This window comes from Oncorhynchus nerka, linkage group LG25 (genome assembly GCF_034236695.1).
Source record: "Oncorhynchus nerka isolate Pitt River linkage group LG25, Oner_Uvic_2.0, whole genome shotgun sequence".
NCBI classification, from domain to species: Eukaryota; Metazoa; Chordata; class Actinopteri; order Salmoniformes; family Salmonidae; genus Oncorhynchus; species Oncorhynchus nerka.
In genome coordinates this window covers 8,127,236-8,199,143 of record NC_088420.1, presented here as the reverse complement: position 1 = coordinate 8,199,143, position 71,908 = coordinate 8,127,236, and the positions used below count along the sequence as shown (strand labels likewise).

Here is a 71,908-nt window from a genome sequence, read left to right as displayed (position 1 = left end):
CCCAACTCGGAGAGGGTGGAGAGGAGGATCTGATGGTTCACAGTATCGAAGGCAGCCGATAGGTCTAGAAGGATGAGAGCAGAGGAGAGAGAGTTAGCTTTAGCAGTGCGGAGCGCCTCCGTGATACAGAGAAGAGCAGTCTCAGTTGAATGACTAGTCTTGAAACCTGACTGATTTGGATCAAGAAGGTCATTCTGAGAGAGATAGCGGGAGAGCTGGCCAAGGACGGCACGTTCAAGAGTTTTGGAGAGAAAAGAAAGAAGGGATACTGGTCTGTAGTTGTTGACATCGGAGGGATCGAGTGTAGGTTTTTTCAGAAGGGGTGCAACTCTCGCTCTCTTGAAGACGGGAGGGACGTAGCCAGCGGTCAGGGATGAGTTGATGAGCGAGGTGAGGTAAGGGAGAAGGTCACCGGAGATGGTCTGGAGAAGAGAGGAGGGGATAGGGTCAAGCGGGCAGGTTGTTGGGCGGCCGGCCGTCACAAGACGCGAGATGTCATCTGGAGAGAGAGGGGAGAAAGAGGTCAGAGCACAGGGTAGGGCAGTGTGAGCAGAACCAGCGGTGTCGTTTGACTTAGCAACGAGGATCGGATGTCGTCGACCTTCTTTTCAAAATGGTTGACGAAGTCATCTGCAGAGAGGGAGGAGGGGGGGGAGGATTCAAGAGGGAGGAGAAGGTGGCAAAGAGCTTCCTAGGGTTAGAGGCAGATGCTTGGAATTTAGAGTGGTAGAAAGTGGCTTTAGCAGCAGAGACAGAGGAGGAAAATGTAGAGAGGAGGGAGTGAAAGGATGCCAGGTCCGCAGGGAGGCGAGTTTTCCTCCATTTCCGCTCGGCTGCCCGGAGCCCTGTTCTGTGAGCTCGCAATGAGTCGTCGAGCCACGGAGCGGGAGGGGAGGACCGAGCCGGCCGGGAGGATAGGGGACATAGAGAGTCAAAGGATGCAGAAAGGGAGGAGAGGAGGGTTGAGGAGGCAGAATCAGGAGATAGGTTGGAGAAGGTTTGAGCAGAGGGAAGAGATGATAGGATGGAAGAGCAGAGAGTAGCGGGGAGAGAGAGCAAAGGTTGGGACGGCGCGATACCATCCGAGTAGGGGCAGTGTGGGAAGTGTTGGATGAGAGCGAGAGGGAAAAGGATACAAGGTAGTGGTCGGAGACTTGGAGGGGAGTTGCAATGAGGTTAGTGGAGGAACAGCATCTAGTAAAGATGAGGTCGAGCGTATTGCCTGCCTTGTGAGTAGGGGGAAGGTGAGAGAGTGAGGTCAAAAGAGGAGAGGAGTGGAAAGAAGGAGGCAGAGAGGAATGAGTCAAAGGTAGACGTGGGGAGGTTAAAGTCGCCCAGAACTGTGAGAGGTGAGCCGTCCTCAGGAAAGGAGCTTATCAAGGCATCAAGCTCATTGATGAACCTCCGAGGGAACCTGGAGGGCGATAAATGATAAGGATGTTAAGCTTGAAAGGGCTGGTAACTGTGACAGCATGGAATTCAAAGGAGGCGATAGACAGATGGGTAAGGGGAGAAAGAGAGAATGACCACTTGGGAGAGATGAGGATCCCGGTGCCACCACCCCGCTGACCAGAAGCTCTCGGGTGTGCGAGAGCACGTGGGCGGACGAAGAGAGAGCAGTAGGAGTAGCGGTGTTGTCTGTGGTGATCCATGTTTCCGTCAGAGCCAAGAAGTCGAGGGACTGGAGGGAGGCATAGGCTGAGATGAACTCTGCCTTGTTGGCCGCAGATCGGCAGTTCCAGAGGCTACCGGAGACCTGGAACTCCACGTGGGTCGTGCGCGCTGGGACCACCAGATTAGGTGGCCGCGCCATGCGGTGTGGAGCGTTTGTATGGTCTGTGCAGAGAGGAGAGAACAGGGATAGACAGACACATAGTTGACAGGCTAGAGAAGAGGCTACGCTAATGCAGAGGAGATTGGAATGACAAGTGGACTACACGTCTCGAATGTTCAGAAAGTTAAGCTTACGTAGCAAGAATCTAATTGACTAAAATGATTAAAATGATACAGTACTGCTGAGGTAGGCTAGCTGCGTTGTTGACACTACCCTAATCAAGTCGTTCCGTTGAGTGTGAAGTTTCTACAATGCTGCTTTTCTGGGGCTAGCTGGCTAGCTAGCAGTGTTGGTTACGTTACGTTGCGTTAGGAGAACGACAATAGCTGGCTAGCTAACCTAGAAAATCGCTCTAGACTACACAATTATCTTTGAAACAAAGACGGCTATGTAGCTAGCTATGTAGCTAGCTACGATCAAACAAATCACACCGTTGGGACTGTAATGAAATGAAATGAAAATGTGATACTACCTGTGGAGCGAAGCGGAATGCGACCGGAATGCGAAAGTTCTATTCAGTAGACGTTGGCTGGCTATTGGCTAGCTAGGAGTGTCTCCTACGTTAAGGACGACAAAATAGCTGGCTAGCTAACCTCGGTAAATTAAGATAATCACTCTAAGACTACACACTCTAACTACACAATTATCTTGGATACGAAGACAGCAAAGACAACTATGTAGCTAGCTAATACTACACTAATCAAGTCGTTCAGTTGAGTGTGATAGTTACTACAGTGCTACGGTAGCCGGTGAACGTATACTAGCTGGCTAGCTGCTAGGCAGATAGGAGGACGACGAAATACGATAATAACGCAATTATCACTCTAAGACTCCACACTCTAAACTACACAATTATCTTGGATACGAAGACAGCAAAGACAACTATGTAGCTAGCTAACACTACACTAATCAAGTCGTTCAGTTGAGTGTGATAGTTACTACAGTGCTACGGTAGACGGTGAACGTGTTGGGCAGATAGGAGGACGACGAAATACGATAATTACGCAATTATATTTGATACAACGACGACTATGTAGCTAGCTAAGAAGAAATTGCTAAGATTAGACATTGCTAAGATCAGACACTGTTTGTATTCGGTCATGTTTCCAGTCACCTTGCCCTGATTAAAAGCAGTGGTTCGCACTTTCAGTTTCACGCGAATGCTGCCATCAATCCACGGTTTCTGGTTTGGGAATGTTTTAATCTTTGCTATGGGAACGACATCTTCAACGCACGTTCTAATAAACTCGCACACCGTATCAGCGTATTCGTCAATGTTGTTGTCTGACGCAATACGGAACATATCCCAGTCCACGTTATGGAAGCAGTCTTGGAGTGTGGAATCAGATTGGTCGGACCAGCGTTGAACACACCTCAGCGCGGGAGCTTCTTGTTTTAGTTTCTGTCTGTAGGCAGGGATCAACAAAATGGAGTCGTGGTCAGCTTTTCCGAAAGGAGGGCGGGGCAGGGCCTTATATGCATCGCGGAAGTTGGAATAGCAATGATCCAAGGTTTTTCCAGCCCTGGTTGCGCAATCGATATGCTGATAAAATTTAGGGAGTCTTGTTTTCAGATTAGCCTTGTTAAAATCCCCAGCTACAATGAATGCAGCCTCCGGATATATGGATTCCAGTTTGCAAAGAGTCAAATAAAGTTCATTCAGAGCCAGGGCTGTGATTATAATCGAAGAGAATTCCCTTGGTAGATAATGCGGTCTACATTTGATTGTGAGGAATTCTAAATCAGGTGAACAGAAGGACTTGAGTTCCTGTATGTTGTTTTGGCCACACCACGTCACGTTAACCATAAAGCATACGCCCCCGCCCCTCTTCTTACCAGAAAGATGTTTGTTTCTGTCGGCGCGATGCGTGGAGAAACCAGCTGGCTGCACCGTCTCCGATAGCGTCTCTCCATTGAGCCATGTTTCCGTGAAGCAAAGAACGTTACATTCTCTGATGTCCCTCTGGAATGCTACCCTTGCTCGGATTTCATCAACCTTGTTGTCAAGAGACTGGACATTGGCGAGGAGAATGCTAGGGAGCTGTGCACGATGTGCCCGTCTCCGGAGTCTGACCAGAAGACCGCTTCGTTTTCCCCTTTTTCAAAGTCGTTTTTTGGGGTCGCCGGCTGGGATCCATTCCGTTGTCCTGGGTGAAAGGCAGAACACAGGGTCCGCTTCGCGAAAGTCATATTCTTGGTCGTACTGATGGTGAGTTGACGCTGCTCTTATGTTCAGTAGTTCTTCTCGACTGTATGTAATGAAACCTAAGATGACCTGTGGTACCAATGTAAGAAATAACACATAAAAAAACAAAAACTGCATAGTTTCCTAGGAACGGAGCAGGGGTTCAGCAAAAACAGGTCTGGGTCTGCCGGGTTAGGGCTGTGGGAGGCATTGCCAACCCACCGAAGTTGAGTATAAAACATCAGTAAAAATTGGCAAACCCGATGTCCATTTGGATAGAGATAATGTGGCCCAGGACGGAGACTTGGGATACATGGAACTCACACCTCTCTATTTTGCCGTATAGCTGACTCTGCAGGAGGCATCTCAGGAATTGGCAGACGTGCAGGATGTGTTTTGGAAGCGTCTTGGAGAAGATTAGGATGTCATCAAGGTAAACAAAGATGAAACGATTCAACATGCCCCTAAGAGTGTCATAGACCAATGCTTGGAAGACATATTCTTAGTGGCCACTAGGGGTGTTAAAGGCAGCTGGCTGCTGCTTCAGGGGCCGAGAGGGAGTAAAGACGGTCCCGGGGAGGGGTGAAGCCAGGCAGGAGGGGTGAAGCCAGGTAGGAGGGGTGAAGCCAGGCAGGAGGGGTGAAGCCAGGCAGGGGTGAAGCCAGGCAGGAGGGGTGAAGCCAGGCAGGAGGGGTGAAGCCAGGTAGGAGCTCTATGGTGCAGTTGAGGGTCGATGAGGAGGGAGGGTGACGGTTTGCATCTTACTCAAGGCTTGCTAGAGGTTGACGTATTCGGGAGGGAGAGTGGGGAAGTCTTGGTCTTCAATGGATGCGGGGGGGGGGGGGGGGGGTCGTGGCAAAGTTTGGTGGGGTCTTATGCATTTATTCTGGTGGTTCTTTCCCCAGTCTAGTAAGTGTCCCGTGGATCTGGAAAATAGTGTGTTATGTTGCACTAACCAGGGGTACCCTAGGGTAAGGGGGATCTCGGGAGAAGTTATCAAAAGAAAGCTAAGAGTGTCTGAGTGTTTCACCCTGACCTGCAGTTGAATGGGCTTGGTCTGATTTTCCACCTGCCCGAAGACGATGGGGCGTACATCGAGGGCTTCAATCTGCAGAGGGATGGTGCATTTCACGCAGGGGATTTGTAATTTTCTGGTGAGGCCCTGATCAATTAAATTATCCGCGGCCCCCGGAGTCCAAGAAGATTTGAATTTGGTGCTGACGGTTGTCCCAGTGGAGGGTCGAAGGTAATAACAGATAGTGACTGGGTAGCCTGGGAGTCACTAAACACAGCTCATCAGGGTCTCCCCTTGTCGTGGCGAGCCACTCCGTTTCCCATCAGCTCTGGGCATGTAGCATGAAGATGGCTGAGGCCTCCACCATAGAGGCAGTAGCATTCGTGCATGCGCCTGTTTCATTCCTGTGGGATCAGACGTGTGCGTCCCATCTGCATGGCCTCCTCAGTGCTTGGCTTAGGGGGCTTGGGGTACTTGGGAAACCGGGATAATGGGGTGGTGTCAAATGGGCGTTGTTTCACTCGTTCTCGGATGCCGTTGTCAATCTTGATTGCCAGCATTATCAGGGACTCGAGGTTCTCTCCCAGTTCCCGAGAGGCCAGTTCATCCTTGATAGAGTTAGACAGATCCTGGTGGAAGGTGGAGACCAGTGCCTCTGTATTCAACCCACTGTCGGCGGTGAGGGTGCGGAAATCATGGCGAAGTCGGCCATTGGTCTGTCCCCTTGGCGGCGGTGGAATAGTCAGATCGACACTTCTTGTCTGCCGACAAGATGGTTGAAGACTCGTCGAAACTCGGAAGTGAAGGCTGATATGGAACTGCAGGTTGGTGGCTCCCACACCTCCGTTGCCCATGCCAGGGTTTTTCCCAAGATTACAGAGACGATATAGGCTATCGTGTGGAACGAGTAGGGCTGTAGCTCGAACACCAGAGAGCACTGATTGAGGAACCTCTTGCATCTTCCCAGATGGCTGTCATACTGCTTGGGGGCTGGTATTTTGGGTTCCCGGTGCAGATTCGCTGGGGGGTCTACAGCGATGACTGGTGCACTGGGCACTGAGACTTGGGCAGTGGCTCCACCTGGGTTGGGGGTGTGCAGTGGTTGGAGGGAGTCTGTAAGTACCCGGAGAGTCTCTGATATTTGGGAGAGTTGTTCTTGCTGCCACCCCAGCAGTGCTCCTTGGTGGGTTATAACGTTCTTGATCTGGTCGATCTCTGCTGGGTCCATGTTGGAGGCAGAAGCTTGCTGTGATGTGGTGAGGTAAGACACAAGAGCAGATAAGGGAACCAGGCGAGGAACCAGTGGTCAAGAATAAACATAAATACTTTACTGGGGAAAAAGTTCAATAGTATAAAGTGAAACTTGGGAAAACAACAAGCATTAAGACTTGATAACTACTCAGGAGACAAATGCACACAGCAAAAGAAAAATCAAGCTTCTGCAAAGGGTAACAGAAAACACGCCTCTCTAAAAAGGAAATCATAATTAGTAACTGAAAAAGCCTGAGTATCATCATAGTCTCTAGGGTTGCCTCCGACAGGTGGAACCATGACACATTGTTGACAACGTTGATATCAGCAAACCGCTCGTCCACACAATTTAAAAAAAAAAGGTTTTTTAAACTAGGCAAGTTAGTTAAGAAGAAATTCCTATTTTCAATGACGGCCTATCTATGTGGGTTAACTGCCTGTTCAGGGGCAGAACGACAGATTGTCAGCTCAGGGATTTGAACTTGCTACCTTCTGGTTACTAGTCCAACACTAACCACTAGGCTACATTGTCGCCCCAATGCAATACACGTGGTCTGCAGTTGTGAGACTGGTTGGGCGTACTGACGAATTCTCTAAAATGACATTTGAGGCGGCTTATGGTATAGAAATGAACAAATTCTCTGGCAACAGCTCTGGTAGACATTCCTGCTGTCAGCAGGCCAATTGCACGCTCCCTCAAAACTGTGGCATTGAGTTGTGTGACACAACTGCAGATTTTAGAGTGGTCTTTTATTGCCCCCAGCACAAGGTGCACCTGTGTAATGATCATGCTATTTAATCAGCTTCTTGAAATGCCACACCTGTCGGGTGGATGGATTATCTTGGAAAATAAGAAATGGTCACTAACAGGGATGTTAACACATTTGTGCACAACATTATAGAGAAATAAGCTTCATGTGTGTATGGAACATTTCTGGGATATTTTATTTCAGCTCATGAAACCAACACTTTACATGTTTCATTCATATTTTTGTTCAATGTAGTTTTAGAGCTCATAGTGTATTTAGCGTTCATAGGGCTCATAGAGTTGTAAACTTTTTTAGCATTCATAGGGTTCCTAAACAAAAATACATTCATAGGGCTCATTTAGTTTTTTTTTTAAAGTCCCATACAAATCTATTTAAATATATTTGAGTTATTTCATGGCATATAAGGCGGCTTTATCCCGTTAGCAGGACACTGAGCCCCAAGAGGTTTTAATGGCAAATAAGGAGTCAGGAGAGCTTTAAGGTAATGTGCTGTCCTAAGGAGACAGCTGGCTGGTTGTTCTGTGGGGTAAGGCTGGCTAATAGCTGGCTGGTTGTTCTGTGAGGTAAGGCTGGCAAATAGCTGGCTGGTTGCTCTGTGAGGTAAGGCTGGCTAATAGCTGGGTGGTTGCTCTGTGAGGTAAGGCTGGCTAATAGCTGGCTGGTTGCTCTGTGAGGTAAGGCTGGATAATAGATGGCTGGTTGTTCTGTGAGCTAAGGCTGGCAAATAGCTGGCTGGTTGCTCTGTGAGGTAAGGCTGGCTAATAGCTGGCCGGTTGCTCTGTGAGGTAAGGCTGGCTAATAGCTGGCTGGTTGTTCTGTGAGGTAAGGCTGGCTAATAGCTGGGTGGTTGCTCTGTGGGGTAAGGCTGGCTGATAGCTGGCTGGTTGCTCTGTGAGGTAAGGCTGGCTAATAGCTGGCTGGTTGTTCTGTGAGGTAAGGCTGGCAAATAGCTGGCTGGTTGCTCTGTGAGGTAAGGCTGGCTAATAGCTGGGTGGTTGCTCTGTGAGGTAAGGCTGGATAATAGCTGGGTGGTTGCTCTGTGAGGTAAGGCTGGCAAATAGCTGGCTGGTTGCTCTGTGAGGTAAGGCTGGCTAATAGCTGGCTGGTTGCTCTGTGAGGTAAGGCTGGCTAATAGCTGGCTGGTTGTTCTGTGAGGTAAGGCTGGCAGATAGCTGGCTGGTTGCTCTGTGGGGTAAGGCTGGCTGATAGCTGGCTGGTTGTTCTGTGAGGTAAGGCTGGCAAATAGCTGGATGGTTGTTCTGTGAGGTAAGGCTAGCAAATAGCTGGATGGTTGTTCTGTGAGGTAAGGCTGGCTAATAGCTGGCTGGTTGTTCTGTGAGGTAAGGCTGGCTAATAGCTGGCTGGTTGCTCTGTGAGGTAAGGCTGGCTAACAGCTGGCTGGTTGCTCTGTGAGGTAAGGCTGGCTAATAGCTGGCTGGTTGTTCTGTGAGGTAAGGCTGGCTAATAGCTTGATGGTTGTTCTGTGAGGTAAGGCTGGTTAATAGCTGGGTGGTTGTTCTGTGAGGTAAGGCTGGCTAATAGCTGGCTGGTTGCTCTGTGAGGTAAGGCTGGCTAATTTCCCGGGGGTGACAATGGCGTCCCTGAACTGCCCCTTTGCTGTGTGTGTGTGTGTGTGTGTGTGTGTGTGTGTGTGTGTGTGTGTGTGTGTGTGTGTGTGTGTGTGTGTGTGTGTGTGTGTGTGTGTGTGTGTGTGTGTGTGTGTGTGTGTGTGTGTGTGTGTGTGTGTGTTGGAGCGACCAGCATTGTTCCCTCCAACAGTCCGCACTGTTTTAGGAATCATCTGCAACTTCCCAGGCTGGCAGCAGGCCGCTAATGTGATGACAAATGACTGCAATAATTTGGGGAAAGCTCCTCCCAAATGTGATGGCAGCCCCATGTCTTGTAAAGTGAAGAACTCCGGGATTTTATTAGCGCCCACTTGCCTGGTCACCGAAAGGTTTCCCTTCCGTTCCTCAAGTATTTACTTTGTTGGAAAACCACGTATTAAGGAGCCAGGAGGAGTTTTTTTTTTTTCTCCCCTCAAATGTGGTTATTGGACCCTGAATGAACGAGCTATTGTAGGACGAGCTACGAATGACTCATGGAACAAAGGGGGAGATGAAAAAAACAAAAACGATCTATCCAACCATATGTGGTCATCGAAGATGAATTCAGCATTAATGGAAAAGACACATTTTGGAAATGCGGGGAATGAATCGGATTAAAAATATCAAAATGGAGGAATAGAAATTGAAGTGAAAAGGTCGACGTATTCGTAGAAGTGCCATGAGAAAAAATGTGATGTCTTTTTAATGTGAGATATAGCTCAATGTCATCTTAAAACGGTCTCATCTTACTTGTGTGTGAATTCTTTCATTGTGTGTGAGAAAATGAAATACTATCCAAATGAACTACACAGGGAGTGCTCCGGATTTGCCTCAGACAAAAACCCGACAAGTTGTCTTGGTATCGCTTTCCCTGCATTCAGTCGGTTGAATTGTCACTTCTGTCACCTTGCCCTTTGACACTAATTACCTGTTCATACCTTCAAAGGGTTTACAAATGAAGGGCCACATGGCTAAGAGCCCTTTGACAATATAAAGCATTGTACAAAAGCCACAGAATTAGAAGTGGAGTTGAAGCAAATCAGGGCCAGGTTGACTTTCCTCTTCTTGTCTCGCTTTCAAGTTTGCATGACATGGCTTTGATGTCAACACTTAAATTGTCCAGTTTTGTTAGAAAAATACATTTGTCCCTGACACACACATTCATTTGTCCCTGACACACAAACACACACACACACATATCGCAAGGTAAAGGGTCAATCGCAATGTGGTGCCCCTGGAGCAGTTTTGGGGTCAAGTGCCATGCTCAGAGGCCCAACAGCAGTGAATGGTGCCTGGAATCAGAATCCAGCAACCCTGTGGTTGCTAGTTTAGTTCCCACTTTATGCCTAACCCAGGATTGGAAACTGCAACCTTCCAGGTACTGGTCCGCTCTCTATCATATAGGCTACCTGTCGATCTAGCTGGTGCATAGCAGGTGACATTCAGGACCAAGCATTTCAACATTACATATACCGTAGCATATACTGTAAATCTAGAATTAGAAACCGTGTAAATGACAGACTGACAAGGTGAATCCAGGTGGAAGCTATGCTTTCTTATTGATGCTGCTTGTTAAATCCACTTCAATCAGTGTAGATGAAAGGGAGGAGACGGGTTAAAGATGGATTTTTAAGCCTTGGGACAATTTCCCTGACGAATGGAGGGCAATAGGAGGAGGGTGTTCACCGCAATATTAGGGATGTGTTCCTAATGTTTGTATAAAAAAACAAAGATAATATGTAACATAAAAATAATATATATACGTACATATGTATACACACACACTACCGGTCAAAGTTTTGAAAACACCTACTCATTCAAGGGTTTTTCTTTATTTTTACTATTTTCTGCATTGTAGAATAATAGTGAAGACATCAAAACAATAAATAACACATATGGAGTCATGTAGTAACCAAAACAGTGCTAATACAAATCAAAATATATATATTTTTTGAGAATCTTCAAATAGCCACCCTATGCCTTGATGACAGTTTGCACACTCTTGGCATTCTCTCAACCAGCTTCATGATGTAGTCACCTGGAATACATTTCAATTAACAGGTGTGCCTTCTTCAAAGTTAATTTGTGGAATTTCTTTCCTTCTTAATGCGTTTGAGCCAATCAATTGTGTTGTAACAAGGTAGGCGGGGTGTACAGAAGATATCCCTATTTGGTAAAATACCAAGTCCATATTATGGCAAGAACAGCTCAAATAAGCAAAGAGAAATGACAGTCCATCATTACTTTAAGACATGAAGGTCAGTCAATACGGAACATTTCAGGAACTTTGAAAGTTTTTTCAAGTGCAGTCGCAAAAACCATCAAGCGCTATGATGAAACTGGCTGTCGTGAGGAACACCAAAGGAAAGGAAGACCCAGAGTTACATCTGCTGCAGAGTTCATTAGAGTTACCAGCCTCAGAAATTGCAGCCCAAATAAATACTTCACAGAGTTCAAGTAACAGACACTGGTCTGATGGACATTAGACCGGTGGAAATGTGTCCTTTGGTCTGGAGTCCAAATTGGAGATTTTTGGTTCCAACCTCCGAGTCTTTGTGAGACGTGGAGTTGGTGAACGGATGGTCCCCACATGTGTATTTCTGTGACGCCTGCTCCGGCTCTCCCACTCTGGTGCTCGAGGGCCGGTTCGTCAGGCTCAAACGCCTCAGCCGGTTCGTCAGGCTCCCACGCCTCAGCCGGTTCGTCAGGCTCAAACGCCTCAGGCGGTTCGTCAGGCTCCCACGCCTCAGGCGGTTCGTCAGGCTCCCACGCCTCAGCCGGTTCGTCAGGCTCCCACGCCTCAGCCAGGTTCGTCAGGCTCCCACGCCTCAGCCGGTTCATCAGGCTCCCACGCCTCAGCCAGTTCGTCAGGCTCCCACGCCTCAGCCAGGTTCGTCAGGCTCCCACGCCTCAGCCAGGTTCGTCAGGCTCCCACGCCTCACCTGGATCGCCAGGTTCCAAAGACTCTGCTGGCTCGTCAGGCTTCTACGCCCCCAGCCGGCTTGTCCAGCACCCATGCCTCGGCCGGCTCGTTAGGCTCGGCAAGGTGGGACGCCAAGCGGCACCCCTAGTGGGGAGGGAACTGTCATGCCTGATCCCGCTCTCCCTCTCTAGCGCTCGAATGTGCTAGGCTGCCTTTCATTACGCACACCTGTCACCATCATTACACACAATCAGCACTCATTGGACTCACCTGGACTCCTTCACGTTTTGATTGCCTTCCCTATATCTGTCTTTTTCTTCTGTTTAATCCCCATGTCAGCATTCACCCCCTGTACCTATTTCTAGTCTCCAGCTTCAATCCTCACAATTTCCCACCGTGAAGCATGGAGGAGGTGTTATGGTGTGGGGTTGCTTTGCCTGTGACACTGTCTGTGATTTATTTAGAATTCAAGGCACACTTAACCAACATGGTTACCACAGCATTCTGCAGCAATACGCCATCCCATCTGGTTTGGGCTTAGTGGGACTATCATATGTTTTTCAACAGGATAATGACCCAACACACCTCCAGACTGCATAAGGGCTATTTTACAAAGAAGGAGAGTGGTGGAGTGCTGCATCAGATAACCTGGCCACCACAATTCCCCATCCTCAACCAAATTGAGATGGTTTGGGATGAGTCGAACTGCGGAGTGAAGGAAAAGCAGCCAACAAGTGCTTAGCATATGTGGGAACTCCTTCAAGACTGTTGAAAAAGCATTCTAGGTGAAGCTGGTTGAGAGAATGCCAAGAGTGTGCAAAGCTGCCATCAAGTCCAAGGATGGCTATTTGAAGAATCTCAAACATAAAATATATTTTAATTTGTTTAACACTTTTTGTGTTACTATATGGTTTCATATGTGTTATTTCATAGTTTTAATGTCTTCAATATTATTCTACAATGTAGAAAATAGTCAAAAATAAAGAAAAACCCTCGAATGACTAGGTATTCTAAATCTTTTGACCGGTAGTGTACGTATATATATAACAAAGATCATTTATTAAACAAAGATAATATGTAAAAGAAAGGTAATATATAAAACAAATATAATATCTAACATAAAGATAATATATTAATATCCTATTTTTAGACTAATGCTGTCCTGAAAATGGTGTCACGACTTCCGCTGAAGTCGGTCCATCTCCTTGTTCAGGCGGTGTTCGACGTCACCAACCTTCTAGCCATTTTTTCATTTTCCATTGGTTTTGTCTTGTCTTCCTTCACACCTGGTTCCAATCCCATCAATTACATGTTGTGTATTTAACCCTCTGTTTCCCCTCATGTCCTTGTCGTTGATTGTATGTTCTGTGCAAGTTATGTTCTGGTGTGCGGCAGATTTTTGTACCCACTTTTATTATTTTTGGTTTTCAGAGATTTGTGAGCACTTATTAAACAACTCCGTTTATACCAAGTTCGTTCTCCTGCGCCTGACTTCCCTACCACCAACACGCACCCATTACACTTGGTGGTAGTCTCTAGATCATTCCTTAGGGTTGTCTGTAGCTTAATTCTGTCCTGTAAATTTGCTGTTTCCCCAGAAATGTCAAAAATATAAGGGTGACCCAGGGTTCAAATAAAAAACATTTTGACTCACTGGGGGAGGTCGATGTACATATAAAAATGGTAGATGTAATGTCTCAGGACAAGCTACTTTAAGGATATGTTGTAACGGCTCCCAACAACTAACACAGAGCCTGGACTGGAACCAGGATCTCTAGTGTCTTAGACCGCTGAGGATCTCTAGTAACTCAGCTAGCACTGAGATGCAGTGTCTTAGACCACTGCACCACTTGGGAGGCCCCCAGATTGTACGTTTAAAGGAACAGTCCATTTGAATCAAATCAAATCAAATCAAATTTTATTTGTCACATACACATGGTTAGCAGATGTTAATGCGAGTGTAGCGAAATGCTTGTGCTTCTAGTTCCGACAATGCAGTAATAACCAACAAGTAATCTAACTAACAATTCCAAAACTACTGTCTTATACACAGTGTAAGAGGATAAAGAATATGTACATAAAGATATTTGAATGAGTGATGGTACAGAGCAGCATAGGCAAGATACAGTAGATGGTATCGAGTACAGTATATACATATGAGATGAGTATGTAAACAAAGTGGCATAGTTAAAGTGGCTAGTGATACATGTATTACATAAGGATGCAGTAGATGATATAGAGTACAGTATATACGTATACATATGAGATGAATAATGTAGGGTATGTAAACATTATATTAGGTAGTATTGTTTAAAGTGGCTAGTGATATATTTTACATAATTTCCCATCAGTTCCCATTATTAAAGTGGCTGGAGTTGAGTCAGTGTGTTGGCAGCGGCCACTCAATGTTAGTGGTTGCTGTTTAACAGTCTGATGGCCTTGAGATAGAAGCTGTTTTTCAGTCTCTCGGTCCCAGCTTTGATGCACCTGTACTGACCTCGCCTTCTGGATGATAGCGGGGTGAACAGGCAGTGGCTCGGGGGTTGTTGTCCTTGATGATCTTTATGGCCTTCCTGTAACATCGGGTGGTGTAGGTGTCCTGGAGGGCAGGTAGTTTGCCCCCGGTGATGCGTTGTGCAGACCTCACTACCCTCTGGAGAGCCTTACGGTTGAGGGCGGAGCAGTTGCCGTACCAGGCGGTGATACAGCCCGCCAGGATGCTCTCGATTGTGCATCTGTAGAAGTTTGTGAGTGCTTTTGGTGACAAGCAGAATTTCTTCAGCCTCCTGAGGTTGAAGATGCGCTGCTGCGCCTTCTTCACGATGCTGTCTGTGTGAGTGGACCAATTCAGTTTGTCTGTGATGTGTATGCCGAGGAACTTAAAACTTACTACCCTCTCCACTACTGTTCCATCGATGTGGATAGGGGGGTGTTCCCTCTGCTGTTTCCTGAAGTCCACAATCATCTCCTTAGTTTTGTTGACGTTGAGTGTGAGGTTATTTTCCTGACACCACACTCCAAGGGCCCTCACCTCCTCCCTGTAGGCCGTCTCGTCGTTGTTGGTAATCAAACCTACCACTGTTGTGTCGTCCGCAAACTTGATGATTGAGTTGGAGGCGTGCGTGGCCAGCAGTCGTGGGTGAACAGGGAGTACAGGAGAGGGCTCAGAACGCACCCTTGTGGGGCCCCAGTGTTGAGGATCAGCGGGGTGGAGATGTTGTTGCCTACCCTCACCACCTGGGGGCGGCCCGTCAGGAAGTCCAGTACCCAGTTGCACAGGGCGGGGTCGAGACCCAGGGTCTCGAGCTTGATGACGAGCTTGGAGGGTACTATGGTGTTAAATGCCGAGCTGTACAGACTGTGTTCCAGACTGTGCCTGTAAAGGAATGGTCCATTCTATCAACAGTAGCATAGGTGGATCCATGCATCTAGCCTGGTTCCAGTCCAGGCTCTGTCTCAGCGGTCTAAGACACTAGAGATCCTGGTTCCAGTCCAGGCTCTGTCTCAGCGGTCTAAGACACTAGAGATCCTGGTTCCAGTCCAGGCTCTGTGTTAGTGGTCTAAGACACTAGAGATCCTGGTTCCAGTCCAGGCTCTGTCTCAGCGGTCTAAGACACTAGAGATCCTGGTTCCAGTCCAGGCTCTGTCTCAGCGGTCTAAGACACTAGAGATCCTGGTTCCGGTCCAGGCTCTGTGTCAGTGGTCTAAGACACTAGAGATCCTGGTTCTAGTCCAGGCTCTGTGTCAGTAGACAAGACACTAGAGATCCTGGTTCTAGTCCAGGCTCTGTCTCAGCGGTCTAAGACACTAGAGATCCTGGTTCCGGTCCAGGCTCTGTGTCAGTGGTCTAAGACACTAGAGATCCTGGTTCTAGTCCAGGCTCTGTCTCAGTGGTCTAAGACACTAGAGATCCTGGTTCCGGTCCAGGCTCTGTGTCAGTAGCCTAAGACACTAGAGATCCTGGTTCTAGTCCAGGCTCTGTCTCAGTGGTCTAAGACCCTAGGATGGCCATGTTCCATCGCACCCTAGTGACTCCTGTGGTGGGCCAGACACATGCACGCTGACACGGTCGCCAGGTGTAAGCGGGCACCTTGTCAAGAAGCGGTGTGTCGTGTTTAGGAGGACGCACAGCTCTTGACCTTCGTCTCTCCCAAGTCAGTAAAGAACTAATTCTTATTTACAATGACGGCCTAAGAACTGCCTTGTTCAGGGGCAGAACAACAGATTTCTACCTTGTCAGCTCAGGGATTCGATCTAGCAACCTTTCGGTTACTGGCACAACGCTCTAACCACTTGGCTACCTGACGCACCATTATCAATATATACAGATTGATTCTAGAAAAATGTACCTGTAAATACATGATTCCAAATGATGTTGACGTCATTTGAGTCTTTGTAAACAGTAATCTATACAGTAGCTACAAACGTTGATCTAACGGACTGTCAGTCATTGCATCCACTGATCCATAGCTCTGTGTATGAATTTGAGAGTAGTTCCTTAGTAGTTCAGCTTTATACCAAACCAAGTGGCTGGGCTGTTGTTGGGCTATAACACAGACTCTAGATCATGACTTAAACTGCTTGAATCTCTTTTCTAAGTTTAATACATTTTATTGTAAGATGTGTTCTATATCGCATCATTCAGTCGCAAAAGAATGTCCTTCGCGGAACACTTTGATATCAGACAAATAAACGCTTGGAAAAGTATAGAGAATCATTCTGTGTATCTGTCTGTATGAGAACGGACATATAATTCCATTATAACTCAGCGTCAAACTGTAACCTGAATCTCATGGGACCTGCGACTATGGAGAGCTGAGATAGGAGTTGCCCACCACCAGAGCAATTTCCAACCAGACCAGAAGTTTGAGGAGTGACGTGCTAGTCAAGAAGCCAGGCTGGTCTGGGAAAATGCCTTTAGGTACACAATGCTGCAAAGCACCATGTGCCTCTGATTTAGCGAAGGACTGTGACGTCAAGCTAGGTAGACCTGCATACAGGCCACACAGGTGTGTAATGACCTGTCATGCGGTGGGAGAAACACACAACCGTTTTATTTACTTTTGAATCAGTAATTTGCATGTCACGCGATACACAATAAAAACGTTTGTGTTTCTTGTCGTAATTGTGAGTAGTTGTTTAGACTAGAGTTTAGAGTTAAATTAACATCAATTTGTACAATTTCTTGTTTCATTGTGTTCAGGCACGACAGCGACTCTTCAGCCTCAGGATGCTGAAAAAATTCAGCCTTTCCCAGAGGGCCTTCACAGTGCTCTACAGGAGAACCATCGAGAGCATATTGTCAGGCTGCATCACAGCCTGGTACAGCCGCGGACCTCATGGTGCTACAGAGGGTGGCACCCACAGCCGAACGCACCATTGGGTGCTCAATGCCTGCCCTCCAGGACACCTACAACACCAGGTGTCGCAGGAAGGCCAAGAAGATAATCAGGGACCCCAGCCACCTGAGCCACGGCCTGTTCTCCCTGCTTTCATCACTAAGACACAGGCAGTACAGGAGCATCATGTCAAAAACTGGAAGATTGGCTAATAGCTTCTACCCCCAGACCATCAGACTGCTGAATTGTCACCACTAGGCAGCTGCTACCTGCTCCCGCTGTTCCCCTCCTGCCCCCCCTCCCTCCTGTTTCATTGTGTTTCCTGTTTCATTGTGTTTCCTGTTTCATTGTGGTTCCTGTTTCATTGTGTTTCATTGAGTTTCCTGTTTCATTGTGTTTCCTGTTTCATTGTGTTTCCTGTTTCATTGAGTCTCCTGTTTCATTTAGTTTCTTGTTTCATTGTGTTGCCTGTTTCATTGTGTTTCCTGTTTCATTGTGTTTCCTGTTTCATTGTGTTTCCTGTTTCATTGTGTTTCCTGTTTCATTTAGTTTCTTGTTTCATTGTGTTGTCTGTTTCATTGTGTTTCCTGTTTCATTGTGTTTCCTGTTTCATTGTGTTTCCTGTTTCATTGTGTTTCCTGTTTCATTGAGTTTCTTGTTTTATTGTGTTTCCTGTTTCCTGTTTCATTGAGTTTCTTGTTTCATTGAGTTTCCTGTTTCATTTAGTTTCCTGTTTCATTTAGTTTCCTGTTTCATTGTGTTTCTTGTTTCATTGTGTTTCTTGTTTCATTGAGTTTCCTGTTTCATTGTGTTTCCTGTTTCATTGTGTTTCATGTTTCATTGAGTTTCCTGTTTCATTGAGTTTCTTGTTTCATTGTGTGAAGCATGCATACTTTACATACATTTGATCTACTATGTTACTAATTTAATATTTGAGTATATTGTAAGTTGTTTATCGTTAATTTGTTGTCTATTGTTCCAGATCGATGCCTTATGACAGCGACGGCTTTAATTCAACTCTATGTGAGATGGCTCCTCTGTGTCAAGGCTGGGCGAACAGCTCTCTCCCTCTCTGTTTTAATCTTTGTTTCCACTCAAAACCAAACACGCCAGCTAAGAAGACTGAGCATTTACAGTCTGCCGATAATTCAATAAGGCTCTCTTTTCAGCGAGGGCCCTTTTAAGACTAAGCATCAAAGTGAGGAACACAGGTTTGCCTGCTCTTTTCCGTTTCTAGAATAACAGTGAGGTGGTAGTTTCTCCAGGGCTTTGGAAGTGCATTGTGACTGACCTCGTGATACCACCATTAGACTCTGACAGAGTAAAAAGGGAAAATAGTCATGCAAATACAAAATGACAATAAAAGTGTGACTCATTTCTTCTTTCTGACTCTGTCAAACTGCTTTTCATACTGCCGCAACCTAGTTCTCAAGTCACCGGTTTATGGGGGATTTCAATGTATGGTACCTTCACCCTCCGGTGACCTGTTTAGAGGAGGGAGACACCTTCACCCTCTGATCACCTGTTTAGAGGAGGGAGACACCTTCACCCTCTGGTGTCCTGTTCAGAGGAGGGAGACACCTTCACCCTCTGGTGTCCTGTTTAGAGGAGGGAGACACCTTCACTCTCTGGTGTCCTGTTTAGAGGAGGGAGACACCTTCACCCTCTGGTGTCCTGTTCAGAGGAGGGAGACACCTTCACCCTCTGGTGTCCTGTTTAGAGGAGGGAGACACCTTCACCCTCTGGTGACCTGTTCAGAGGAGGGAGACACCTTCACCCTCTGGTGTCCTGTTTAGAGGAGGGAGACACCTTCACCCTCTGGTGTCCTGTTCAGAGGAGGGAGACACCTTCACCCTCTGGTGTCCTGTTCAGAGGAGGGAGACACCTTCACCCTCTGGTGTCCTGTTTAGAGGAGGGAGACACCTTCACCTTCTGGTGTCCTGTTCAGAGGAGGGAGACACCTTCACCCTCTGGTGTCCTGTTTAGAGGAGGGAGACACCTTCACCCTCTGGTGACCTGTTTAGAGGAGGGAGACACCTTCACTCTCTGGTGTCCTGTTCAGAGGAGGGAGACACCTTCACCCTCTGGTGTCCTGTTCAGATGAGGGAGACACCTTCACTCTCTGGTGTCCTGTTTAGAGGAGGGAGACACCTTCACTCTCTGGTGTCCTGTTCAGATGAGGGAGACACCTTCACTCTCTGGTGTCCTGTTTAGAGGAGGGAGACACCTTCACTCTCTGGTGTCCTGTTCAGATGAGGGAGACACCTTCACTCTCTGGTGTCCTGTTTAGAGGAGGGAGACACCTTCACTCTCTGGTGTCCTGTTTAGAGGAGGGAGACACCTTCACCCTCTGGTGTCCTGTTTAGAGGAGGGAGACACCTTCACTCTCTGGTGTCCTGTTTAGAGGAGGGAGACACCTTCACTCTCTGGTGTCCTGTTTAGAGGAGGGAGACACCTTCACTCTCTGGTGTCCTGTTTAGAGGAGGGAGACACCTTCACCCTCTGGTGTCCTGTTCAGAGGAGGGAGACACCTTCACTCTCTGGTGTCCTGTTTAGAGGAGGGAGACACCTTCACCCTCTGGTGTCCTGTTCAGATGAGGGAGACACCTTCACTCTCTGGTGTCCTGTTTAGAGGAGGGAGACACCTTCACTCTCTGGTGACCTGTTTAGAGGAGGGAGACACCTTCACTCTCTGGTGTCCTGTTTAGAAAGGATCTACAGTAAGAAGAGGGAGACCCACAGGCACATTCTCCTATAGTGACAGTGGTGTATAATCTTTTTAAATTGTTTAATTAACCTTTGTTTAACTAGGCAACTATTTTATTGGCAAGGACTAAATGACATGCCTAAACAGGCCCTAAACAGTTTCCTCTAATTGCTGGTCTAGGATCAGTTTCCCCCACCCCAATCTTAAGGTTAACCATTAAATGTTAATAAACTGAACTTGCCCGGAACCAGTGCTTGAGATAATTTATATAGGCCTGGCAAGTCCATATTGTACTGTGTGAGAGTGGCATTGTCAGTTTAGGTCATCTTAAGCATTTTTGTAGAGCCATGTGTAAGGGGAGGGGTAAAGGTATTACCCAAGAGAGGTGCCAGGGAAAGGGGGAGTGGTAGAGGCATTACCCAAGGGAGGTGCCAGGGAAAGGGGGAGGGGTAGAGGCATTACCCAAGGGAGGTGGCAGGGAAAGGGGGAGGGGTAGAGGCATTACCCAAGGGAGGAGACAGGGGAAGAGAAGGGGTAGTGGTATTACCCAAGGGAGGAGACAGGGGAAGAGGAGGAGACAGGGGAAGAGGAGGGGTAGAGATATTACACAAGGGAGGGGCCATGGGAATGGGAGGGGTAAAGGTATTACCCAAGGGAGTGGCCAGGGGAAGGGGGAGAGCAAGCGGCATCACCCAAGGGAGGAGACAGGGGAAGAGGAGGGGTAGTGGTATTACCCAAGGGAGGAGACAAGGGAGGAGACAGGGGAAGAGGGGAAGAGGGGGGTAGTGGTATTACCCAAGGGAGGAGACAGGGGAAGAGGAGGGGTAGTGGTATTACCCAAGGGAGGAGACAGGGGAAGAGGAGGGGTAGAGGCATTACCCAAGGGAGGAGACAGGGGAAGAGGAGGGGTAGTGGTATTACCCAAGGGAGGAGACAGGGGAAGAGGAGGGGTAGAGATATTACACAAGGGAGGAGACAGGGAAAGAGGAGGGGTAGAGATATTACCCAAGGGAGGAGACAGGGGAAGAGGAGGGGTAGAGATATTACACAAGGGAGGGGCCATGGGAAGGGGAGGGGCCATAGGAAGGGGAGGGGCCATGGGAAGGGGAGGGGCCATATGAAGGGGAGGGGCCATAGGAAGGGGAGGGGCATTAAGATTAAGATGGCGCCGATGGAGACGGCAGCATCGCGACGAGCACTTAGAAAACTTTGCAGTATTTAGATTTTTTTTATGTACAATTATTTACATTATTAGCTCAGGAAATGTTTTGTGTCATGACATACAGCCGGGAAGAACTTTTGGATATTAGAGGGGTGATAACTCACCAGAACTACCAGTATTACGACCAGGAATACGACTTCCATGGAGCAGATCCTTTGTTCACTCTCCCCTAAGCAATTTAACTTATTCCAGAGGTCGACCTAAAACATCGCACTCGAGATGGCCTGCACACCAGCCACCGCTTCCGAGTATATTACTAGCTAATGTTTAGTCTTTGGATAATAACGTTGATGAGCGTAGAGCAAGGATTACTTTCCAGAGAGACATCGGGTTTGTAAAATACTTTGTTTCACAGAAACATGGCTCTCTCGGGATACTCAGTACAGGATTCAGTACAAGATACTCAGTACAGGATTCAGTACAAGATACTCAGTACAGGATTCAGTACAAGATACTCAGTACAGGATTCAGTACAAGATACTCAGTACAGGATTCAGTACAAGATACTCAGTACAGGATTCAGTACAAGATACTCAGTACAGGATTCAGTACAAGATACTCAGTACAGGATTCAGTACAAGATACTCAGTACAGGATTCAGTACAAGATACTCAGTACAGGATTCAGTACAAGATACTCAGTACAGGATTCAGTACAAGATACTCAGTACGTCGCGCACACAGGAATAAATATCTCTCCGGGAAGCAGATGGGGTGTTTCATGATTAACAACTCATGGTGTAATTCTAGGAACAAGTCATTTTGTTCACCCGACCTAGAATACCTTACAATTAAATGCTGACCTTATTATCTCCCAAGAGAATTCCCCTCTGTCATCGCCACAGCCGTTTACATCCCACCTCAAGCCGAAACCTCGACGGCCCTCAAAGAACTTCACTGGACTTTATGCAAACTGGAAACCATATATCCTGAGGCTACATTTATTGTAGCTGGGGATTAAAAAAAAAGCAAATCTGAGGACTAGGCTGCCGAAATTCCATCAACATATTGACTGTCCTACTCGCGCTACTAAGACTCTCGACCATTGCTATTCAAACTTTCGGGATGCTTAAAAGGCCCTCCCCCACCCTCCTTTCGTCAAATATGACCCCGACGCCATCTTGCTCCTCCCGGTTTATAGGCAGAAACTCAAACAAGGAGTGCCCGTGCTTCCTATTATTCAACGCTGGTCTGACCAATCGGAATCCAAGCGTTGGGATTCTTTTGATCACATGGACTGGGATATGTTCCGGATAGCGTGCAAAAATAATCATACACGGATACGGTGACTGAGATCATAAGGAAGTGTATAGGAGATGTAGTACCCACTGTGACTATTAAAACCTACACTAACCAGAAACTGTGGATAGATGGTAGCATTCACGTGAAACTGAAAGCGCGAACCACCCCATTTAACAATGGCAAGGTGACTGGTAACATGGCAGAATATAAACAGTGTAGTTATTCACTCCGCAAGGCAACCAAAAAGCTAAACGTCAGTATAGAGATAAAGTGGAGTCGCAATTCAACGGCTCAGACACGAGACGTATGTGGCAGGGACTACAGACAATCACGGACAACAAAAGGAAAACCAGCCATGTTGCCGAGACCGACGTCTTGTTTCAGGACAGGCTAAACACCTTCTTTCTTCACACGCTTTGAGGACAGAGTGGCACCGACGTGGCCCGCTACCAAGGACTGTGGGCTCTCGTTCTCCGTGGCTGACGTGAGTAAAACATTTAAAAGTGATAACCATCGCAAGGCTGCCGGTCCAGATGGCATCCCTAGCCGCGTCCTCAGAGCATGCGCAGACCTGCTGGCTGATGTGTTACGGACATATTCAATCTCTCCCTATTCTAGTCTGCTGTCCCCACATGCTTCAAGATGGCCACCATTATTCCTGTACCCAAGGTCAAGGTAACTGAACTTAATGACTATCGCCCCGTAGCACTCACCTCTGTCATCATGAAGTGCTTTGAGAGACAAGTCAAGGATCGTACCTTACCTGCCACCTGAGAACAACTTCAATTTGCTTACCGCCCCAATAGATTTAATGGTGGCTAGGCCGGGAGGCCAGTCTAACCCTGATCACCAGTTTAATGGTGGCTAGGCCGGGAGGCCAGTCTAACCCTGATCACCAGTTTAATGGTGGCTAGGCCGGGAGGCCAGTCTAACCCTGATCACCAGTTTAATGGTGGCTAGGCCGGGAGGCCAGTCTAACCCTGATCACCAGTTTAATGGTGGCTAGGCTGGGAGGCCAGTCTAACCCTGATCATCAGTTTAGTCTCTTAGATGTAATGGCAAAATGTAGATTTCCACCTAAATAGACATACCCAAAAGTAACTGCTATTCATGTGTAATTACATGATTCTTACATGGTATATGGTATTTGGAAAGACGACATCTGGGAGATTATGAGGACATGATCATAAGATTGATAGGAGTTACATAGTTCATAATAAACAAGTTCAAGCACACACGAAATAACTGTTTTTTTTATTATTTTGTTTTTAAAGTAATTTTTCATTGACAAGCTATAAATTAATTATTGATGACTAGAGCTGGAAACACATTAGATGTCTTCCACAACATGTGAATGATATCAGGAGAATAAATGGGATTGATAGACCTAACTAGAAATGGGAAGATGTTTTAGTCAGTGGTGTCAGGTGTGGTCACGGGACGTTTCCAAGTGTCCCTAAACCTCTCCAAAGTGGCATAGGTCTGTTTCCAAGTGTCTCTAAACCTCTCCAAAGTGGCATATGTCTGTAAATTAGATCATTCCAGTGATATTACATATTCAGATTCATATATATATTCATATTCGTATTTTTGATGCGCAAAGATATAGTCACTCAGTGGACATTCAATGTTGCCATTAAGTCAAACATCATCAGATAACATGGCAATAAGCTAGATCTGTTCCTACCAACCTAAGGCTTCATTTGATACCACCCCGTGTAGCTTTAGCTCAAACACAGAACAAATCGAAGTTTACCTTGTAAGATGTTTGCTGCTTGGTGAAAACGTTGTGTAAAATAAACATTTTGACTCTCGGGGCTGGTGATCAATAACGGTAGGTCACAGCCAATCAGATAAGATTATCCTCATGATCTGTGGAGTCCCAGCTTTCAGTGTGTATCAACGTGTTCCGTGTCTATTTCCTTTATGTTTCACAACGCTAACCTGACTGTAGGTAGCAGCCATCTTGAAATTAGGTCAATCGGCTCGGCCTCCCCTTATAAATGCGTATACCCATATATGGTAGTAAGTCACACCAAAGATTAGAAGGCACCGGTCAATAGCCGAGATACTCAGCTTTCTGCAGACACCCTACTTTTTCAGATAGGGACTACCATTCTCATACCAGACTGAATTGAATTGTAAAAAATCTATAGGTTCCCTAAATATGGGGACATTACTTTTAAGAGTTTAATGGCAGCTAGGCGGGGACATCAGTCTAACCCTGATCACCAGTTTAATGGCAGCTAGGCGGGGACATCAGTCTAACCCTGATCACCAGTTTAATGGCAGCTAGGCCGGGACATCAGTCTAACCCTGATCACCAGTTTAATGGCAGCTAGGCCGGGACATCGGTCTAACCCTGATCACCAGTTTAATGGCAGCTAGGCCGGGACATCAGTCTAACCCTGATCACCAGTTTAATGGCGGCTATGCCAGGAGGCCATTCTAACCCTGATCACCAGTTTAATGGCGGCTAGGCCGGGACATCGGTCTAACCCTGATCATCAGTTTAATGGCAGCTAGGCGGGGACATCAGTCTAACCCTGATCACCAGTTTAATGGCAACTAGGCCGGGACATCAGTCTAACCCTGATCACCAGTTTAATGGCAGCTAGGCGGGGACATCAGTCTAACCCTGATCACCAGTTTAATGGCAGCTAGGCCGGGACATCAGTCTAACCCTGATCACCAGTTTAATGGCAGCTAGGCCGGGACATCAGTCTAACCCTGATCACCAGTTTAATGGCGGCTAGGCCAGGACATCAGTCTAAACCTGATCACCAGTTTAATGGCAGCTAGGCCGGGACATCAGTCTAACCCTGATCACCAGTTTAATGGCGGCTAGGCCGGGACATCAGTGTCTCCTGACCCCTCCTGTCTCAGCCTCCAGTATTTATGCTGCAGTAGTTTATGTGTCGGGGGGCTGGGGTCAGTTTGTTATATCTGGAGTACTTCTCCTGTCCTAATCGGTGTCCTGTGTGAATCTAAGTGTGCGTTCTCTAATTCTCTCCTTCTCTCTTTCTTTCTCTCTCTCGGAGGACCTGAGCCCTAGGACCATGCCCCAGGACTACCTGACATGATGACTCCTTGCTGTCCCCAGTCCACCTGGCCATGCTGCTGTTCCAGTTTCAACTGACCTGAGCCCTAGGACCATGCCCCAGGACTACCTGACATAATGACTCCTTGCTGTCCCCAGTCCACCTGACTGTGTTGCTGCTCCAGTTTCAACTGTTCTGCCTTATTATTATTCGATCATGCTGGTCATTTATGAACATTTGAACATCTTGGCCATGTTCTGTTATAATCTCCACCCGGCACAGCCAGAAGAGGACTGGCCACCCCACATAGCCTGGTTCCTCTCTAGGTTTCTTTCTAGGTTTTGGCCTTTCTAGGGAGTTTTTCCTAGCCACCGTGCTTCTACACCTGCATTGCTTGCTGTTTGGGGTTTTAGGCCGGGTTTCTGTACAGCACTTTGAGATATCAGCTGATGTACGAAGGGCTATATAAATACATTTGATTTGATTTGATTTGATTTAACCCTGATCACCAGTTTAATGGCAGCTAGGCCGGGACTCCAGTCAAACCCTGCATCTCTTGGCCCTGTACTCGGCATCAGGGTGTGTTCCCATGGAAAAGCCGTTAGACTGGCCGCGGCAATGAGGGATGAGGAACAAGTCTCCATCAGGTCTACCAGGCAACATGGATGTTCACATATTGTTGTGCCATGTTAAGACAGCCCCATAAATTGTAATACAGTGAAGCCTGAGGGGTTTTAACAGGTGGTTAAAATAGTCTGTAGGTGTTTTTGTTATCATTCATACAGGTGTGTGTGTGTGTCGGTTTAGCCTCAGATTTTTCACGGATGTGTTTCGAGTCGACCTATAGGATTGATTCGCTGGGGTTGTCTGTATTTGTGTTGTTGTTTTTGCGTCGTCAGTCTCCCTGTTGCCATGTAAAAGTAACTTCTCCTCCTCTGGAGCGTGGGTTCTCCTCTAGGGCGAGGGTTCTCCTCTAGGGCGAGGGTTCTCCTCTAGGGCAAGGGTTCTCCTCTAGGGTGTGGGTTCTCCTCTAGGGCGTGGGTTCTCCTCTAGGGCGAGGGTTCTCCTCTGGGGAGTGGGTTTTCCTCTAGGGTGAGGGTTCTCCTCTAGGGCGAGGGTTCTCCTCTGCGGCGTGGGTTCTCCTCTAGGGCGAGGGTTCTCCTCTGGGGAGTGGGTTCTCCTCTAGGGTGTGGGTTCTTCTCTAGGGCGTGGGTTCTCCTCTGGGGCGAGGGTTCTCCTCTGGGGGGGTGGGTTCTCCTCTGGGGCGTGGCTTCTCCTCTGGGGCGTGGCTTCTCCTCTGGGTCTGGTTCTCCTCCGGGGTGTGGCTTCTCCTCTGGGTCTGGTTCTCCTCCGGGGCGTGACATCTCCTCCGGGGCGTGACATCTCCTACGGGGTGTGGCTTCTCTTCTGGGTCTGGTTCTCCTCTGTGGCGTGGCTTCTCCTCCGGGGTGTGGCTTCTCTTCTGGGTCTGTTTCTCCTCTGGGGCGTGGCTTCTTCTCCGGGGTGTGGCTTCTCCTCTGGGTCTGGTTCTCCTCTGGGGTGTGGCTTCTCCTCTGGGTCTGGTTCTCCTCTGGGGCGTGGCTTCTCCTCTGGGTCTGGTTCTCCTCTGGGGCGTGGCTTCTCCTCCGGGGCGTGGCTTCTCCTCTGGGTCTGGTTCTCCTCTGGGGCGTGGCTTCTCCTCTGAGGCGTGGCTTCTCCTCTGGGTCTGGTTCTCCTCTGGGGCGTGGCTTCTCCTCCGGGGTGTGGCTTCTCCTCTGGGTCTGGTTCTCCTCTGGGGTGTGGCTTCTCCTCTGGGGCGTGGCTTCTCCTCCGGGGTGTCGCTTCTCCTCCGGGGCGTGACATCTCCTCCGGGGCGTGACATCTCCTACGGGGTGTGGCTTCTCTTCTGGGTCTGGTTCTCCTCTGTGGCGTGGCTTCTCCTCCGGGGTGTGGCTTCTCTTCTGGGTCTGTTTCTCCTCTGGGGCGTGGCTTCTTCTCCGGGGTGTGGCTTCTCCTCTGGGTCTGGTTCTCCTCTGGGGTGTGGCTTCTCCTCTGGGTCTGGTTCTCCTCTGGGGCGTGGCTTCTCCTCTGGGTCTGGTTCTCCTCTGGGGCGTGGCTTCTCCTCCGGGGCGTGGCTTCTCCTCTGGGTCTGGTTCTCCTCTGGGGCGTGGCTTCTCCTCTGAGGCGTGGCTTCTCCTCTGGGTCTGGTTCTCCTCTGGGGCGTGGCTTCTCCTCCGGGGTGTGGCTTCTCCTCTGGGTCTGGTTCTCCTCTGGGGTGTGGCTTCTCCTCTGGGGCGTGGCTTCTCCTCCGGGGTGTCGCTTCTCCTCTGGGGCGTGGCTTCTCCTCTGGTTTTGGTTCTCCTCTGGGGCGTGGCTTCTCCTCTGGGTCTGGTTCTCCTCTGGGTCTGGTTCTCCTCTGGGGCGTGGCTTCTCCTCTGGGTCTGGTTCTCCTCTGGGTCTGGTTCTCCTCTGGGGCGTGGCTTCTCCTCTGAGGCGTGGCTTCTCCTCTGGGTCTGGTTCTCCTCTGGGGCGTGGCTTCTCCTCTGAGGCGTGGCTTCTCCTCTGGGGCGTGGCTTCTCCTCTGAGGTGTGGCTTCTCCTCTGGGGCGTGGCTTCTCCTCTGGGTCTGGTTCTCCTCTGAGGCGTGGCTTCTCCTCTGGGTCTGGTTCTCCTCTGGGGCGTGGCTTCTCCTCTGAGGCGTGGCTTCTCCTCTGGGGCGTGGCTTCTCCTCTGGGGAGTGGGTTTTCCTCTGGGGCGAGGGTTCTCCTCTGGGGAGTGGGTTCTCCTCTAGGGTGTGGGTTCTTCTCTAGGGCGTGGGTTCTCCTCTGGGGCGAGGGTTCTCCTCTGGGGGGTGGGTTCTCCTCTGGGGCGTGACATCTCCTACGGGTTGTGGCTTCTCTTCTGGGTCTGGTTCTCCTCTGTGGCGTGGCTTCTCCTCCGGGGTGTGGCTTCTCTTCTGGGTCTGTTTCTCCTCTGGGGCGTGGCTTCTTCTCCGGGGTGTGGCTTCTCCTCTGGGTCTGGTTCTCCTCTGGGGCGTGGCTTCTCCTCCGGGGCGTGGCTTCTCCTCTGGGTCTGGTTCTCCTCTGGGGCGTGGCTTCTCCTCCGAGGCGTGGCTTCTCCTCTGGGTTTGGTTCTCCTCTGGGGCGTGGCTTCTCCTCCGGGGTGTGGCTTCTCCTCTGGGTCTGGTTCTCCTCTGGGGTGTGGCTTCTCCTCTGGGGCGTGGCTTCTCCTCCGGGGTGTGGCTTCTCCTCTGGGGCGTGGCTTCTCCTCTGGGTCTGGTTCTCCTCTGGGGCGTGGCTTCTCCTCTGGGTCTGGTTCTCCTCTGGGTCTGGTTCTCCTCTGGGGCGTGGCTTCTCCTCCGGGGCGTGGCTTCTCCTCTGGGTCTGGTTCTCCTCTGGGATGTGGCTTCTCCTCTGGGTCTGGATCTCCTCTGGGTCTGGTTCTCCTCTGGGTCTGGTTCTCCTCTGGGGCGTGGCTTCTCCTCTGGGTCTGGTTCTTCTCTGGGTCTGGTTCTCCTTTGGGGCGTGGCTTCTCCTCTGAGGCGTGGCTTCTCCTCTGGGTCTGGTTCTCCTCTGGGGCGTGGCTTCTCCTCTGAGGCGTGGCTTCTCCTCTGGGGCGTGGCTTCTCCTCTGAGGCGTGGCTTCTCCTCTGGGGCGTGGCTTCTCCTCTGGGTCTGGTTCTCCTCTGAGGCGTGGCTTCTATTCTGGGTCTGGTTCTTCTCTGGGAAGTGGCTTCTCCTCCGGGGTGTGGCTTCTCCTCTGGGTCTGGTTCTCCCATGGGGCGTTGCTTCTCCTCTGGGGCGTGGCTTCTCCTCTGGGTCTGGTTCTCCTCTGGGGCATGGCTTCTCCTCTGGGTCTGGTTCTCCTCTGGGTCTGGTTCTCCTCTGAGGCGTGGCTTCTCCTCTGAGGCGTGGCTTCTCCCATGGGTCTGGTTCTCCTCTGGGTCTGGTTCTCCTCCGGGGTGTGGCTTCTCCTCTGGGTCTGGTTCTCCTCTGGGGCGTGTCTTCTCCTCTGGGTCTGGTTCTCCTCCGGGGTGTGGCTTCTCCTCTGGGTCTGGTTCTCCTCTGTGTCTGGTTCTCCTCCGGGGTGTGGCTTCTCCTCTGGGTCTGGTTCTCCTCTGGGGTGTGGCTTCTCCTCTGGGTCTGGTTCTCCTCCGGGGTGTGGCTTCTTCTCCGGGGTGTGGCTTCTCCTCTGGGTCTGGTTCTCCTCCGGGGTGTGGCTTCTCCTCTGGGTCTGGTTCGCCTCTGGGGCGTGGCTTCTCCTCTGGGTCTGGTTCTCCTCTGGGGCGTGGCTTCTCCTCCGGGGCGTGGCTTCTCCTCTGGGTCTGGTTCTCCTCTGGGGCGTGGCTTCTCCTCTGAGGCGTGGCTTCTCCTCTGGGTCTGGTTCTCCTCTGGGGCGTGGCTTCTCCTCCGGGGTGTGGCTTCTCCTCTGGGTCTGGTTCTCCTCTGGGGTGTGGCTTCTCCTCTGGGCCGTGGCTTCTCCTCCGGGGTGTCGCTTCTCCTCTGGGGCGTGGCTTCTCCTCTGGGTCTGGTTCTCCTCTGGGTCTGGTTCTCCTCTGGGGCGTGGCTTCTCCTCTGGGTCTGGTTCTCCTCTGGGTCTGGTTCTCCTCTGGGGCGTGGCTTCTCCTCTGAGGCGTGGCTTCTCCTCCGGGGCGTGGCTTCTCCTCTGGGTCTGGTTCTCCTCTGGGGCGTGGCTTCTCCTCTGGGTCTGGTTCTCCTCTGGGTCTGGTTCTCCTCTGGGGCGTGGCTTCTCCTCTGAGGCGTGGCTTCTCCTCTGGGTCTGGTTCTCCTCTGGGGCGTGGATTCTCCTCTGAGGCGTGGCTTCTCCTCTGGGGCGTTGCTTCTCCTCTGAGGCATGGCTTCTCCTCTGGGGCGTGGCTTCTCCTCTGGGTCTGGTTCTCCTCCGGGGTGTGGCTTCTCCTCTGGGTCTTGTTCTCCTCTGAGGCGTGGCTTCTCCTCTGAGGCGTGGCTTCTCCTCTGGGTCTGGTTCTCCTCTGGGGCGTGTCTTCTCCTCTGGGTCTGGTTCTCCTCCGGGGTGTGGCTTCTCCTCTGGGTCTGGTTCTCCTCTGGGTCTGGTTCTCCTCCGGGGTGTGGCTTCTCCTCTGGGTCTGGTTCTCCTCTGGGGCGTGGCTTCTCCTCTGGGTCTGGTTCTCCTCCGGGGTGTGGCTTCTCCTCTGGGTCTGGTTCTCCTCTGAGGCGTGGCTTCTCCTCTGAGGCGTGGCTTCTCCTCTGGGTCTGGTTCTCCTCTGGGTCTGGTTCTCCTCCGGGGTGTGGCTTCTCCTCTGGGTCTGGTTCTCCTCTGGGGCGTGGCTTCTCCTCTGGGTCTGGTTCTCCTCTGGGGCGTGGCTTCTCCTCTGAGGCGTGGCTTCTCCACTGGGTCTGGTTCTCCTCTGGGGCGTGGCTTCTCCTCTGGGGCGTGGCTTCTCCTCTGGGGCGTGGCTTCTCCTCTGGGTCTGGTTCTCCTCTGGGGCATGGCTTCTCCTCTGGGTCTGGTTCTCCTCTGGGTCTGGTTCTCCTCTGAGGCGTGGCTTCTCCTCTGAGGCGTGGCTTCTCCCCTGGGTCTGGTTCTCCTCTGGGTCTGGTTCTCCTCCGGGGTGTGGCTTCTCCTCTGGGTCTGGTTCTCCTCTGGGGCATGTCTTCTCCTCTGGGTCTGGTTCTCCTCCGGGGTGTGGCTTTTCCTCTGGGTCTGGTTCTCCTCTGGGGCGTGGCTTCTCCTCTGGGTCTGGTTCTCCTCCGGGGTGTGGCTTCTCCTCTGGGTCTTGTTCTCCCCTGAGGCGTGGCTTCTCCTCTGAGGCTTGGCTTCTCCTCTGGGTCTGGTTCTCCTCTGGGGCGTGTCTTCTCCTCTGGGTCTGGTTCTCCTCCGGGGTGTGGCTTCTCCTCTGGGTCTGGTTCTCCTCTGGGTCTGGTTCTCCTCCGGGGTGTGGCTTTTCCTCTGGGTCTGGTTCTCCTCTGGGGCGTGGCTTCTCCTCTGGGTCTGGTTCTCCTCCGGGGTGTGGCTTCTCCTCTGGGTCTGGTTCTCCTCTGAGGCGTGGCTTCTCCTCTGAGGCGTGGCTTCTCCTCTGGGTCTGGTTCTCCTCTGGGTCTGGTTCTCCTCCGGGGTGTGGCTTCTCCTCTGGGTCTGGTTCTCCTCTGGGGCGTGGCTTCTCCTCTGGGTCTGGTTCTCCTCTGGGGCGTGGCTTCTCCTCTGAGGCGTGGCTTCTCCACTGGGTCTGGTTCTCCTCTGGGGCGTGGCTTCTCCTCTGGGGCGTGGCTTCTCCTCTGGGGCTGTTTCTCCTCTGGGGCGTGGCTTCTCCTCTGGGGTGTGGCTTCTCCTCTGGGTCTGGTTCTCCTCTGGGGCGTGGCTTCTCCTCTGGGGCGTGGCTTCTCCTCTGGGTCTGGTTCTCCTCTGGGGCGTGACTTCTCCTCTGGGTCTGGTTCTCCTCTGGGTCTGGTTCTCCTCTGAGGCGTGGCTTCTCCTCTGAGGCGTGGCTTCTCCTCTGGGTCTGGTTCTCCTCTGGGTCTGGTTCTCCTCCGGGGTGTGGCTTCTCCTCTGGGTCTGGTTCCCCTCTGGGGCGTGGCTTCTCCTCTGGGTCTGGTTCTCCTCCGGGGTGTGGCTTCTCCTCTGGGTCTGGTTCTCCTCTGAGGCGTGGCTTCTCCTCTGAGGCGTGGCTTCTCCTCTGGGTCTGGTTCTCCTCTGGGGAGTGCCTTCTCCTCTGGGTCTGGTTCTCCTCCGGGGTGTGGCTTCTCCTCTGGGTCTGGTTCTCCTCTGGGGCGTGGCTTCTCCTCTGGGTCTGGTTCTCCTCCGGGGTGTGGCTTCTCCTCTGGGTCTGGTTCTCCTCTGGGGCGTGGCTTCTCCTCTGGGTCTGGTTCTCCTCCGGGGTGTGGCTTCTCCTCTGGGTCTGGTTCTCCTCTGGGGCGTGGCTTCTCCTCTGAGGCGTGGCTTCTCCTCTGGGTCTGGTTCTCCTCCGGGGTGTGGCTTCTCCTCTGGGTCTGGTTTTCCTCTGAGGCGTGGCTTCTCCTCTGAGCCGTGGCTTCTCCTCTGGGTCTGGTTCTCCTCTGAGTCTGGTTCTCCTCCGGGGTGTGGCTTCTCCTCTGGGTCTGGTTCTCCTCTGGGGCGTGGCTTCTCCTCTGGGGTGTGGCTTCTCCTCTGGGTCTGGTTCTCCTCTGGGGCGTGGCTTCTCCTCTGGTTCTGGTTCTCCTCTGGGGCGTGGCTTCTCCTCTGGGGCGTGGCTTCTTCTCTGGGGTCTGGTTCTCCTCTGGGTCTGGTTCTCCTCTGAGGCGTGGCTTCTCCTCTGGGTCTGGTTCTCCTCTGAGGCGTGGCTTCTCCTCTGGGGCCTGGCTTCTCCTCTGGGGCGTGGCTTCTCCTCCGGCGTGTGGCTTCTCCTCTGGATCTGGTTCTCCTCTGAGGCGTGGCTTCTCCTCTGGGTCTGGTTCTCCTCTGAGGCGTGGCTTCTCCTCTGGGGTGTGGCTTCTCCTCTGGGGCGTGGCTTCTCCTCTGGGATATGTGTTCTGCCTTGCGTCATGGACTGCGGCATCACTTTTCCCACCCTATCAACGCATTTTCTTTCCTCCGCAATTTTATTCAAGCAGGATTTTCAGATTTTCCTCATTACCAGCTAATCTTCAGAATGTTATTAAAACAAGAAACAGATAAAAGGCCAAATAAATGGAAGAATGTGATATTCCCCCCAATCAAATGTATAGTCATAATAGGTTGCTCATAGACGTGACTTCCTTTGAACACCGACTTCGTTTGTCGTGTTATGTTTTTCAATTTACTGTACCCTCCTGAAAGAACAAATATTTTCGAGGATCTAGCCCACATCAAAGTCATTCTCAGCTCAAAATCCAGTGTTAATCGCATTCATTTGCCTTTCTTTTAATAACTGCGGTCACAACCACTTGACAGATGATCTTTATCACAATCTCAGAGTATTATTATACTGCGTGTGTAAACAGTAGCAACCAAACAGAGCCTTTCCCCAGTATTGAGTGCGGCTATTGCTTGGTTAGTTTTCTCCTCATTTACCCTCTCTTGTGGGGATACAAACACTAAATCATTGTTAACTTCAAATATGGATTAATAAAAGAGCCAACAACAATTTGAAAAACATCCCAGACTTCTTACCTGCTGTGAAATACTGAACAGCGTTCTTTTCTCTAAGACCCTTAGGCTTAGATATTAGATTGCGGCTTTGAGCTGGCACAATCATGCCAGGGAAATATCAATCTTGTCTTTCTGAAAACATATATCACAATCTGGTGTTTGCCTTTTGATGTGTAAGATCATCCCTGTAATGATGAGCTTGTTGCTCAACACTGAGCAAGCAAGTTCTTGGCTATCCACGTATTGTGACATGCAGAATTTCAGTTGCCATATACGTAAATATCCCATTGATATTGTCTTTGTTTTATATATGATTTTAATTGTACATATTATCTTTATTTTATATATTATCTTTGATTTTTTTTTTTTTACAGCTATACCTTCATCTGAGATTATATATCTGTGCTAAAATGTCCTCTTTTCTATGTCGTTTGTGCGCCGCTTGTGCCACCCAAACCCTAAAACATGTTTTTTCCACATGGTTCAAAAACACAAGTGGCACACACTTTCTAGGCTTAGAAAAACATTGAGCTTCGACCAACTATTTGTGGCTTTGCAGTGAACATTGCAATGCATGCTCTTAAAATGTTGGGGGAAATGTTGACTTTTATTCTTTTAAAAGCAAGTCCACAAGGATGATGATGAGGCTGATGACGATGACGATGACGATGATGATGATGATGATGATGATGATGATGATGATGATGATGATGATGATGATTAATGAATCATTACTATTTGTTGCTGTTTTTACTATTATTATTATTAATTATTATTTACTATTATTATTAATTATTATTTACTATTATTATTATGAATTATTATTTACTATTATTATGAATTATTATTTACTATTATTATTATTAATTATTATTTACTATTATTTACTATTATTATTTACTATTATTATTTTTAATTATTATTTACTATTATTATTAATTATTATTTACTATTATTATTATTAATTATTATTTACTATTATTATTTACTATTATTATTTACTATTATTATTATTAATTATTATTTACTATTATTATTTACTATTATTATTATTTATTATTATTATTTACTATTATTATTTACTATTATTATTATTAATTATTATTTACTATTATTATTTACTATTATTATTAATTATTATTATTTACTATTATTATTATTATTATTATTAATTATTATTTACTATTATTATTAATTATTATTTACTATTATTATTTACTATTATTAATTATTATTATTATTTATTATTATTTACTATTATTATTTACTATTATTATTATATTATTATTTACTATTATTATTTATTATTATTATTTACTATTATTATTTATTATTATTATTATTATTATTTATTATTTACTATTATTATTTACTATTATTATTATTAATTATTATTTACTATTATTATTTACTATTATTATTTACTATTATTAATTATTATTATTAATTATTATTATTAATTATTATTATTATTTACTATTATTATTTACTATTATTATTTACTATTATTATTTACTATTATTATTATTAATTATTATTTACTATTATTTATATTATTATTATTAATTATTATTTACTATTATTATTTACTATTATTATTTACTATTATTATTTACTATTATTATTTACTATTATTATTATTAATTATTATTTACTATTATTGTTATTTATTATTTACTATTATTATTTATTTGTAATTGCTCTCATTGAATATATTTGCATTCATCAAAATGTCATGAAAACCATTTGCATTATTGTTGAACTCTTTTTCATTGTATGCACATTCATGGTATGTGATTTTAATGTTTCAAAAGTCATTTAAACTGAGTGATATAACGTTGCCACGAGAAGCAAAATGAACCAAAGATGTTAAAATGTCATGACTAGCCACTAGCCAGGCATCACAATTTGCATCAGGTTCAACTAATCAGAATCAACTAATAAGGATGAACTAATTAGGTTAAATTAATCAGGATCAACTCATCTCAAATCCATTCTATTCATGCGATACTTCACACCTAGTAAATGTGTTGCAAATAACATTACAGTTGCTGAATCCTGTGTCATAAAGGCCACTTTCAGATGGATAACTGTTGTTTGTCTAAAAACCATACCGTTTCCGTCATGTTTGCTTATGAAATATGTTCAAATGTAACTGTGACGTTTGGTTATGGAATTACAACAAGTTGAAACCTCTGGCTCTTCCATCCGTATCCCCACTGGCTTTCATGTGGAACTACCCCAATGCACCAATCAGCCCCCTCTTCTCCTTCCACCTAACCATGGCAGGCTGCCTCTCAGTGTCACCAGCCCCCTTCCCCCTAACCTCTCAGTGGCATCAGCCCCTTCCCCTCCTTCCCCCTAAGCTTAAGGCCAGCAGCCCCCTCCCCTCCTTCCCCTAACCTTTAGAGCTGCAGCCCCTCCCTCCTTCCCCCTAACCTTTAGAGCAGCAGCCCCCTCCCTCCTTCCCCTAACCTTTAGATCTTCAGCCCCCTCCCCTCCTTCCCTAACCTTTAGAGCTGCAACCCCTCCCTTCCTTCCCTAACCTTTAGAGCAGCAGCCCCCTCCCTCCTTCCCCTAACCTTTAGAGCTTCAGCCCCTCCCCTCCTTCCCCTAACCTTTAGAGCAGCAGCCCCTCCCTTCCTTCCCCCTAACCTTTAGAGCTGCAGCCCCCTCCCCTCCTTCCCCTAACCTTTAGAGCTTCAGCCCCCTCCCCTCCTTCCCCTAACCTTTAGAGCTGCAACCCCCTCCCTTCCTTCCCCCTAACCTTTAGAGCAGCAGCCCTTCCCTCTAACCTTTAGAGCTGCAGCCCCCTCCCCTCCTTCCCTAACCTTTAGAGCTTCAGCCCCTCCCCTCCTTCCCCTAACCTTTAGAGCTGCAGCCCCCTCCCCTCCTTCCCCTAACCTTTAGAGCTTCAGCCCCCTCCCTCCTTCCCCTAACCTTTAGAGCAGCAGCCCCTCCCTCCCCCTAACCTTTAGAGCTGCAGCCCCTCCCCTCCTTCCCCTAACCTTTAGAGCTTCAGCCCCCTCCCCTCCTTCCCCCTAACCTTTAGAGCTTCAGCCCCTCCTCCTTCCCTAACCTTTAGAGCAGCAGCTTCCCCCTAACCTTTAGAGCTGCAGCCCCTCCCCTCCTTCCCCTAACCTTTAGAGCTGCAGCCCCCTCCCCTCCTTCCCCCCTAACCTTTAGAGCTTCAGCCCCTCCCCTCCTTCCCCTAACCTTTAGAGCTTCAGCCCCCCCCTCCTTCCCCTAACCTTTAGAGCAGCAGCTTCCTTCCCTCTAACCTTTAGAGCTTCAGCCCCCTCCCCTCCTTCCCTAACCTTTAGAGCTTCAGCCCCCTCCCTCCTTCCCCTAACCTTTAGAGCTTCAGCCCCTCCCCTCCTTCCCCTAACCTTTAGAGCTGCAGCCCCCTCCCTCCTTCCCCTAACCTTTAGAGCTTCAACCCCTCCCTCCTTCCCCTAACCTTTAGAGCAGCAGCCCTTCCCTCTAACCTCTGCAGCCCCTCCCCTCCTTCCCCTAACCTTTAGAGCTTCAGCCCCCCTCCCTCCTTCCCCTAACCTTTAGAGCTTCAGCCCCTCCCCTCCTTCCCCCTAACCTTTAGAGCTTCAGCCCCCTCCCTCCTTCCCCTAACCTTTAGAGCTTCAGCCCCTCCCCTCCTTCCCCCTAACCTTTAGAGCTTCAGCCCCTCCTCCTTCCCCTAACCTTTAGAGCTTCAGCCCCCTCCCTCCTTCCCTAACCTTTAGAGCTTCAGCCCCCTCCCCTCCTTCCCCTAACCTTTAGAGCTTCAGCCCCTCCCTCCTTCCCCTAACCTTTAGAGCTGCAGCCCCCTCCCTCCTTCCCCTAACCTTTAGAGCTTCAGCCCCCTCCCTCCTTCCCCTAACCTTTAGAGCTTCAGCCCCTCCCCTCCTTCCCCTAACCTTTAGAGCTTCAGCCCCTCCCCTCCTTCCCCTAACCTTTAGAGCTTCAGCCCCCTCCCCTCCTTCCCCTAACCTTTAGAGCTTCAGCCCCCTCCCCTCCTTCCCCTAACCTTTAGAGCTTCAGCCCCCTCCCCTCCTTCCCCCTAACCTTTAGAGCCCCCCCTCCCCTCCTTCCCCTAACCTTTAGAGCTTCAGCCCCCTCCCCTCCTTCCCCCTAACCTTTAGAGCAGCAGCACTGTGCAAAATACCCAAATGTAATAAACTGTTATTTATAGGACCGTAACAGCCTTGTAGTTTGTCTTTCACAAACCCCAGAGGAGGACACTTATTGATGCAGTGGCAGAGAAAGACTACTGGGAAGCAGAACACTACATTGCCCTCCCCTGGCAGCATGTGCATATCTTCCTGCAGCAAACCAGTTTGGTTCATCATTTTTTTTTTTTCGGCCACATGAAAGCTGAAAACTTAAGCGTATAAAATTTTTGTGGTGAAGAAAAAAATGGTAATAATCAAACTCAACCCAAGTCTTCGTCATAATGTCATTGGAAAAAATCTGTAACATCATTAAAATATATACGCAAAGAGGAAGAAGAGGACAAGAAAAACTTCTGACACCACATTTGCAGCATGGCGAAAACATGTGTCCCTCGCTTGTTAAAATGTCAAAATAAAATAGCTGGTGGATTATTATTTATTTATTTATTTTATATATATATATATATATATATATATATATTTTAACCTTTATTAACTAGGCAGGTCAGTTAAGAACAAATTCTTATTTACAATGATGGCCTACCCCCGGCCAAACCCTAACCTGGACAACACTAAGATGCAGTGCCTTAGACCGCTGCGCCACTTGGGATAAAAATGTTGAGAGAAAAAAAAAACAGGTCAACATGAGGTAAGAGTAGGTTTGGAGAGAACATTGGTCGTGTTGTTGGATCAGCACCGTGTTTACGAGGCATATGCTGTTGATGAATTTGACTGAGTGTTCTCCTTCCATGAGAATCAGTGAGCTCCCCCAGTTCTCACACTAGGAAGCCGGTGAGTGAGTGGGATTTTCCAGAATGAGCCACCGCTGAAACCCTCCATTAGTTCATAGGAAGGCTGAGTGTGGCTTGCGTCTGTCCGTTCAAAGCGCGGGAAACAAAAACATGGCTTCTGCGGCTTGCTCTAGGGCCATCATGGCCACTGAAACTGCAAAGGAGCATGGAATATGTAGTTGAACCAGTCCATGTTCAACCAGGTCCAGAACCCCTTCGATTGATTCCCTGTCTCCCACTGTCACCTCGTGATGGAGCTGACCATTCAGAAATGTAGTCGTTCATGTAGATGAACACCACATGTCCGCTCTTATTTCTCACTGGCCGGCAGAGAGTATTATAACCCCTCCAGTTGGCGCATGAAGACAGGCGACAATGAGCGTTTCCACACCACCTGTTGACAGGGAATATTCACCTCTGATCGGTCTGGTTTCAGACCAACCATCTCTTTTTCCACAATGGGCCTTTGTCATAGACAATATTTGGCAGGTATTCAGGGGGTACGCCCCTGAAGCATGCTGATGCCGTCATCCCCGACCACGGTGTGTCACCCAAGCCGTGGCCAGGAGCACTGTCCGAATCCATCAGAGTCCACCTTCAAAGCCGATTTACACTGTATATGTGGATTCACGTTCGGAGCCAATTTACACTGTATATGTGGATTCACCTTCGGAGCCAATTATATATGTGGATTTTTGTCAAGAGACCAAGTGTTTGGACCTGGTTCAACCTGGGCTGGTTCAACCTGGGCTGTTTCAAACTGGACCTGGTTCAAACTGGGCTGGTTCAAATTTGACCTGGTTCGAACTGGACCTGGTTCAACCTGGGCTGGTTCAAACTGGACCTGGTTCAACCTGGGCTGGTTCAACCTGGGCTGGTTCAAACTGGACCTGGTTCAAACTGGACCTGGTTCAAACTGGACCTGGTTCGACCTGGACTGGTTCAAACTGGACCTGGTTCAACCTGGGCTGGTTCAAACTGGACCTGGTTCAAACTGGACCTGGTTCAACCTGGGCTGGTTCAAACTGGACCTGGTTCAAACTGGACCTGGTTCGACCTGGACTGGTTCAAACTGGACCTGGTTCAACCTGGGCTGGTTCAAATTGGACCTGGTTCAAACTGGACCTGGTTCAAACTATACTGGTTCAAACTGGACCTGGTTCAAACTGGACCTGGTTCGACCTGGACCTGGTTCGACCTGGACTGTTTCAACCTGGACTGGTTCAACTTGGACTTAGGGGTAGACGTAACATAGTAGATGTAAAGCTATGAGACCAGGCTGCCTGGTTGGGTGTAATTGGTGACAGCTTTTCTCATTCAGGGTGGTATGGATGGGGGCTCTGTCTAGCTCCAGCCTGGATTTCAATGAGGAAGAAAGAGTGGGAGAGAGAAGGGGGGCATGCCAGAGTGAAGTAGATTTTCCTCTCTAGGAGTGAGTAAGATGGTGACAGGAACAGGTTCTTTTCAGTATAGCTGAATACTGTTTAGCTGAATACTGTATAGCTGAATAATGTATAGCTGAATACTAAATATACTTAGGTGTCAGTGGTAGCTTCAAGGTTAGAGAGATGGGACAGTTACTGGATGTTTGTCTGTTTGTGTCCCAGGGCTGACAGAGAAATCTGGTGAGAGGGAGCTGGCAGCTGGACGGCTGCTGGCATCAGAATCTTCAGGTGCCACCTACTGAGTTGTGCCCTTCAGCAAGAGAGTGGTAGGGTTGGACTAGTAACCGGAAGGTTGCAAGTTCGAATCCCCTAGCTGACAAGGTACAAATCTGTCGTTCTGCCCCTGAACAGGCAGTTAACCCACTGTTCCATTGAAAATAAGAATTTGTTCTTAACTGACTTGCCTAGTAAAAGAAAAAGGCACTTAACCCATAACCTGCTCCCAGGGCATTGCTCTGAGGCTGAGACTGTGCTTCCAGCCTTGTCTGTGTGCATGTATGATATCCAGGGGGTTAGGGATAATGCACGAGAGAAAGAAGACATTGGACATTTAGGTTGTGTTGGGGTTGTGTTGTGGTTGTGTTGTGGTTGTGTTGTGGTTGTGTTGTGGTTGTATTGGGGTTGTATTGGGTTGTGTTGGGGTTGTATTGGGGTTGTATTGGGTTGTGTTGGGGTTGTATTGGGTTGTGTTGGGGTTGTATTGGGTTGTGTTGGGGTTGTATTGGGTTTGTGTTGGGTTTGTGTTGGGGTTGTATTGGGTTGTGTTGGGGTTGTATTGGGGTTGTGTTGGGGTAGTATTGTGTTGGGGTAGTATTTGGTTGTGTTGGGGTTGTATTGGGTTGTATTGGGTTGTGTTGGGGTTGTGTTGGGGTTGTATTGGGTTGTATTGGGTTGTGTTTGGGTTGTATTGCGTTGTTTGGGGTTGTACTGGAATGTATTGGGTTGAATTTTATTGTAAAAAGTAAAGAGGTTTTATTGTCACATACACTGGAGAGGTGCAGTGAAGTGTGTTGTTTTACAGGGTCAGCCATGGTTGTACAGTGACACTGGAGCAATTTAGGGTTAAGTGCCTTGCTTCCCCAGTGAGTTTACCCATGCACTGACTAGGACTCTACCACTCTCAGGACTAGGACTCTACCACTCTCAGGACTAGGACTCTACCACTCTCAGGACTAGGACTCTACCACTCTCAGGACTAGGACTCTACCACTCTCAGGACTAGGACCCTACCACTCTCAGGACTAGGACTCTACCACTCTCAGGAATAGGACTCTACCACTCTCAGGACTAGGACTCTACCACTCTCAGGACTAGGACTCTACCACTCTCAGGACTAGGACCCTACCTATCTCAGGAATAAGAGCAATCGTAAATACAGTAAGGAAAGGAAAGGATTTCTTTTGGGGAATGAATGCTTAGTCCTTTGGTATTTCGAGAGAGCAAACAGTGCCACTCTGTGGTCTAAAACAGAAAGTGCTTCAACAGAATGCGCCGTAGCGCGAGGCCACCTCTCCAAATTGTATCATATTGCTCGTCGATGGAACTTTTGCCTTGTCCACCTTGGAATGTAGGTCGGGCAAAGTTGTATAAGTGTTTCACATCTACACAGCATCATTTCTTCGCTGCATTTGCAATCGACGACCATGCATTACTGAAGTCAAGCGCGCGGCAACTTGCTCTTAAGAGAAACGCGCACTGCAGATGTCGAAAGACAACGTGTTTCCTTCATGACAAAGTGTTAGAGAATCATTTAAAATGTCTGTTTCTGAATTACATCCTTGACATGGGTATCAGATTTGACCATGGTTCATTTAATTTGCCTGAGCCTAACCGGAAGGGCGCATAGGCAAACGGAGCATCTTCACCTGGGCTCCGCTATGTTATCTCTGTCGCATCAGTAATGTTTGTGGGGTCTGACACGGTCGACAAATCGAATGAACCATGGGCTTTTGATCGTGACTGACGGGTTAGAGTACACGTTATAGGGACAGCAAGCACACACACGTAATGCTTGTAGTTGCATGGGAATCGCACGGCAGACTAAACCCATACATGTCCCCCAGGTCGATGCCCAAATGGATGCATTGATATAAAGTAAATGAGCATTAGTATCGTCTAATATCTACCAATTACTGACAATAACCAAGGAAACAGCCTATCAGAGAGCGTATATTGGGCTACAATTCTACAGCAGGTCCACACGACGCACAACCCCCCAAAGTTCAGTTTCAATCTCATTTACAAGGAGGCTGGAGCCGTTGTAATTGCCTAGATCTTTTGAATTCAAGTTTTAGACACTCGTGTTTTAAAGTTACGCATTATTAATTATTTTTTTCACATGTTGGTGCACAGGCTGAATAGGCCTATTTGTTATTATGAATTATTGTATATCAATAGAAAATACAGCTGACTAACGAATACATCATTCCAAACAAAAATACACATTTATTTACCAAGACAGTACATCTTTTGGAATGGTGTTTGATAACCCCCCCCCCCCCCCCCATTCTGCGTTAATGAGTGGGTTTATCATTCCCCACAAAATCTGTTGCATTTAACATGTCAGGTCTTGATTTCTTTGGAACTCATTGTCCAACCTCATTTCCTCGCGGTGGGTGGTTGGCATTTTAATAGAGTATCATGTGTCTGCCAATGCCACACTGCTACACTTGTGAATTACATATAATTTCTCCTTTTCAAGCAAAGCAATTAAGTATTGATTTGGTGGCAAACCAGTCGTAGTGGTGCATGGTGAAACAGTAATGTAATTGTTTTTTTGTTTTATTTCATTAATTTAAGCCATAATGACCGGTGTAGATATCATTTTAATTAATAATTTAGCATGACGCGCTCCTCAATAGATTACGCAGGTAGGCCTATGCAGAAGGGAAAAAAACTAAATTGGCAAGGTACAAGAGGGAGGGGGAAGGAAGACCATTACGCAGGTTGTCATGACATCACCAGCGGCCGGCTATAAAGCCGTGAGTAGTAATTCGTAGAGTTAGAGTAGCACTTGGGAAGCTTGGAGTAAAGACCGACGCAGAGACAGAGAACCAATATAATTTATCGTATACTGAACTTCGCCAAAGAGGAATCCTTTACAACAAAAAACTTGTCAGAATGAACATCTCACATTTGGTGGCATGTGGACTTATGATCACCCTGCTTTCACTGCGGACAGGGGCGAAGCCTCTGACACCGGCGCAACAGAAGGTGAGGTCACTTCATTGATGTGCGCGCTGTCATTTGTGAGCGGAATGCGATTATTTGGAGAAATATATTTGCATGGTGCACAGCTATAGGCTAACTAATATTATTCACATTACGGTTCCCCAAATAGCATCAACAACTGATGCAAGTGTATAGACTACTGGGAATGTATATATTGGTATGCATACTATCAATGGCCATGTATCATATATATATATATATATATAACCTAGGCTATACTATATACTATACTAAGACCATTGCATTTACATTACACCGCTCATATTGAAGATTGGGGTTTGTATCTTTCTTAATTAACGTACGCATAGGCTATTACTGGAAGGAAAGGCTTGCTTTTTTTATTTATTTTTAAAACGATCAGAGCGATATATGGATAGATACTGTGTTCAACGGCGAAACTACAGCCACTTAGGCTACTTATTAATTGCATACGGTTGACTATATTCATGCTGGTACCCAAGCGCGCGTCTTGAGAAGCGCTCGAGTGGACATAGGATCCGACGACACAGTGACCTTTACATGTAGACTACCCAAATTAGCTTTTGCGCGTCCTACATGTAACATACATATTGCTTGCCTTCAATAGGCTACTAAGTCAATCTTACATATCTTTGAAAACGTGTTTTTTAAACCAGATAACATCCCTTTCCCACCCGTTGAAAAGGCGCATCTGCCATCAAGAGAGAGACTCATAGGGCAAATAATTCAACAACAAAAATCATTATGTCCTTTAATCAACGTTGAAAACTGATTGGATTTGCAAAAAGTCATCAATGTAAGGGAATTTAGTAATTGTTTTACCCAACTTTAAACCTAAATACAACGACATGGTTAAAAAAAATCACGTTGAATTCAAGTTAGTTGACAACTCAACCAAATGTAAATCAAAACAAGACGTTGAACTGACGTCTGTGCTAGTGGGTATTCTACTGCATGCGCACCTGTCTCTCCAGCTGCATCCGATAATCCCCGGGACTGGGAGACTCATTTCTGACCAGTGTTTATCGCTTTATTCAACGAATGTGCAATTAGAAAGGCTACACACCGTTTCCCATGTGTTAAAACGCAACACCACACACAAATTCAGGATTTGGTTTCAAAGGACGGGCCAATTAATTGCAGCATTTTATGTGATTTCTATTCAGTAGCTAACTTAGGTCAGAACTCGTCGTGTAGCTACTGTCTTTTGGTTCTTCCCGACGCGAGTCAAGTGTAGACAGCACTGACATTACTAGATGTAGCCTATAATTGAGCAAAGGTTTCATATGGAACATAAATACATTTACAAGGCCAGTTGAAAACAAAAAGTGTTGGGAAAAGTGCAGGATAGTGAGTTTACTGCTTGCCGAAGTAGGCAATTGATGTCCCGAATACGCATATTTGTCGTTAATCAGAATCATTCCCAGATGCGCAATCTGCTGACAGGTGCTTACACAAGTCGTATCCATATAGAATGTATTATCTAAAGCGGGTGTCTCTTGTTTCTGTTTCCCAGTCTCTCAGAAGTTTGCTGGGGGAGGAACTGTCGGAGTTCATGGCGTCGGACGAGAGAGAGCAGAGGCTGGAAAAAGTGCGCTCCCGGGTACGCTTGCTGCGAGACCTGCGCATGGACACTCGCGCCAAGGCCATGTGGGCGCGACTGCTGAACGACCAGCCCAGCGCACGGAGACACAAATCAAACACCAAGAAAGGATCCGCGGCCCGGAGCGGCTGCTTCGGACACAAAATGGACAGGATAGGCACCATTAGCGGCATGGGCTGTTAGAAAAGGCATATCAAGACTTGTTGGTAAGTAACCTAACCTCTCACGCTATCTCCCTTTCTCCATGCGCAATTGCACATCATGTGATTAAATCAGGAGGAACGTACATCACCAACACTTTAGGATGGGAGACAAAAAGGCGAATGATATATATATTTTAAAGACTATTGGAAAACAACCTAATTTGAGGACCGTTCTATGGGTCTACTACAAAATCCCCAATGTAACACCTGTGAAAATTTCAGATGAGTCACCCATAGACTATAGACTGTAAAAGCGTTGAACAGTTTGCAGTAAATACCCATGTTTAAAAAAAAAATTTATTGAACCTTTATTTAAGAATAAATGTATGCTCGTGGAGGTGATGATGTGGCCCCCTGTGAGCACGTCAGACTGGCAACATGTTGCAATTTCTCAACCTGGAAGGTGCAAAGACCTTTCAGGGGGCAGGTCCTCAAAATAAAATGAAAATACGTTCATTAATTTCTCGATATTCATAAAAATCAAGCTAGCTCACTAGCAGAGTTACATTCATCAACATCAATGATCCGCTGATAGCCCACCCTCTTGCCGATGTAAATCATGCGTTTAAGGAGGCACTGTAACTACCTTGCATTTGTGACGAGTGTGTTGTTGCGGAAATAAATAGGCCTATGCTCAAAAATGTTAGAATGTTGTGACTTATCTTCAATGCTCTCAAATGGTTAAATAACGACTTCATAATATAGCCTAGTATTCATGCTATTTGAACTCATAGTGGCTTGTTAGCTAGAGTCCAGACTACCTATGCTGCCACTGCTGCACTGACACATGTGCAACTCCTGACAGAAGGGATGGAGTTGGATCGGAAGGTCGTAGATGCAGCGGCTCCTCTCTTTGTCTTTCTGCCTCTCTGTGTCGCGTAGCAGCCAACCAGATCCAATATTGATGATTATGTAAATCAAGTGTTATGCTGCTGTGGCAGTATTGTTGATATTTAAACTAAGTAGCTAGCTACACACGATCGACCGGTCACCGCATCTCAAGCCATGCATGTTTGGATTCTGGGCATGCGAGCACCGTACAGGGCAGGCCACCAACGGACGGGTATGTGTGGCAAACTTGACGACGTCACGACTAATTGCGGGCAGAACAACAGACAAAACTGAATACAAAAACAATATTCCACCACCAATAAGGGCACTTGGCGTGTGGGAGGGCAAAGCCACAGGTGCTCGGCACAGGTAGACTCTTATCTGTGCAAGACACATGCCTGACCTCAAAATTCAGAGTAGGGATAAATCCTACAGACTAATCCTTTTGGTTTAGGCCTACTGACTAATACAAACACATCTGATTAAGACTGCATTAGGAAGAAGGATAGGGAGAGACCTACAAATGCATCTGCTTCTTGATTGAAATCATGAACAATCAACTACAAATTGACTTTTACAAGCAGTCCATCTATGTGCCTTTCCTGTGTGGGAGAGGGCATAACAATGTGTCCCACTGATTCTGTAACAGAACATTGTGTTGACTTGTGTTGAGGACAAAAGCCCCGTAGAATGAGATCACAAATCCCCTCTTGAAATGTTCCAAGTCTGTGGGAAGCGATCAAATTGGCCTTAGGAAGTCCATACGCATTGCAGGACATCGTCATAAGTAATCATAGCTATTGGCTGAAAGCCTAATGGGACATATGTGAACACGATGAGGACATAATCAATGACTTCATAATTGTCCCACACTCCAGTCTGCTTTATCAATGGCCTTTGGCCTGACAATAAGATCTACAGTAGATCTGTGTCAGGCCAAAGGCCGTTTGGTAATGCAGAATGGATTACGGGACAATTATGAGGTCATCGGCCAGTCTCTAGTGGGTAGGAAGAGGAACACCTACAGAGAGAGAGCAGGTTCCTCTCTTTGTAGATGGACACACTCACAGAAAACATGTAACACACACACACACCCTAGGAGGAATGTTCCAGGAAACCCTCCCCTTTTGCTCAGAAAGCAGAACATTAAAGGGGCGGTATGCAGGATGAGGCAATGGGGAAACCAGGTGAATCACGCTAAGGGGTGCTTGGCCTTCATGTGGTTGTGTGGCTAAGGGGGGCTGGTGTGGTGCCTTGCGTACGCTGTGGCTCACAGACTGTCTATACAGTATGTGACTAAGTGTGTATGTTTCTTGGGCAGACACCTCTCTTCCTCCTTTTACTAACTTTAATGTGAGAAGTGAGAGATGAGCAGAGTATTGGGCAGTCAATTAAGGATTGTGTGAGAGACAAGGTCTGGACAGTGGTTGGTCGGAGCAGAGGTGTGCATTGAGACTGTTTAGTTAGAGGGTTTGTTTTAGTGAGACTGACAGGTGATCGGCTATAATTTGTGTCCATATCTATTTAGAGGTTTCTGTGAACAAATCCATCTATTTAGAGGTTTCTGTGAACAGATCCATCTATTTAGAGGTTTCTGTGAACAGGTCCATCTATTTAGAGGTTTCTGTGAACAGGTCCATCTATTTAGAGGTTTCTGTGAACAGGTCCATCTATTTAGAGGTTTCTGTGAACAAATCCATCTATTTGGAGGTTTCTGTGAACAAATCCATCTATTTAGAGGTTTCTGTGAACAAATCCGTCTAACCAGGTCTTTTCTTCTTCTTTCTTCCCAGAGCATTCAGACGATGGGTTCGGACAACTTGGGTTAAGTTGGTCCTCGCCTGAGGAAAATTACCTAAAAAGTGACCGATTTTTGGTACGAAAAGCCACCATGACCAACATATTCAAGGACTGAGACAACAATGATAAAACCAATCCATATGTATAACATAAAGACCAACACACAATACAAAATGGCGGATAAGGGAGGAAAAACTAGAAACCGCAAAGCTGTATATTGTCGCTGCTGCTGTACATTCGTGTACTTTCATTCCGCATAAATGTATTTATGTTTTAAAAACTATTTATATGTTTATAAAAGAGATATTTATAAATATGAGTTTTATTTATGCAACATTTTGAAATGGATGCAAACTGCAGGTCAACTCTGTTTGTAACCTTTTTTTTTGTCCTAAACAGTTGTAAATGTTTTCAAAATGATTAAAAAAAAACATTCCATGCACTTATGAGTCTCCTTCCAGTTTCTGTATATGGGGAAACCATGTCTAGGGCTCTATTCAGTGGGAGTCTGAGGCTTTGTTCCGTGATAGTGAACCACTTACATAGGCCAACAAATCTCTTCATTGAGTGCTGTTGTAAATTCTCTTTTTATTATTAAGAGGGGCAAGTGAATGGACAGAGATACAAGAACACAAACTGTTAGGCAAGACCAAATGGCAAATATAGATATGGTATACATAACTTGCTTCCTCTCAACAGTTTCATCATCGGAGTCAACTGTTGTTTCTTAAGCTGCAACAGCTTTTAACATGTCAGGCTGGAGTGCTTGGATATCCTCATTAATCCTCATGAGGGTCACTCCAGTATGCAGGGGAGCTCCTTTTTACAATCATGTGAATGTGTGTATTCATTGGAACAACTACAGCAGAGGTATCCGTATGAATCACCTGGATGTTGAGCATTAGGGCACACGACACCTAACGTTTTGAAATGTTTTTTTACAGTGGAAAAACGAAAATAAGCATTTCTTATTGGAGAAGTACAGGAAGTCCCTATTTCAATCCGTTCTCTTCCATTTGGTACTTATTGAACACAACCAGCTCTTGATAAACATAACCATTTTTGAACAAAGGCAAGTGTTCAGCAGTGTGATATTTAAACACAAGAGGGCAGCAGTGAGAAAATAAATGTGGAATTCTCCCAACTGTGCAGGTGCATGAGCTGTATGCCAGTGAGCCTGATCTAAGGCACTCAGAGACCACTGAAAATGGATAACTAACTCCCTGCAACATCGTTAGCACTGACGTGATTTCAGAATATGAAGCCCATGCGGTAGCCGGAAGACAGGGTAGTCATTTGACAGAAACATTTGAAGGGTATGACATAGAACATGTCAAAATGGACAGCCCTTCAAAGAATATATAGCAATACATGTGATCAATTTACTGTATTTACCATAATGCTTGATGTAATCAACACCATCCGCCCATCTCATCATGGTCTCTCATCTCATGGTCCATTATTTTAGTTACAGACTACATAGGAATCCATGCATTGCAGAGAAGTCACTGAAAAGACAGGAGCGTGGAGGTTCTGTGTAAGAGTGACGCTCTCCCCTAATTTGATTTGTTCCTATCTAAGAGGAAAGGGGATACATGGGAAAAGGACATCATATTCTTGTTTAATGAGCTGCTCCTCAGTCTTTGCCATGGTCTTGTTTCTAGGGCGGTATTGGAAATTGTAAGACCTAATGCATTTAATTTCTCCACTCAGAAGAATAATATGTTGGTGGATGGTCATTGGGGTTGTGTAATATAAATCTAGGACACCAGTTTACTGTATTCTAATCAGCCATCTGTTCTTTATGAGTAGTTTCTAGGGCAAGAACAACCTAATTGTGACTCATTCTAATTGTGACTCAGCCTAATTGTGACTCAGTCTAATTGTGACTCAGCCTAACTGTGACTCAGCCTAATTGTGACTCAACCTAATTGTGACTCAGCCTAATTGTGACTCATTCTAATTGTGACTCAGCCTAATTGTGACTCAGCCTAATTGTGACTCAGTCTAATTGTGACTCATTCTAATTGTGACTCAGCCTAATTGTGACTCAGCCTAATTGTGACTCAGCCTAATTGTGACTCAGCCTAATTGTGACTCATGACTCAGACTCAACCTGTGACTCAGTAATGACACCTCAGCCTAACTGTGACTCAGCCTAATTGTTTGACTCAGACTTTTATTGTTTCAGTTTTATTGTCACGTGCACAAGTACATTGAAATGCCTCTTTTGCAAGCTCTAAACCCAACAATGCAGTAATCAATACCAGTAATACAAATATTACACTACAAAGTAGAATAAAAACACACAAGAAATTGAAATAAGAAGACGAGAAAGTATGTACAGGGCCTTCGGAAATAATTCAGACCCCTTGACTCTTTCCACATTTTGTTACGTTACAGCCTTATTCTAAATTTGATTAAATAAATACAAATCCTCAGCAATCTGCACACAAATACCTAATAATGATACAGCAAAAACATTTTTTTTATTTTAGTAAATCTATTAGATACAGTATAATAAACAAATACTGTTCTGGCCCCTATAGTTGGGTTTGAGTTCCTTTAGGCGATCATGTAATTCCAATTGTTGACCACTTGGGGGCCACTGTCCTGTGTCGAGGTGTGTTGTTCGTTTAATGTGCTGAACCTTGTAGAAGAAGAATTGTTTACGTTCCGAAATGGTGAAAGTCACTCTGTGGAGCTGCAGACGTTATTAAACTCCATCCTTCTTGCTATCATTTTGTAGAAGCATTGTCTGTAAGTAAAATTAATCATAACATATTTGACATTCAATTCATGATGATATTTTGTACAGTTTATTGTTTTAATGATATTTATGAATCTTGATAGCCACATGGATATATGTTCAGTGCATTTGATCTTGTCATGTTTTGGAGAATTATTTACTTCCGACTTAATGCATAATGCTGCATATTTCTGTGTATATGAACATGTATACAAATACAATGAAGCCTAATATTCAGTCATACACATTGTTATTTTCATTCTATATTTCAGTTTTACTCATTTCAGTCACTATTACTGTACCTACGAAGCAGTGGCAATGAGTTATCCTCCAACACAACAGTAGCTGTACCGGTTTTATCAATCTGCTAAGTTTAAGAAGGGGACTCTCTTGCGAGGGTAGAATAAATAGACAGGATTGTGTCGAGGCACAGATCTGGGAAAGGGTACTAAAACATTTCTGCAGCATTGAAGGTCCCCAAGAACACAGTGGCCTCCATCGTTCTTAAATGGAATAAGTTTGGAACCACCAAGGCTCTTCCTAGAGCTGGCCGCCCGGCTAAACTGAGCAAGGGCCTAGTTTAGGGAGGTGACCAAGAAAACGATGGTCACTCTGACAGAGCTCTAGAGTTTCTCTGTGGAGATGGGAGAAACTTCCAGAAGGACAACCATCTCTGCAGCACCAATCAGGCCTTTATGGTAGAGTGGCCAGACGGAAGACACTCCTCAGTAAAACCATCTCTGCAGCACCAATCAGGCCTTTATGGTAGAGTGGCCAGACGGAAGACACTCCTCAGTAAAACGCACGTTTTGAGTTTGCCAAAAGGCACCTAAAGGACTCTCAGACCATGAGAAACAAGATTCTCTGGTCTGATGAGGCACCTAAAGGACTCTCAGACCATGAGAAACAAGATTCTCTGGTCTGATGAGGCACCTAAAGGACTCTCAGACCCATGAGAAACAAGATTCTCTGGTCTGATGAAACCAAGATTGAACTATTTGGCCTGAATGCCAAGCATCACGTCTGGAGGAAACCTGGCACCATCCCTTCGGTGAAGCATGGTGGTGGTAGCATCATGCTGTGGGGATGTTTTTTAGTGGCAGGCTCTGGGAGACTAATCAGGATCGGAGCAAAGTACAGAGAGATCCTTGATGAAAACCTGCTCCAGAGCGCTCAGGACTTCAGACTAGGGCGAAGGTTCACCTTCCAACAGGACAACGACCCTAAACACACAGTCAAGACAATGCAGGAGTGGCTTCGGGACAAGTCTCTGAATGCCAATGAGTGACCCAGCCAAAGCCCGGACTTGAACCCAATCAAACATCTCTGGAGAGTCCTGAAAATAGCTGTACACCAACGCTCCCCATCCAATCTGAGAGAGCTTGAGGGGATCTGCAGAGAAGAATGGGAGAAACTCCCCAAATACAGGTGTGCCAAGCTTGTAGCGTCTTACCCAAGACGACTCGAGGCTGTAATCGCTGCCAAAGGTGCTTCAACAAAGTACTGAGTAAAGGGTTTGAATACTAACGTAAATGAGATATTTCTTTATTTTTTTTCCATTTGCTAAAATGTTTAAAATATATTTTTGCATTGGTATTATGTGTTGATTGATGAGGATTTTTTTAATGATTATTATTATTTTACTTTTTATTAACCCCTTTTTCTCACCAATTTTGTGGTATCCAATTGGTAGTTACAGTCCTGTCCCATCGCTGCAACTCTTGTACGGACTTAGGAGAGGCAAAGTTCAAGAGCAACCCAGCCAAGCTGCACTGCTCAGGGATGCAAATTAGACCGTTTTGAATGCAAAATAGGTGACCAGCGTGATTCGTGTAGATCCAATGAGAGGGAGGTTGGATCACTACTGGCTATAAGCGAATGAGTGATGCGCGTTTGGAGCAATACTGGCTGTATCCAAGGCTCAGCCAATCATTGACATAACAACAGAATGCAGCGTAGCACGCGACTGAAGAGAGAAGAGACAACCAACTTACTAGCTACAGCATCAGCGAGAGCTCTGGAAAGGCAGTTTGCCAGTTACAGCATCAGCGAGAGCTCTGGAAAGGCAGTTTGCCAGTTACAGCATCAGCGAGAGCTCTGGAAAGGCAGTTTGCCAGTTACAGCATCAGCGAGAGCTCTGGAAAGGCAGTTTGCCAGTTACAGCATCAGCGAGAGCTCTGGAAAGGCAGTTTGCCAGTTACAGCATCAGCGAGCCTCTGGAAAGGCAGTTTGCCAGTTACAGCATCAGCGAGAGCTCTGGAAAGGCAGTTTGCCAGTTACAGCATCAGCGAGAGCTCTGGAAAGGCAGTTTGCCAGTTACAGCATCAGCGAGAGCTCTGGAAAGCAGCGTGTCCCCTGAACGATAACGAAGAGGTAACGTTAGGTGAGAAGCCTGACCACGGAGACAGACGGGGCTGAGAAGGTGATGAAACGGACTTCATGAGCTGTAACCGAAAAACAACTGGCATTTAGAAAGTTTTAGGTGAGGGTGAAAGTGGTGGAACAAGTATTAGCATTGTTATGTATCTTGCTAGCTGGATTGAATTCTCCATTAGCTAGCCAGAGAAATGTTGAGCAACATTAGCCAACTCATCTGATCAAATAATTGAGTTTATGGTGTGAAAATTAGCTTGCTAATGAAGTCAGACAGCTAACGTTACAACATCAGATGAGCTGACATTAGTAACCTAACCAATTCGCTACAGTATTAACTGGTATACGACTCCTTGCCGTTCCTCAAGTTATAACGCGTTAGTTGCATACTGGACCCTGGCAATCTGTGGGAAATGTTAACTAGCTAACGAACTAACCACTATCTGTTAAGTAATGTTTTCATTCTACAGTATGTGGTTCATTTTCAGAATGAGAGAATCAGGTGAAAATGATACTTATTATAATACTTATTTTCCACCATAATTTGCAAATAAATTAATTAAAAATCCTACAATGTGATTTTCTGGATTTTATTTCTCATTTTGTCTGTCATAGTTGAAGTGTACCTAGGCCTGTAATTTTCATCATATCTCTTCTTTTTAAGTGGGAGAACTTGCATAATTAGTGGCTGACTAAATACTTTTTTGCCCCACTGTACTTGTATGCTTGTATGCACAGCTAGATAATATCTAGTAATATCATCAACCATGTGTAGTTAACTAGTGATTATGATTGATTGTTTTTTATAAGATAAGTTTAATGCTAGCTAGAAACTTACCTTGGCTTACTGCATTCGTGTAACAGGCAGTCTCCTTGTGGAGTGCAACGAGAGAGAGGCAGGTCGTTATTGCGTTGGACTAGTTAAATGTATGGTTGCAAGATTGGATCCCCTGAGCTAACAAGGTGAAAATCTGTCGTTCTGCCCCTGAACAAGGCAGTTAACCCACCGTTCCTAGGCCGTCAATGAAAATAAGAATGTGTTCTTAACTGACTTGCCTAGTTAAATAAAGGTATAAAAAATATATATAGAAAAAAACAAATCAGCGCCTCTTCAACCTCAGGAGGCTGAAGAAATTCGGCTTGTCACCAAAAGCACTCACAAACTTCTACAGATGCACAATCGAGAGCATCCTGTCGGGCTGTATCACCGCCTGGTACGGCAACTGCTCCGCCCACAACCGTAAGGCTCTCCAGAGGGTAGTGAGGTCTGCACAACGCATCACCGGGGGCAAACTACCTGCCCTCCAGGACACCTACACCACCCGATGTCACAGGAAGGCCATAAAGATCATCAAGGACAGCAACCACCCGAGCCACTTCCTGTTCCTATCATCCAGAAGGCGAGGTCAGTACAGGTGCATCAAAGCTGGGACCGAGAGACTGAAAAACAGCTTCTATCTCAAGGCCATCAGACTGTTAAACAGCCACCACTAACATTGAGTGGCTGCTGCCAACACACTGACTCAACTCCAGCCACTTTAATAATGGGAATTGATGGGAAATTATGTAAAATATATCACTAGCCACTTTAAACAATGCTACCTAATATAATGTTTACATACCCTACATTATTCATCTCATATGTATACGTATATACTGTACTCTATATCATCTACTGCATCCATATGTAATACATGTATCACTAGCCACTTTAACTATGCCACTTTGTTTACATACTCATCTCATATGTATATACTGCACTCAATACCATCTACTGTATCTTGCCTATGCCGCTCTGTACCATCACTCATTCATATATCTTTATGTACATATTCTTTATCCCCTTACACTTGTGTCTATAAGGTAGTAGTTTTGGAATTGTTAGCTAGATTACTTGTTGGTTATTACTGCATTGTCGGAACTAGAAGCACAAGCATTTCGCTACACTCGCACTAACATCTGCTAACCATGTGTATGTGACAAATACATTTTGATTTGATTTGATTTAATCGGTCGACCTCTAGGGGATAAAAAAAAAAAGTACTCATTGAATGTTATTTTTGCACACATGTGCACTTGATATATGTCTATAGTGGCCACTATAATAGGGGCAACAATAGAATGCCTGTTTGTTTAATTCTATTTCTACTTTAAGATGTTTTTTTTCCCCAAGTGCAATATTTATGTTTGTGGTCACAAGCGTTCTATTATAAAGGCTGTCATGGTAACTGCAATATTAGTGTATTGTTTTTTTCTCAAGACTTGAGTGTCATTTGCAGTAAAGTCTAGGCAACAAATTACATTAGATTGCTTCCTTTACATTTTTTTTAGATGTGAGTTAGGTTCACATCAACCACTTTTTATTTTACACACAGAGACTGATCATGTCGATCATTTTCTTTTGTCATTTAATTAGTTAAAATCTGCATTTCAGGGATTGTTTTGTATGTTTCAGTGCAACAACAAAAAAACATGTCACCTTTTTGGGCCCTCAGCAGTTTGCATCCCTGACTACTTCTTGACACAGTGCCAGCCAGAGGAAACACCGTACACCTGGCAACCATGTCAGCGTGCATTGCGCCCAGCCCGCCACAGGAGTTGCTAGTGCACAATGGGACAGTAACATCCCGGCCGGCCAAACCCTCCCCTAACCCGGACAACTGCACCGCCCCATGGGTCTACCGGTCGCGGCCGGCTGCGACAGAGCCTGGACTCGAACCAGGTTCTCTAGTGGCACACCTAGCACTACAATGCAGTGCTTTAGACTACTGCGCCACTCGGGGAGACCCTGAAAGAAAAAACATTTAATCAATTTTAGAATAAGGCTGTAACGTAACAAAATGTGGAAAAAGTCAAGGGGTCTGAATACTTTTCAAAGGCACTGTAAGCTGTTGTATATACAGGGCCACTCAACAGTGTGGGAGCCAAAACCATACGTTTAGAATTTCCTGTCTTGTACTGAGGAAATGTAACAGTTTAGGGGGAGGAGTGGGGGAAAAGTAAGGAAGGGGGCGTGGGGGAAGATGGAGTAGTAGAGGAGGAGTGAGTGAGTGGGTGGGTGAGGAGTGAAGGTCAATCTGGTTGTATTGCAATAGAATCAACGCCTGGTATGGCAACTGCTCGGCATCCGACTGCAAGGTGCTACAGAGGGTTGTGCCTACAGCCCAGTACGTCACTTGGGCCAAGCTTCCTGCCATCCAGGACCTACAGTGGCTTGCGAAAATATTCACCCCCCTTGGCATTTTTCATATTTTGTTGCCTTACAACCTGGAATTAAAATGGATTTTTGGGGGGTTTGTATCTTTTGATTTACACAACATGTCTACCACTTTGAAGAAGCTAAATCATTTTTATTGTGAAACAAACAAGAAATAAGACAAAAAAACAGAACTCACCCCCCCAAAGCCAATACTTTGTAGAGCCACATTTTACAGCAATTACAGCTGCAAGTCTCTGGGGTATGTCTCTATAAACTTGGCACATCTAACCACGGGGATTTTTGCCCATTCTTCAAGCAAAACTGCTCCAGCTCCTTCAAGTTGGATGGGTTCCTGCTGGTGTACAGCAATCTTTAAGTCATACCACAGATTCTCAATTGGATTGAGGTCTGGGCTTTGACTTGGCCATTCCAAGACATTTAGGGTCATTGTCCTGCTAGAAGGTGAACCTCCATTCCAGTCTCAAATCTCTGGAAGACTGAAACTGGTTTCCCTTAAGAATTTCCCTGTATTTAGCGCCATCCATCATTCCTTCAATTCTGACCAGTTTCCCATTCACTGCCGATGAAAAACATCCCCACAGTGAAGCATGGTGGTGGCAGCATCATGCTGTGGGGATGTTTTTCATCGGCAGGGACTGGGAAACTGGTGGGGGAAGTGGCTGAGGGCCGATACACCATTAGGAGTTCCAGGTAATTGATATGCAGTGCTCTTTGTACCTATGTCCATACCCCCCGAATCGAGTTGCCTTCGTACAGTGTACCCCTACCCTCGGAGGGATGTATCTGTCATGATCACCTTGTGGGATACAACTCAGCCCATTAGAGCCCCCTGACAATATCAGGGTCCCATCACATGGCCATGGCCCATAGACCTGACAGGGACATCCGAAGCGACCGACATAAGCTGTGAGATGCCCTGAAGTGCCATCTGTAGGGGTGGGACGCCACCTTGTGGACTGGGAGAGATTCCATTCCATTTTCACCACTCTTGACATATGTGTGTCTGAACGTGGACACTTTTCATCCAACTCACATGCGAGAGAAACTACACTTTTGACACTCGTGAACACTGTGGAACTTGGGGTAGAAAAAAAAAATGTGTTTGTGTTACAAGGTTTGCCTAAAGCCCGTCCCACTTTGGGTACAAGGGCTCTGGCGATCAGTGATGTACCCCTATTGGCAGTGCCACCTGGGGGTACTGTTGTCGAAATGAGCCTCACTTGGTTTAAGAGGTTTATTTTTATTTCACCTTTATTTAACCAGGTAGGCTAGTTGAGAACAAGTCCTCATTTGGAACTGCGACCTGGCCAAGATAAAGCAAAGCAGTGTGACACAGACAACACAGAGTTACACTTGGAGTAAAACAAACAAGAGGTAAGAGGTAAGATGAGTTCCGGTAACCCCCTGGCACCCAGCACTAGACTACACTTGTTTTTTTTTAATAACTTTGCAAAAATATATAAAAACCTGTTTTTGCTTTGTCATTATGGGGTATTGTGATGTCATTATGGGGTATTGTGATGTCATTATGGGGCATTGTTTGTATTTAATCCATTTTAGAATGAGGCTGTAATGTAACAAAATGTGGAAAAAGTCAAGGGGTCTGAATACTTTCCCAATGCACTGTATATTTATGCTCCAGACTCCGGCATTGCTCGTCCTAATATTCCTATATTTCTTCATTCCCATTCTTTTACTTTTAGATTAGTGTGTATTGTTAGATATTACTGCACCGTTGGAGTTAGGAACACAAGCATTTTGCTACACCTGCAATTACATCTGTTAAATATGTGTTTCTGCGACCAATACAATTGGATTGGATGTTCACCTGTAAAATGAAAAGGTGTACAGTAGACTGGTATGTGTTTTGTTCAGTGACTCAGAGTCATTGATGGGGCCTTGAGATGAGCTGTTGGCGAAGGTGTGAAAAGGTTGAGGGGAGGCCTTGACCTGTAGACAGTCTAGTTTATTGTTGTCTTAAGGAGACAAGTACTGCCAACAATAGTGTACTAACAGCACCTCTCCATCATGCCAAAGAACTGACTGCAAGGGTGTGATAAGTTTGAGGAGCACTCAGCTTGTAGACAGTTAAGTGTATTGGTGATTTCGGGTTTTTTAATTCTCAAGAGGGTATTGCACTTTTTACAAATACTTTTGGCTGTCCTGACTTGTTTCCGAGTCAGATGATGTTGAGCTTCAGCTTATTCCAGGCTGAAAGCTTTCATCCAATGGGTGTACAGGCTCTGTATTACTAAAGCGGGGGTCAAGATCATCGTCAAATCATACTTTATTTGTCACGTGCCGAATACAACATGTAGACCTTACCGTGAAATGCTTACTTACAAGCCCTTGACCAACGGGGAGGTTCAAAATAAGATTTAAGAAATAATTTCCAAATAAACTAAAGTAAAAAAAAAAATGAAAAAGTAACACAATAAAATAACAATAACAAGGATATATACAGGGGGTACCGGTACCGAGTAAATGTGTGGGGTTACAGGTTAGTCGAGGTCATTTGTACATCTAGGAAGGGGTGAAGTGACTTATGAATAGATGATAAACAGTGAGTAGCAGCAGTGTAAAAAACAACTGGAGAGGGGGGGGGGGGGGTCAATGTAAATAGTCCGGTGGCCATTTGAGTCATTGTTCAGCAGACTTATGGCTTGGTGGTAGAAGCTGTTAAGGAGCCTTTTGGTCCTAGACTTGGCACTCCGGCACCGCTTGCCGTGCGGTAGCAGAGAAAACAATCTATGACTTGGGTGACTGGAGTCTTTGACAATTATTTGGGCTTTCCTCTGACACCGCCTGGTGTATAGGTCCTGGATGGCAGGAAGCTTGGCCTCAGTGATGTACTGGGCCGCACGCACTACCCTCTGTAGCGCCTTATGTTCAGATGCCGAGCAGTTGCCATACCAGGCGGTGATGCAACTGGTCAAGATGCTCTCAATGGTGCAGCTGTATAACTTTTTGAGGATCTGGGAACCCATGCCAAATCTTTTCAGTCTCCTGAGGGGGAAAAGGTGTTGTGGTGCCCGCTTGACGATTGTCTTGGTGTGTTTGGACAATGATGGTTTGTTAGTGATGTGGACACCAAGGAACTTGAAACTCTCGACCCAGCAAGCAGCAGCAGGATTAGTCTGTAGGACATACACTAATCAGTGATTTGCCAACATTTTACTACTTTGTTCCCATCAATACACACTCAAACAAGGTATTTTTGTAATTCAGCTACTCTTCCTGAGGTTCAAACATATTAAAGCACTTACATTACATATAAATCAAAAGATAAAACATCATATAACACTATTACAGGATAGTAGGGGCTAGGGTTATACACTGTTAGAGAGGCAGGGTAGTACAGGCTAGGGTTATACACTGTTAGAGAGGTAGGGTAGCAGGGGGTAGGGTTATACACTGTTAGAGAGGCAGGCTAGGGTTATACACTGTTAGAGAGGCAGGATAGTAGGGGGTAGGGTTATACACTGTTAGAGAGGCAGGGTAGTACAGGCTAGGGTTATACACTGTTAGAGAGGCAGGCTAGGGTTATACACTGTTAGAGAGGCAGGGTAGGGTTATACACTGTTAGAGAGGGGTAGTAGGGGTAGGGTTATACACTGTTAGAGAGGCAGGATAGTAGGGGGTAGGGTTATACACTGTTAGAGAGGCAGGGTAGTAGGGGGTAGGGTTATACACTGTTAGAGAGGCAGGGTAGTAGGGGGTAGGGTTATACACTGTTAGAGAGGCAGGCTAGGGTTGTACACTGTTAGAGAGGCAGGGTAGGGTTATACACTGTTAGAGAGGCAGGGTAGTACGGGGTAGGGTTATACACTGTTAGAGAGGCAGGCTAGGGTTGTACACTGTTAGAGAGGCAGGGTAGGGTTATACACTGTTAGAGAGGCAGGGTAGGGTTATACACTGTTAGAGAGGCAGGATAGTAGGGGGTAGGGTTATACACTGTTAGAGAGGCAGGGTAGCAGGGGGTAGGGTTATACACTGTTAGAGAGGCAGGGTAGTAGGGGCTAGGGTTATACACTGTTAGAGAGGCAGGATAGTAGGGGGTAGGGTTATACACTGTTAGAGAGGCAGGGTAGCAGGGGGTAGGGTTATACACTGTTAGAGAGGCAGGGTAGTAGGGGCTAGGGTTATACACTGTTAGAGAGGCAGGATAGTAGGGGGTAGGGTTATACACTGTTAGAGAGGCAGGGTAGTAGGGGGTAGGGTTATACACTGTTAGAGAGGCAGGATAGTAGGGGGTAGGGTTATACACTGTTAGAGAGGTAGGCTAGTACAGGCTAGGGTTATAAACTGTTAGAGAGGCAGGCTAGGGTTGTACACTGTTAGAGAGGCAGGGTAGGGTTATACACTGTTAGAGAGGCAGGGTAGTAGGGGGTAGGGTTATACACTGTTAGAGAGGCAGGGTAGTACAGGCTAGGGTTATACACTGTTAGAGAGGCAGGCTAGGGTTGTACACTGTTAGAGAGGCAGGGTAGGACTATACACTGTTAGAGAGGCAGGGTAGTAGGGGGTAGGGTTATACACTGTTAGAGAGGCAGGGTAGCAGGGGGTAGGGTTATACACTGTTAGAGAGGCAGGGTAGGGTTATACACTGTTAGAGAGGCAGGGTAGTAGGGGGTAGGGTTATACACTGTTAGAGAGGCAGGGTAGTACAGGCTAGGGTTATACACTGTTAGAGAGGCAGGGTAGTAGGGGGTAGGGTTATACACTGTTAGAGAGGCAGGGTATGGTTATACACAGTTAGAGAGGCAGGGTAGTACAGGCTAGGGTTATACACTGTTAGAGTGGCAGGGTAGTAAGGGGGTAGGGTTATACACTGTTAGAGAGGCAGGGTAGGGTTATACACTGTTAGAGAGGCAGGGTAGGGTTATACACTGTTAGAGAGGCAGGGTAGTAGGGGGTAGGGTTATACACTGTTAGAGAGGCAGGGTAGTACAGGGTAGGGTTATACACTGTTAGAGAGGCAGGGTAGTACAGGGTAGGGTTATACACTGTTAGAGAGGCAGGGTAGTAGGGGGTAGGGTTATACACTGTTAGAGAGGCAGGGTAGTAGGGGGTAGGGTTATACACTGTTAGAGAGGCAGGGTAGTACAGGCTAGGGTTATACACTGTTAGAGAGGCAGGGTAGTAGGGGGTAGGGTTATACACTGTTAGAGAGGCACGGTAGGGTTATACACTGTTAGAGAGGCAGGGTAGTAGGGGTTATACACTGTTAGAGAGGCAGGGTAGTAGGGGGTAGGGTTATACACTGTTAGAGAGGCAGGGTAGTACAGGCTAGGGTTATACACTGTTAGAGAGGCAGAGTAGTAGGGGGTAGGGTTATACACTGTTAGAGAGGCACGGTAGGGTTAGTTAGAGGGCAGGGTAGTAGGGGGTTTATACACTGTTAGAGAGGCAGGGTAGTAGGGGGTAGGGTTATACACTGTTAGAGAGGCAGGGTAGGGTTATACACTGTTAGAGAGGCAGGGTAGTAGGGGTAGGGTTATACACTGTTAGAGAGGCAGGGTAGTACAGGTAGGGTTATACACTGTTAGAGAGGCAGGGTAGTAGGGGGTGGGGTTATACACTGGGTAGGGTTATACACTGTTAGAGAGGCAGGGTAGTACAGGCTAGGGTTATACACTGTTAGAGAGGCAGGGTAATACAGGCTAGGGTTATACACTGTTAGAGAGGCAGGGTAGTAGGGGTAGGGTTATACACAGTTAGAGAGGCAGGGTAGTAGGGGGTAGGGTTATACACTGTTAGAGAGGCAGGGTAGTAGGGGGTAGGGTTATACACTGTTAGAGAGGCAGGCTAGTAGGGGGTAGGGTTATACACAGTTAGAGAGGCAGGGTAGTAGGGGGTAGGGTTATACACTGTTAGAGAGGCAGGCTAGTAGGGGGTAGGGTTATACACTGTTAGAGAGGCAGGCTAGGGTTATACACTGTTAGAGAGGCACGGTAGGGTTATACACTGTTAGAGAGGCAGGGTAGTAGGGGGTAGGGTTATACACTGTTAGAGAGGCAGGGTAGTAGGGGGTAGGGTTATACACTGTTAGAGAGGCAGGCTAGGGTTATACACATATAACATTATTACACTACTACAGTTGAAGTGGGAAGTTTACATACACTTAGGTTGGAGTCATTAAAACTTGTTTTTCAACCACTCCACACATTTTTGTTAACAAATTATAGTTTTGGCAAGTCGGTTAGGACATCTACTTCATGCATGACTCAAGTAATTTTTCCATTGTTTACAGACAGAATATTTCACTTATAATTAACGGTATCACAATTCCAGTGGGTCAGAAGTTTACATACACTAAGTTGACTGTGCCTTTAAACAGCTTGGAAAATTACAGAAAATTATGTCTTGACTTTAGAAGCTTCTGATAGGCTAATTGATATCATTTGAGTCAATTGGAGGTGTACCTGTGGATATATTTCAAGGCCTAGCTTCAAACTCAGTGCCTCTTTGCTTGAAATCATGGGAAAAATCAGAACCTGAAAGGCCGCTCAGCAAAGAAGAAGCCACTGCTCCAAAGCAGCCATAAAAAAGCCAGACTACGGTTTGCAACTGCACATGGGGATGAAGATGGTACTTTTTGGAGAAATGTCCTCTGGTCTGATGAAAAAAAATAGAACTGTTTGGCCACAATGACCGTCGTTATGTTTGGAGGAAAAGGGGGGAGGCTTGCAAGCCGAAGAACACCATCCCAACCGTGAAGCATGGGGGTGGCAGCATCATGTTGTGGGGGTGCTTTGCTGCAGGAGGGCCTGGTGCACTTCACAAAATAGATGGCATCTTGAGGAAGGAATATTATGTGGATATATTGAAGCAACATCTCAAGACATCAGTCAGGAAGTTAAAGCTTGGTCGCAAATCGGTCTTCCAAGTGGACAATGACCCCAAGCATACTTCCAAAGTTGTGGCAAAATGGCTTCAGGACAACAAAGTCAAGGTATTGGAGTGGCCATCACAAATCCCTGACTGCAATCCCATAGAACATTTGTGGGCAGATCTGAAAAAGCGTGTGCGTGCAAGGAGTAAACTTCTGACCCACTGGGAATGTGATGAAATAAATAAAAGCTGAAATAAATAATTCTCTCTCCTATTATTCACATTCTTAAAATATTCACATTTCACATTCTTAAAATAAAGTGGTGATCCCAACTGACCAAAAGACAGGGAATTTTTACTAGAATTAAATGTCAGGAATTGTGAAAAACTGAGTTTAAGTGTATTTGGCTAAGGTGTATGTAAACTTCTGACTTCAACTGTATATACAATACAACATGTTTGATACCACTATACAACAATATCACAAGCCGCATATGTGTGTGTCTCTTCACAGTCTCCGTTGTACCATCAGCTGTCCGGGTGGCTGGTCTCAGACAATGCCGCAGGTGAAGAAACCGGATGTGGAGGTCCTGGGCTGGCATAGTTACTACACCTGGTCTGCGGTTGTGAGGCTGGTTGGGCGTACTGCCATATTTTCTAAAACGGCATCTTACGGTCGAGAAATTAACATTAAATTATCTGGCAACAGCTCTGGTGGACATTTCTGCAGTCAGCATGCCAATTGCACGCTCCCTCAAATCTTTAGAATGGCCTTTTATTGTCCCCAGCACAAGGTGCACCAGTGTAACGATCATGCTGTTTAAACAGCTTTTTTGAGATGCTAAATAGATGGATTATCTTGGCAAAGGAAGAATGCTCCACTAACGTTTTTTTGTGATATGGAACATTTCTGGTATCTTTTATTTCAGCTCATGAAACATGGGACCAACACTTTACATATTGCTTTTATATTTTTTGCTCAGTGTAGTTAGTTAGCTAAGTAACACGAACTGCATTACCTCAGCTCAACTTCAACTTATTTGTCACGTCCTGACCTTAGTTCCTTTTTTTATGTCACTATTTTGGTTTGGTCAGGGCGTGAGTTGGGGTGGGCAGTCTATGTTTTTCATTCTATGTTTTGTTCTGTGTGTTGTATTTCTATGTGTTTGGCCTGGTATGGTTCCCAATCAGAGGCAGCTGTCAATCGTTGTCTCTGATTGAGAACCCGTACTTACGTAGCTCTTGCCCACATGGGTTTTGTGGGTAGTTTCTTTCTGTTTTTGTGTCTGCACCAGACAGAACTTTTTCGGTTGTTCTCTTTGTTGTTTTGTTAATCAGTGTTCAGTTCCATTATTAAAATGCCGAACACGTACCACGCTGCACTTTGGTCCTCGCCTTCTTCCACCAACGGCCGTTACATTATTGTTTTCAATTTTGGAAAATTGATGGAATAGCATCACTTTTCAACATGCGACAACCTGGCAACCCCATCAGTTGAGACTTCAGATCCGTTTTGAAAAAATCCTCTGGCTGAAAGTGCTGGCTACAAATACAGACATTTAGCTATTTCTCCATCAACTGAATCCATGTCCAACGGGGCGGTACTACGTCCTGAAATACGCTATGAATTCTGGATATTGTCGTTTGCTGACAAGTATGCGCTACCTTCTGATGGACAGCCAAGCTGACAGACAACATAGAATCTGCAGACAATTATGACATCATCGGAGTGCATGGACATCGTCACAAACGTTTTGTGCAACAACAAAAACAACAACGCTAGAGCAGTGGTTCTCTACCTGGGAGGGGAGGGGGAGGGGTGGGTTTAAATGTGTCCTCTTTAGATTCACCAACGTATTCTCTAGTCAATAAGTAAACAAGCCTCAGCAATGTAGGAACATGGCTGAGCTGGAACATGTTAGTGGAAGTTAACACTAACTACCCATAAAGGGTCAAATATTTGTCCACCCGCCTAATGGGTCATCTGATCCTAGACCTGTGTTTAAGACAACCTCTTTCTTGAGCCGATTTGTTACATTCTTGTGTTTTCAACTACGCAAAGTCAACAAAATCCATAGCTTAGATAATCATAACAGTGTAGGCCTATCGGCCATTTTTATCCCCTGTAAATCATTCACCAACACTCCCCACAAACAACAGAAGCACTATAGCAGTTTGTCAAGGCTGGCACCCATTCAATCGCAGAGCTCCTATTTCAGGAGACTTTACGTTTGACCAATATGCATGCAACCCACCTTTCCACAAGCCTGAAAACATTTTTTTCTCCCTTTTCTTATTTTTTTTGTCACAGTAGTATGGCACCATAACATCCACAGACACATACCTTGTCATACAGGCAGGGTAGCCTAGTGGTTAGAGCATTGGACTAGTAACCAAAAGGTTGCAAGTTCAAATCCCCACGCTGACAAGGTACAAAATCTGTCGTTCTGCCCCTTAACAGGCAGTTAACCCACTGTTCCTAGGCCATCATTGAAAATAAGAATTTGTTCTTAACTGACTTGCCTGGTTAAATAAAGGTAAAATAAATACAGAGCCCCTTTTACATGAAACCTCTGCTTTCACCAAGATCTAAAAACCCAGGCGTCCCTAAACATTTTTGCCCCAAATACAGTACGCCAGTCTAAAGCCCAGGCATGTTTGCAAAGCATTTTTTATTTTATTTTTAACCTTTTTTAACTAGGCAAGTCAGTTAATGAAGAACAAATTCTTATTTTCGATGACTGCCAAATAACAGTGCATTAACTGCCTTGTTCAGGGGCAGAACTGACAGATTTTTACCTTGTCAGTTTAGGGATTCAATTTTTGCAAACTTTCGGTTACAAGTCCAATGCTCTAACAACTAGGCTACATCCACGCCTCCTGCTGTGGTGCATGGAGTCCCTATTCTTTTACCCCAGTAGAATGGGTTCAGGATAAAAATGCACTTAAGCAGTCTAAAATGTCACAATTCCACAAAAGGAACCAAACCGTGCGTTTGAAAGAAACGGGAACCAACACGAACTAGCCTTGTTGATTCTTGGTTGTTTTTTCCAATTGCTGTAGAACTGGAGACAGGATTAGGTTTAATTTGCGGGGGGAAACTGCTAGTGACTATTTTAAGACGGCAACATTCGACAGCGATATTGTTGTGATCTTCGGTGACTGGCATTAAGTGTGGAGAAGGGAGATGTGCTGGCCGAGCAATTTGTGCCATCCTTCTTTCATTGGTGGGCAGCAATGGAGACTGAACAGACTATAGAGGAGAAGAAGAAATACACAGTGTATAATCGTGCGAGAAAAGGGTTGCTTCAGCCGGTTGAAAGAGACATGGAAAGAGAAGCTCCATCTTGTCTTCATGAATTGTTCAAAACGTATTTTGAAAGAGGACAGCTGTAACAGTTGCTTTGTAATAAGGGTCAGTCCTGCAATACGGTATTACTCTGCAGTATGCTGGTGTGATATTTACATTTAACATTTAAGTCATTTAGCAGACGCTCTTATCCAGAGCGACTTACAAATTGGTACTATGTTTAGCAAGCTAACTACATCATGTTTATCTTTTGTTTTAAGTTAGATCCAGTACAAACCTAGGCCTAACGTTACATCATACATGACATACTGCATGAGTAATATTGCAGACTGCACCATTTGCAAGTGTAATAGCTAGCTATTCTCATTCAATACTTCAAGAGTACTTTAGCTGAGCACTGTTATTGTTCGAAACACTTCCTGACCTAGTCAGATGATAATGAATCAACTATGTTTTATCTCCACCTATTCTATGGTGAGTTGATGTGTGTCCCTTCATTGACTGGAGTGGCCAGTTTACATTCTATTGATTCCCTGGGTCCATACTGTCTGATCAGGAGAGGCCATCTGGATGGTCACTGTGAGTGCTCTCAGGATCTCTGTGGGTGTGGGATAAAGTACGAACAGCAGACAAAATACTATTACAATACCATGAAGCTATAGAAACTATCTGTAATATATATGTGTTTAGAATCTATCATGTTCCCGAACCTCAGGCGACCGCCCACTGTCTGGACCCTGTTGCACAATTTTGAGACCCACAATGGATCGATAACTCCTGTATGTCGGCAGAGACTTTCCAGGTCCTCTGCAAAAGGGCCGAGTACTATTTGTGGGAGAGACATTGTTCCACCTTTGTGTCCCTCTTCGAATGCGAATGCAGCATTTCAGCAGCCTGCAGTGCCACTTCCAGAGAGGATGGGAGCTATAATGTAAACACAGTGTGTGATGGACTCCTGCAACACTTCAACAACTAGGTACATCAGAGTGGATTACACAGGATTGCTATTGCTAAAACGAAGGTTGGTGCTCTCTGGTGTGTAGTTAGGCAACATAAAGAGAAAATGATCACAAAACAATATTAACATATTTCCTCTTTTAACTTTCTCAGTGATTTTTCTCCCTCCTCTCACAGACACCCAGCTCCGCCATCGCCCTTTGGACAACAAAACGCCTGGACCAACAACAGAACGACTAGCACGACAAACCAAGCCTTGTCCTTTAGCTCAGCGGTGAGCCATGGGGATTAATACAGTACTGCTATATAATGCCCCTGTCACATGACTGTATCCTTGGGGATTAATACAGTACTGCTATATAATGCCCCTGTCACATGACTGTATCCTTGGGGATTAATACAGTACTGCTATATAATGCCCCTGTCACATGACTGTATCCTTGGGGATTAATACATGACTGTCATCCCTTGGGGATTAATACAGTACTGCTATATAATGCCCCTGTCACATGACTGTATCCTTGGGGATTAATACAGTACTGCTATATAATGCCCCTGTCACATGACTGTATCCTTGGGGACTTAATGCTACCCCTGTCAGTACTGCTACTATAAATGCCCTGTCACATGACTGTATCCTTGGGGATTAATACAGTACTGCTATATAATGCCCCTGTCACATGACTGTATCCTAATACAGTACTGCTATATAATGCCCCTGTCACATGACTGTATCCTTGGGGATTAATACAGTACTGCTGTATCCTTGGGGATTAATACAGTACTGCCCCTGTCACATGACTGTATCCTTGGGGATTAATACAGTACTGCTATATAATGCCCCTGTCACATGACTGTATCCTTGGGATTAATACAGTACTGCTATATAATGCCCCTGTCACATGACTGTATCCTTGGGGATTAATACAGTACTGCTATATAATGCCCCTGTCACATGACTGTATCCTTGGGGATTAATACAGTACTGCTATATAATGCCCCTGTCACATGACTGTATCCTTGGGGATTAATACAGTACTGCTATATAATGCCCCTGTCACATGACTGTATCCTTGGGATTAATACAGTACTGCTATATAATGCCCCTGTCACATGACTGTATCTGACTGCTATATAATGCCCCTGTCACATGACTGTATCCTTTGGGGATTAATACATTAATAATGCCCCTGTCACATGACTGTTGCTATATAATGCCCACATGATGTATCCTTGGGGATTAATACAGTACTGCTATATAATGCCCCTGTCACATGACTGTATCCTTGGGGATTAATACAGTACTGCTTTATAATGCTCCTGTCACATGACTGTATCCTTGGGGATTAATACAGTACTGCTATATAATGCTCCTGTCACATGACTGTATCCTTGGGGATTAATACAGTACTGCTATATAATGCCCCTGTCACATGACTGTATCCTTGGGGATTAATACAGTACTGCTATATAATGCCCCTGTCACATGACTGTATCCTTGGGGATTAATACAGTACTGCTATATAATGCTCCTGTCACATGACTGTATCCTTGGGGATTAATACAGTACTGCTATATAATGCCCCTGTCACATGACTGTATCCTTGGGGATTAATACAGTACTGCTTTATAATGCTCCTGTCACATTTATTTATTTTATTAACTAGGCAAGTCAGTTAATAACAGATTCTTATTTACAATGACGGCCTACCAAAAGACCTCCTGCGGGGACGGGGGCTGGGATTTTTTTAAATTAAGGGAACACTAAAATAACACTTCCTAGATCTGAATGAATGAAATATTCTTATTAAATACTTTTTTCTTTACATAGTTGAATGTGCTGACAACAACATCACACAAAAATTATCAATGGAAATCAAATTTATCAACCCGTGGAGGTCTGGATTTGGAGTCACACTCAAAATTAAAGTGGAAAGCCACACTACAGGCTGATCCAACTTTGATGTAATGTCCTTAAAACAAGTCAAAATGAGGCTCAGTAGTGTGTGTGGCCTCCACGTGCCTGAATGACCTCCCTACAACGCCTGGGCATGCTCCTGATGAGGTGGCAGATGGTCTCCTGAGGGATCTCCTCCCAGACCTGGACTAAAGCATCCGCCAACTCCTGGACAGTCTGTGGTGCAACGTGGCGTTGGTGGATGGAGCGAGACATGATGTCCCAGATGTGCTTAATTGGATTCAGGTCTAGGGAACGGGCGGGCCAGTCCATAAGCATTAATGCCTTCCACTTGCAGGAACTGCTGACACACTCCAGCCACATGAGGTCTAGCATTGTCTTGCATTAGGAGGAACCCAGGGCCAACCGCACCAGCATATGGTCTCACAAGGGGTCTGAGGATCTCATCTCGGTACCTAATGGCAGTCAGGCTACCTCTGGCGAGCACATGGATGGCTGTGCGGCCCCCCACATAAATGCCACCCCACACCATGACTGACCCACCGCCAAACCGGTTATGCTGGAGGATGTTGCAGGCAGCAGAACGTTCTCCACGGTGTCTCCAGACTCTGTCACGTCTGTCACATGTGCTCAGTGTGAACCTGCTTTCATCTGTGAAGAGCACAGGGCGCCAGTGGCAAATTTGCCAATCTTGGTGTTCTCTGGCAAATGCCAAACGTCCTGCATGGTGTTGGGCTGTAAGCACAACCCCCACCTGTGGACGTCGGGCCCTCATACCACCCTCATGGAGTCTGTTTCTGACCGTTTGAGCAGACACATGCACATTTGTGGCCTGCTGGAGGTCATTTTGCAGGGCTCTGGCAGTGCTCCTCCTGAGTACTCCCTTGGTGACAGGCAGTGTGACAGACAGCAGATGTTCTGACTTTATACACTGCACACTTTGAGAGAGGTAGTTAGCAAACCAGGCCAAAGACCCCTCAGAGACACCAATACTCCTCAGCCGGCCTTCAAGAATGGAAGGGTCTACTGTATCAAAAGCTTTGGCCAAGTCAGTTAAAATAGCAGCACAACATTGCTTAGAATCAATGCCAACGGTGACATAATTTAGGCCCTTTAAAGTTGCAGTGACACATCCATAACCTGAGTGGAAACCAGATTGCAGACCAGAGAGAATACTATAGTTATCAAGAAAGCCAGTCAGTTGATTATTGGCAAGTTTATCCAACACTTTTGATAAACAGGGAAAAATAGAAATTGGCCTATAACAGTTAGGATCAACTTGATCTCCCCCTTTAAATAAAAGGACAAACCGTGGCTGCCTTCCAAGCAATGGGAACCTCCCCAGAGAGGGGAGAGAGGTTAAAAAGGTCAGGGATAGGCTTGGTGATGATATGGGCTGCAACGTTGAAGAATAAATTATCTAAACCATCTGACTGAGATTACTTTTTGGGGTCAAGTCAGGAGCTCCTTTAGCACACCTGACTCAGTGACTGCTTTCAGGGAGAACCTTTGTAGCGGGGCATAGGAGAAAGATGGAGGAGCATTAGGGCTAGTCACATTAGAAGGGGGTGGGAAATAAAGAAATGTTGGATGGGCAATGAGGCATGGCTGAGTCGAATAGGAATCCTGACTTAATGAAGTGGTGATTACAGAGCTCAGCCATGTGCTCCTTGTCAGTAACAACCACATCATCAACATTAAGGGACATGGGCAGCTGTGAGGAGGAGGGCTTATTCTACAGGTTTTTAAAACCATTTTCCAGAACTTCTTGGGGTTAGACCCAAAGTGAGAGAACTGCTCCTTAAAATAACTAACTTTGGCCTTCCAGACAGCCTGAGTGCACTTATTTCTCATTTGCTTGAACGAGAGCCAGTCAGCCTGAGTATGTGTGTGCCAAGCCTTTCACCAAATGGAATTCTTGAGGTGGAGTAACTCTGCCAGATTATGGTGGAACCAGGGACTGAACCTGTTTTTTAATTCTAATTTTCTTCATGGGGGCATGAAACCACTGAAAACATAAAGGTCCAAGTGTCATACGATGCCACCTTTCCAACAAGTCAGTTTATCAAATTTCTGCCCTGCTGAAATAAAAAATCCCAGACATTTTACAAATGCACAAAAAGCTTACTTCTCTCAAATTGTGTGCACAAATTTGTTTACATCCCTATTAGTGAGCATTTATCCTTTGCCAAGATAATCCATCCACCTGACAGGTGTGGCATATCAAGAAACTGATTAAACAGCATGATCATTACATAGGTGCACCTTGTGCCGGGGACAATAAAAGGCCGCTCTAAAATGTGATGTTTGTCACACAACTCAATGCCACAGATGTGTCAAGTTTTGAAGGAACATGCAATTGGCATGCTGACTGCAGGCATGTTTACCAAAGCTGTTGCAAGATAATTTAATGTTAATTTCTTTACCATAAGCCACCTCCAACATCATTTAAGAGAATTTGGCAGTACATCCAACCGGCCTCAAGAGATGGCACCGACAGACATTTCAGCTCTGCTTCTATTTCCTAAGCAACTTATATGCAGTATTTTGTTTTGTGTGTTATTTCTTACATTATTATAGCCCAGAATGTTTTTGTGTTATTACATGCAGCCGGAAGGAACTTTTGTATATCAGATTAGTGGTAACTCACCAGCTGGGTTCTCAGTTCATCACGCAGACAGGAATAAAGAACTCTCTGGGAAGTTTGCGGTGTATGTTTTGTGTGATTGTGATGACATACAAAAACTCAATACCTTTTGTTCACCCGACCTAGAATACCTCACAATCAAATGCTGTTCGTATTACCTCCCAAGAGTATTATCTTCGGTTATAGTCACAGCCGTGTGTATTGACCCCTGAACCCGATACCACGACGGCCCTCAAGGAACTACAATGGACTTTATGCAAACTGGAAACAACATATCCTGAGGCAATATTTATTGTAGCTGGGGATTTTAACAAAGCAAATATGAGGAAAACGCTACCAAAGATCTATCAGGGGGTAGCAGGTAGCAACAGGTAGCCTAGTGGTTAGAGGTTTGGTCTTGCAAGATCGAATCCCCGAGCCGACAAGGTAAAAAGCTGTCAATCTGCCCCTGAACAAGGCAGTTAACCCACTGTTCCTAGGCAATCATTGAAATTAAGAATTTGTTCTTAACTGACTTGCCTAGTTAAATAAAGGTCAAATAAAAAAATCAACACATAGACTGTAGTACTCGCTTAGGAAAAACCCTTGACCACTGCAATTAGCATTTTCGAGATGCCTACGAGGACCTCCCCCGCCCTCCCTCCGGTAAAT

General features: G+C 46.2%; 1 protein-coding gene and 1 long non-coding RNA gene across 2 annotated transcripts; both read left to right on the top strand.

Moving 5' to 3' along the window:
• The first annotated feature begins 42,618 nt into the window (after window positions 1-42,618).
• Window positions 42,619-47,691, top strand: nppc (natriuretic peptide C). The gene is made up of 3 exons (XM_029633407.2): window positions 42,619-42,815; window positions 44,329-44,621; window positions 47,243-47,691. Exons 1-2 carry the CDS (start codon window positions 42,723-42,725, stop codon window positions 44,596-44,598), a joined length of 363 nt encoding a protein of 120 aa, XP_029489267.1. The 5' UTR covers window positions 42,619-42,722; the 3' UTR covers window positions 44,599-44,621; window positions 47,243-47,691.
• Window positions 47,692-49,923: 2,232 nt separating this feature from the next.
• LOC135564483 (uncharacterized) lies at window positions 49,924-53,453 on the top strand. Its single transcript, XR_010461065.1, has 2 exons — window positions 49,924-50,009; window positions 50,271-53,453. It is a non-coding gene; the product is annotated as an uncharacterized LOC135564483 (long non-coding RNA).
• Window positions 53,454-71,908: the final 18,455 nt, after the last annotated feature.

What these genes read in the sequence shown, in the direction of transcription:
- nppc (XM_029633407.2), top strand. Translation starts at nt 42,723, where the DNA reads ATGAACATCTCACATTTGGTGGCATGTGGACTTATGATCACCCTGCTT. An exon ending in TGACACCGGCGCAACAGAAG is followed by an intron (nt 42,816 to 44,328) that starts GTGAGGTCACTT and finishes TCTGTTTCCCAG; the next exon opens with TCTCTCAGAAGTTTGCTGGG.